The 70,930-nt window shown below is 52.0% G+C and overlaps 1 protein-coding gene and 1 pseudogene across 1 annotated transcript; one reads left to right on the forward strand and one right to left on the reverse strand.

Annotated features, from left to right (window-relative positions):
• The first annotated feature begins 19,437 nt into the window (after positions 1-19,437).
• LOC135891975 (syntaxin-binding protein 2-like) lies at positions 19,438-32,891 on the forward strand. The gene is made up of 12 exons (XM_065419658.1): positions 19,438-19,474; positions 21,728-21,777; positions 22,814-22,895; positions 23,495-23,571; positions 24,236-24,314; positions 25,040-25,143; positions 25,706-25,854; positions 26,464-26,548; positions 31,250-31,380; positions 31,523-31,630; positions 32,620-32,677; positions 32,865-32,891. The coding sequence occupies exons 1-12, from the start codon at positions 19,438-19,440 to the stop codon at positions 32,889-32,891; spliced, it is 987 nt and encodes a 328-aa protein (XP_065275730.1).
• Positions 32,892-33,033: 142 nt separating this feature from the next.
• LOC135891977 (syntaxin-binding protein 2-like) lies at positions 33,034-48,573 on the reverse strand (annotated as a pseudogene).
• Between the last annotated feature and the right edge of the window lie 22,357 nt (positions 48,574-70,930).

Below are 70,930 nucleotides of genomic sequence, written 5' to 3' on the forward strand. Positions count from 1 at the left end.
GCTTTATACTGCCACTTATCGCTATAGTATCAGAGCGCCTTCCACATAACATCAGTATCAGTAATGAAATCCCTAGTAGACTTCGGGAAAGACTTGCTCGTTAAGAAACCATAGGCCTGTCTCTGTGTCTGATATCATGTGTCTCGGGTCCTGATCCTGCAAAGCACTTAAGCACACGTATAACTTTCGCATGTGAGTTCTCCCATCCTATGCATGTGCACAAGTGCTGTCTAGGACCTGGGCTTTGGTCTGGAGGAAGGTGTGGGCCTCTAACAGGAGAATATATTTTTGTTTCAGTATATAGTTTACCCCCTCAAAAAGAGAGTTTTAATTAGTTAAAGCTTTGGATCCTTTGATTAGTATCTCGGGAGAACTAACTTACCTGAGTCTCTCTCATATGGTTTGAGGCCAGGGTTATTATTTTCTTCAATAGCCTACTCTCTAGGCCACCGGTGTCCTGCTGCAATACTTTCTCCAGGACACAGTAGATGTCTGCTCTGTTTTGCTGGGGACAAAACATAAAAGAGAACAAACAATTGGGAAAAGGTTTTCTTGATGACCACACAGTAATTTGGCTAATAAGCCCCTGCCCTAAAGAGTTTACAATCCACACATGAAATGAGGAGCCCAAGTCTTAGCATAACAGAGCAGGTCCGTGGCCAGGAAAAGAATCCAGGTCTCCTGAGTCATTATCCAGAGTTCTATCCACTAGGCCACACTGACTCCTCAGCCTGCATGCTCACACAACTAATCCATTGGCTTAATTGGTATAAAACAGGCCATGCCCTCCAATCACCACATTTAGCAGCACCTCAGAAGCAGCTGAGCAATTTACATATTTTAATCTTCCTGGAGAGAAAAGTGCCAGAATAAGCCTCCTTCACTGCCCCCTTATCGAGTTTCATTTATTTAAAACAAACAATAAAAATGAGCACCTTGCCCTTGCTCTATCCACGCCAGACAGAATTTGTAAATGTGTCATTACAAAATACCCAACTCCCGCAGTACATCCTCAACAGCTCCTAGGGGAAATTAGCTCAGCAGTTAGATCGACATCTATGTGACCTGCATGCCAAGGTCATAAAGCACTTTGGAATGTTCAAAGCCAATCAGATCTCTTGACTGGCTAAACAGTCCAGTGGTTCTGCTTGAAAAGGACTGCTTCTGCACACTGCAATCATACCAGACAGCTCCCCTGGGGAGACGCTCCTTCCATTCATTTTTAAATGTAAGGAGGATTTGTTTAATTGAAAATTGTCACTGATAACTTACGAATACATAAGCAGTACGTAATTCAAGTAATTAATCAAATTAATTAGCATAATTAATTGAGTAATTCAAATAATTAAAGTACTAGGAGGCCAAGTTCAGTTCTGAACTGAACTGCTTGTCTTGGCCTCCTAGTACTTTAATTGAAACTAAAATGCCTTCTGTGTTGGCCCTTAATAGAGAAATGGACTTGTTGGATGCAAGTATTCATAAATGGAAAAAGGGGTCTGAATATTACTCCTGGGGGAATTCTGCACTACTGCGCACGTGCATAATTAATGAGCCTAGGATTTAGAGCAGGGAGTCAGTTCACTTGGGTTTTATTCACATTCTTTTACTAACTTGCTAAGTGGTGTTGAGCAAGTAACTTAATTCCCTGTGACACAAATCATCCGTAAATGGGGATAATGCTTACCATTCTCACAAGGGTGCTGTGAGTCTTAATTCATTAGTATTAGGTAAGTGCTTTGAGATTTTTGGATGAAGATGCTAAAGAAGGGCAAAGTATTATTGGAAGAGCTTACTGCAAGTCCTGTAGTGTACTTTTACTATATCCAGCCCATGTACTCCACTGTGTGTAAAAGGACAACGCTTTCTTTATAGAGCATTATATCATCCTGATCTGTAATAACAGCATTTTGCATTCTGAGTTTATGCCTGAGGACAGAAGGGTGAATACTGATTATACTGATGGTGCGCCAGGCCAAGTTCTATACTGAATTACCCCCATGCATTCCCCTATACCCCCCTGAAGTCAGGCAGAATTTGGTGTGGACACATGGAAAGCAGATGTAATTTCATGAAACTGCCCTACCTCATCCTGTTGCAGTTTCTCTAGCAGAACTGTCACAACACTAGCCAGCTTGGTCTCAGCTATACAGGCAATCCTGAGGGCAATTTTGCCCTTATCTTGGTCATCCATATTTGCCAGGAGGGAAACAACCTCATTATAAACACCTGCAATTAAATAAAAGGATTCGGCTGGTTACCACTGATAGTAGAAATTGATGCTGGCCTCTTTAATTCATTATCCAGTAAAGATTCTGCAGGAGCCCAAACACTGTGAGAAGTAGACCTGGGAATCATGTAAATCCTCTTCTTTGCTCCTGATGACCAGGTTTGTTTGCTGAACTACCCAATGTGTTTGGGGGGAAATCATAATGAAGAAAATTTGCTCTTTTCAAGTAGATTCCCACGTAAATTAATCTTCCTTTCCCTCTTTACTATCAATTCAAGAGTTTTGATCACATACAGAATAATAATTTATGGTCAAAATTTTCAAAACTGGGTGCCTAAACTTAAGCTCCTAAATTCATATTAAGGCACCTATGCCCTGAGTCAGCATCCTAATCACATGCTTAACTCTAAGCCAACAAAGAGACCTAAAGTTAAGCACATGCTTAAGAGTTTTGCTTAGTCAGGGCCTCATTTTCAAAAATCCTAAGCACCCAGATGTACCTATTGGCTATGCTGGGAACTTTTTGGGGCTCAGTATCTCTTGAAAATCAGGCCACTTTTTTAGACCTCAGTATGAATTTAGAAGCCTAACTTTAGGCCCCCTGTTTTGAAGAAAGCCTTTAATCTTATTGTATGGTTGTTTAAATACTTGCAGAGAAGACTCATGGAACAGAGTTCATCCGGTTGCTTGTAGAGGTCATAAAGGACTTTTTCCCCCATGCACAATTGACTAGGTGTACGCTGTGAGTGGGGTCAAGTGGTTCCCTCCAACCTTCATCTGAAACATCAGGGACTGACCATAGCAGGAGAAGGGACACCTGGTAAGGTGGACCAGTGCTCCAAGATGGTTCAGAGAATCTGTTTCCTTAGATGTCCTGCTCACATGCTCAGGGTCCAATTGATCTCCAGAGTTGTGGGTGGGAAGGAATTTTCCCCTGCTCAAATTGGCAGGGACCTTTGGGTGGGAGGATGGGACACTGATCACCTGCTAGGATCATCTGGGTATATCTGACCTAATCAATTCTCTACCGTTGCAAGGGCCTCAGGCATTGGTGGAACCGCAGTCTCTCCTGTCCTCTGCCTATGGCACACAAGAGTTTAGTCTCCTAAAGACTGAAATGTTTTAGTCCAAGACAAGTTTTTGGGTTCAGTGTAGGGTTGCTAGGTGACATTTTAATGGCCTGTGAAATACAGGAAGTCAGACTAGATGATCTAATGGTCCCTTCTGGCCTTAAACTCTATGAAACTATGAAATAGCTGATATATTAAAAAAATCCGGATTTTATCTCCCATGTATCTCTTAGCTGTGGGCAGAAATTCTCCAGGTGACTTAATATTTAACAAGAACTCTGAAATGCCATATTTATCTGTCTCCATTGTAACAGCATTCCAAAGCATGAAGGAGGAACGAACAAGATTTCCCCTTCCCAGGAAAGACTGCTTGAGGTTAGGTGATTACCCATCCTTTATGCAAATTGCATCCTTCAGTTCTAACACTCAGATGCAAACTGAATCATAATTGTAACCTACACTGCCCATCTAGCTGCAGTAGTGATAGTGTGGGATTAGGAGCACTAGTGTTGCTAAGAAATGTGACCCCATGCTTTCTTATCCTGCATTTAAGATATTAGCAGAACTTCATTTAGACAGCTAGAGGAGAAGTCCTTCTGCATTTTTTTGTTCTAATTTCCCCCATCTCTGGTGGATTCCACAGCTAGATGTTGGCTCCATGGATGCAGAAGACACAAAATGAGGACCCATAATAAACATAAAACAACTGGGAGAAAGATGGAAGATCTCCCCCATAGCATTCAATAGAAACTCAGATTCTCAGGAAAGTTTGCAGGTCCAGAGGCTGTAGGCCAACTCCTCAACTGGTGTAAATCAACACAGCTACAAGGAAGTCAACAGAGCGACACTGGTTTACAGCAGCTGAGGTTCTGGTCATATAAATGGAGAACATTACAGCTAATCTATCTGTATGCCTATGCTTTCTAAATGTGTTTGTGATTATAGAAAGGATATAGAGAATACAATGCTGACCCTTACCTCTGTCGGTTACCTCCTGCTTACTCACAAATTTATTCATTTTTAATACTTCCTCCAGTCCGACCTCCAAACAGCTCCTGTACTGATAGGCAGCTGGCCTCTCAATCAGTCGTGTCCAGGATAGCCAGTTAAGATTATGCAAGCACTATTATGACATCCATGTGACTGTGGCACACCACATAAACTGCTGCTGACCAGGTATGTGCTGTAATTACATGGTCAAAGTTATTTAGGCTCCTAACTCGCACTGAAATCAATACCGTAGATGTTAGGAACCTTAATACATTTCAATATCTGGGCCCATACATGTAAGCAGTCCAATAGGTGGCTAAATTTGCTCCAGTGTCGAATTTCTCATTCTCTCTACATCATTTTGAATTTTGGTTCGGTCCCTCTCTCAGTTTGCCACACTTTCCAATATCGGTTTAATCTGAAAATCTGCTCCTGGTTGAAATTATATAAAATAAAAGCACCAAACAAAGAAAGAGAAGAAATGGCCTTGGAGAATGCACAGTGACACTTGAGTGTGGTTGGTTGGCTGGTTTCCTTTGCTTTTTAATTTGGTTGATCAAAAAGCCAGATGAAACTTTATTGAACTGTATTACAAATATTGATTTTATATTGTTTTACAATGAATTGAAATTTATACTTCATTTCCATGTCCTGCCAAACAAATCAACGACATTAATTTTTATTGTGTTTAATACAGTGTGGTATCATATGTATGGCCATATGTAGAGCCAACACTTGATTTTGGAAGTTATGTTGCCTTTAAAGCATTCAGAGTGATGACACTCTTTGCAGTAAACCATATGGAAAAAGAATTCCAATTACATTTGTCCCTTGCTATGCATAACTTATTTTGTGCCTTACCCTTTCTGATTTTGTCCTTACACATATATGCTATTCTTTTGTACTCCGCCTTAGTAATTCGTCCATGTTTCCACATTTTGTAGGGTTTCTTTTTGATTTTCGTGTCACTAAAAAACTTCGGATGGAGCCATATTGGCCTCTTACTATTCTTCCTGTCTTTCCTTTGCATTGGCAGTTGTGCCTTTAATATTGTCTCCTTGAGAAACTGCCAGCTTTCCTGAACTCCTTTATGCCTTAGATTTTTTTCTCATGGGTGGCTACTGACCAATTCTCTGAGTATGTTAAAGTCTGCTTTTTCTAGTCCTTCTTCTATCATTCTCACTCCTTCCTTTCCTTAGAATCATGAAATCTATCATTCAAGATCACTTTCACCCAAATCACCTTCCACCTTCACAACCAGCTCCTCCCTGTTGGTCAGAATCAAGTCTAAAATGGCTGTCCCCCTGGTTACTTCCTCCATTTTCTGAAACAAAGCATTGTCCCCAGTATATTCCAGGAACTTATTGGATAATTTTGTGTTTTGCCATATTCCTTTTTCAATAGATGTCTGGGGAGGTAAAGTCCCCCATTATTATCAGGATTTGTGTTTTGGATATTTCTGTTATTTGTTCTAGAAATGCCTCATCTCCCTCCTCTTCCTGATTTGGTGGTGTCATAAGTATAAAGGGAAAGGTAACAGCCCTCCTGTGTACAATACTGTAGAATCCCTCCTGGCCAGAGACTCCAAAGTCCTTTTGCCTGTAAAGGGTTAAGAAGCTCAGGTAACCTGGCTGACACCTGACCCAAAGGACCAATAAGGGGACAAGATCCTTTCAAATCTTGGTGGGGGAAGGTTTTTGTTTGTCCTCTTTGTTTTGGTGGTTGTTCGCTCTTGGGACTAAGAGGGACCAGACGTCAATCCATGCTCTCCACATCTTTCTGAACAAGTCTCTCATATTTCAAACTTGTAAGTACAGCCAGGCAAGGCGTGTTAGTTTTATCTTTGTTTTCTCAACTTGTAAACGTTTCTTTTGCTAGAGTGTTTACCTCTGTTTGCTGTAACTTTGAACCTAAGGCTAGAGGGGGTTCCTCTGGGCTCTTTAAGTTTGATTACCCTGTAAAGTTATTTTCCATCCTGATTTTACAGAGATGATTTTACCTTTCTTTCTTTAATTAAAAGCCTTCTGTTTAAGAACCTGATTGATTTTTCCTTGTTCTAAGATCCAAGGGGATTGATCTGGACTCACCAGGAATTGGTGGGGGGAAAGGGAAGGGGGGGGAATGATTAATTTCTCCTTGTTTTAAGATCCAAGGGGTTTTGGATCAGTGTTCACCAGGGAATTGGTGGAAGAGTCTCTCAAGGCTACCCAGGGAAGGGACTTAGCACATTGGGAGTGGTGGCAGCAAAAGCAGATCTAAGCTGGTAGAGAAGCTTAGAGGTTTTCATGCAGGTCCCTACATCTGTACCCTAAAGTTCAGAGTGGGGAAGGAACCTTGACAGGTGGTATGTAATAGACCCCTACCAGGACATCACCCCTGTTTTTTCCCTCTTTTATCTTTACTCAGAGACTTTCAACTGGTCTGCTTCTCACCTCCTTCCAGACCTCAGAACAAGTGTACAATGCAATACTTCCTCTTTTTTTTCCTGCCTGTCCTTCCTGAACAAGCTATAGGCCTCTATACCAATATTCCAGTCATGAGATTTAACCCATCAAGTATCTGTGGTGCCAGTTAAGCTGAGTTATGACTTATGTACTAAAACTCCCAGTTCTTACTGTTTATTCCCCATTATTATCACTCCTTGCATTTGTGTATAGACATCTAAGATGTTAAGCAGATGCCCCCATAGATTTCCCTCTTGTTTCTCCTATAATTCGACTGCAATTTTCCACATCTACTTCTCCTCAAATATCTAGTCCTCTATTAAGGTCACCTTTTTTTACCTGGTGGCTTTTTTCACCTGCCCCCTCTGAACTTAGTTTTAAGCTCTTCTCATAAGGTTGGTGAGTCAATGCATGAAGATGTTCTTCTCCTTCTTGGTCAGACGGACCCCATCTCTTCCCAGCAAACCTCCTTCCTGCAATAGACCCATGGTAGAGGAAGTCAAACCCTCCCATAGACCCATCTTCATAACCCTATTATGTGGGGCTAACGTGGCAGCTCTGGGCACTGACAGGCAGGCTGCTGCCCATGGTGCCACACAGCACCTGGGGGGGAAATGGCTCTGCCCGACGGGACAGGTCAGCAGCTCTCATCAGGCAGTAAAGCGGAGTGCCCGAGAGTGCCCTGCCCCCCAGAGAATCCCTACTGCCCCTCACCAGCCCCACAGAGCACCCTGCCCCCCCATCAGCCCCACTGAATGCCCTGCCCCCCGCCCACTAACAGCCCCAACCCCGTTACCTTGTTCAGCTCTCTCTGGTACTCGGGCATCTTCCTCAGGATCTGCGACAGGTCTTTGGCTTCAGCACCATGCAGTGGGGCTTTGGCTTTCTGTCCTGGACCCCCCAAGTCTAATGCTGGCCATGCTTTGTGGACCCCTGAAACCTTCTTGCGGCCCCCCTCAGGGGGCCCCAGACCCCTGCTTGAGAACCACTGTTGTAGATGTCTTATGTGTACAAACTGTAGATGTACTGTTCTTTTTCCTTCATTGGGGGAAATCAGACTCTTGAAAAGGGTACAGTAGTCTGGAAAGGTTGAGTCCCACTGCTCTACAGTGCTTCTTGCACCTTCTTCTGAAATATCTGGTACTGGCCACTGCCTCTCTATTCTGTGGTGAACTTTTAGGAAAACAAGCAGCGAATGTTGCATGCTTCCAGTGACTGACACAATCTTTTTCTGAGTTCAGTAGCTTCCAAAAAGAATTTAAATTCCCAAGTTCAACCAAGGGAAAATAGTGCACACAAGCTCATCTGCTTTTTATTTCAAAGAGGGGGGGATCCCTAACCCCATGTTCTTGGTCAATCAAGAGCAACAATACACTATGCTCTGAGCTGTAGTGCCGCTCTTCTCTCTCCCACCTGCTTCTCGGATCTCCAGTGGCATTGCAGCCATTCGTTAGTGGTAAGTTTGGAACCACTGTCTGAATTCTATGGCTAAAGCTTGCTGCTCAAGCGTCACTCCTCCACTGCAAAAGAAATCGAACTTTCTTTCTTCTGTTGCATATTAGCTCCTTGGGAATGTTCCACCTTTCTTTGTTATGACCATTGTTATGACCACGTTTATAGTCACTGGTTTGTATACCGTTTGTTTGCAAATTACCAAGCATACTTCTAGGTGGTATATAAATGTAATTAACGGTATGATATCGTAGTGTAACTGTCTCTACACTGCAGGTCAACAAGTGGCCCTGGAAGCTCAAGTAGTGCCTCTGGCAGTAACCGTCACCTTGAGCAGACACAACACCACGTAGATGAGGTATGGCTCTTGTATAGAGCAGCTTTACCATTCTTTTGACCTTGGGAAACCTGACAGAGGGAAGACACATGGAAGTGCTGTGTGGGCAAAGAGTAAATTTGTCTGCTTCAGTGTATGAACCAAAAGCTAGAATGTCTTCGTCGTTTGTCCCTCTTGTGATCTGAACTATCATCTTGAGATTCGTTGCAGGAAACCTGTGATACTTCCCAGGTGTTGACTTGATCTTGCAAAGATGACTATCTTGTGAGCCAATGTGTTAACTGCATGACTCCAGTTGGTTTCTGACAGAGAATGAGCTATGCTATGTGGAAATCCACAATTCCCAGGGGTTTCTAGTTCTATATCAAAACTATGGCAAACTTCCTGCATGAGCCAAAAACCATCCTTGACTGAGAGCCTCATTTCTTTCTGACTGGATAGGGTAGCACATCACTTCCTTTTCAGAAGTCATAGGTGCTTTGTGTGTCAAAAGAAACATTGTACAGTAACTCCTCACTTAATGTTGTAGTTATGTTCCTGAAAAATGCTACTTTATGCGAAACGATGTTAAGTGAATCCAGTTTCCCCATAAGAATTAATGTAAAAGGACGGGGGAGTTAGGTCCCAGAGAAATTTTTTTCGTCCAACAAGAGACTATATTTTAATTTTTATATATGTGTGTGTGTGTGTGTGTGTGTGTGTGTGTGTGTGTATATATATATATATATATATACACACACACACACACACACACACACACAGTATAAGTTTTAAACAATTTAATACTGTACGCAGCAATGATGTTTGTGAAGCGTGGTTGAGGTGGTGGAGTCAGAGGGTGGGATATTTCCCAGGGAATGCCTTACTGTTAAATGATGAACTAGCACTCGCCTGAGCCCTCAAGGATTAACACATTGTTGTTCATGTAGCCTCACACTCTACAAAGCAGCACAGATGCTGGGAGGAGACACAGCATGGCAGAGAGAGACTGTGTCTCTGTGAGAGAGGGAGAGACAGATACACACACCCTGTGTGTGTGTGAGAGAGAGAGAGATGTGCCTTGTCCCTTTAAGTACACTCACCCCCACTCTAAGTACACTACCTTTTTAAGAAGATCGGCAAGTTGAGACAGCAGCTGCTTCCAGCAAGCTCCCTCTGTCCTGAGCCCTGTCATGTCCCCCCTTGCTCTGTGGAGATAGGTACAGGAGCAGGGGGGAGGGGGACACCCTGACATTAGCATTTCTCTTCCCCGCCACCCCCATCCCCCGCACAGCAAGCAGGAGGCTCCCGGGAGCAGCTCCAAGGCAGAGGGCAGGAGTAGCATATGGCAGTGGGGGAAGGGACAGCTGAACTGCCCGGCAATTGATAGCCTGCTGGGCGGCTGTCGCACAGGGAACTTTGGGAGGCTGCTGGTTTACCCTGGTTCCAAGCCCCATCAGCTAGCTCCAATAGGCTGCTCTTTCTGCAAGCAGTGGACATAGCAGGTGGCTGCCAAACAACATTATAGGGGAGCATTGTGCAACTTTAAACGAGCGTGTTCTCTAATTGATTAGCAATATAATAATGTTAACCGGGATGATGTTAAATGAGCAGTTACTGTATTGTTCAAATGCCAGCTGTGGCTTCCATAACTGAGTTTTTCTTATACAGTGATGACCCTTCTCTAACATGCTAGATTGTTAGTGGAATACTTTACTTTCAGTAGGAGTCAGTTTATAAACAAAGCTTCTGATATTGAAACCCCAAGGCAGGCATTGGGAATCTCCAATTCAATTACTTAGTTCCACAAATCTTTCAGCTAATATAAGAACCTAAATTCAATATTGTCTACTCTTAATAAAAAGGCAATATCTTCTGCTTTATTTAAAAACAAACGCTTGAATGTTGTTAATGTTATAAAAGGTGTCTGTCAGGATATGCTGCATGCTTAAAGTGTTTGAGGAGATGAACATCTAACACATGAATAACTTACTGTGACTATTAAATCACTGTAGGTGATTGACATCATGACGGTGAACGTGGACAGGGTTTTGGAACGAGATCAGAAGCTGTCAGAGTTGGATGATGCACTGCAGCGGAATCTGAGACCAGTGCTGCCAAGCTGAAAAGAAAGTATTGGTGGAAGAACTATAAGGTAACCATGACTCGAGTATTTCCAATGCAAATTAATGTCACTAAGAACTATAAGTTGTTGAATATACTACATAAAGGGAAAGAAATCCAGATAACTTTAACCATGAAAACATATGGCCAATTTCTGCAGCCTTTACTCATAGTGAATAGTATTTAAGATTACAACATACGGTCCTTAATGAGCATTTGGCTTAGTGAAGTAGATGAACTTTCCAAAAGTTGGGTGGCCTGGCCAAGTTCCTTTACACAAAACGTTCTCCAGGCCAGAAATGTGGCTAAGGATAAATGGATGTACTAGTTTAAGGTGTTGGAGATCTAGAAGGAAGAAATTCAGTGCTATGGATTGAATGATGACAACACACACAGCAGCACAAAGAACCTTTAGTCTCTTACAGTCATGTGTGCTAATTACAGGAAGGCCTGGAAGCCTACTCTTTATTTGCTGAGAAGCCAAGACAGAGTGGAAAACATTAATTTGTAAGGCAGGGGAGTAGTAGTTGGGTCTAGAGAAGAAGCTTTTGCCCTCTTTTAAAAATATCTAAGTGAGTTGTTTGTATTAAATTATGTGCTTTTTTTAACAGATATGGGCAGTATTGATAGCATTTGTTCTCATTATCATCATCATCGGTAAGTGTTTAGCTAAAGCACTGTTTTGTCAGTAGACTAGCGTACATGGGGCATAAGACTGTAAATCGAATGCAAAAAGTTGTTACTGTAACACACTCTGGTTGTGACTGCTAGTACATAGGTCATAATATTCAAAAGTTAAGGTTCACACAGTAACGCTAACTTAGCCATATTGCATGCCTGACATATGCAATAGTTCAAAGTAGTACTTACGCTGCTAAATTGATGTTTGAATGTAATCTGTGTGATGTGGTGAAATTATGTCTTCTGTGGGAACCTTAACTGTTGAATCTCAGGCTCTTGTGCATTGAGCAGAAATGGGATCCCACAGGAGACTGGGACCCCTGAGTCCCAGTCCCAGCTCTGCGAGTGACTCTGAGCGTGACCAGGTCACTTGACCACTTCTTTGCCTCAGTTTTTCAATCTTTAAAATGGGGATAATGATGCAAACCTCACAGGGGTTTCCAAAGAGTAACATGAAATGCTTTGAGAACTTAGATGACAGGAGCTGTGGACATACACCTTTCTCAAATTCATCTTTCGTGATATTTCTACATTTATTAATCCTTTAGACTCCAGGTTCAACATCCTTATGTCACTTTTCTTTCTTGCAAAGCAGTCTGGCCCTCTTCTAGTGGGTCACACCCTTTTCTTAATCCCCAAATGGGTACTCCAGCCAATCAGACTCCCCTTGCTGTCTTCCAGCCCAGAAGTCAGGCAAAACAAACCACAAAAGAAGTAGGGAAGCTTCATATGAAACTCCTCCTCCAATCCTCAATAGTGCTTAGATAGCAAGGTAGTTAGGACAGGTCTACACTGTAAACTTACCCCTGCATGCCATTGATATAACTATGTGTGAAAAATCCACACCTGTGAGCGACGCAGTTACACCTACCTAACCCCTATTGTAGACAGCGCTATGTGGACAGGAGAGCTTTTCCCCTCAACATAGCTACCGTCTCTCATGGAGGTGGATTAAATATGCCAATGGGAGAAGCTCTCCCATCAGTGTAATATTGTCTTCACTGAAGCGCTACAGCAGTCCAGTTGCACTGATGCCACTGCAGGTCGACACTTAAAACCCTGCCCTTAAACTCAGTCCAGGCAAGAGCCTTGATCTGACTAGCCTCACTTGAGTGCAGGAAACACCACTGACTTCATGCACTAGCTTTCCTGCTAGAGGAGAATCCTGGGGGAGGAGGAGGAGGACAGACAGTTCTCAAGGATTCATCACCGGTGAACAAGCTGTTTAAACAGAAATATATTGCAGTAGAAGCTTTAAGAGGAAAGAAATTCATGCTCCCTTGTTTGATATCCAGATTTCACTTGTCCCAACTTCTGAATGTTGCCAGATGTACCCGTATGTATACAACAGCCACGAGCCCATCATTATAACTGGTAACAAACCTGTAAATACCAACACAAGTGGAGATGTTTCTGGTGGGTGCAAGGAAGACTGTGGATTCATATTCTGGCCATAGTAGAGCCAGGGATCTTCTGCCTAGTTACACTTCTTGGTGTTCAGCTGTTTGAATTTGTGATGTAGCTGTTAACAAGCTTTCCAGCAGGCTTCATTTACTCTCGAGCTCTGACAGCATATTCATTTCTCACCTTTGGGCCTGTTTGTAACACAGTCTACAGCAACTAACTGTGATGCTACAAACAGAATTGTGACCATAGGTGAGAAATACTTAGTACATGAATTCTAAAAGCTAATCCTGTGCAAGAATGAAACTATGGTAAAACAAACACAGGAAATTATTTAGAATTTCCTTTTGTTGAATATTTTGAGTGTTCCGTAGCTCAAGTCTTTAAGTTGCAGGGTTGTTTTATGCCTCTTTGATGTTGGGGGAAGAGGACTGTCGTTTTTCCAATCCTTATTTTTCTGTTATAGTCTGGAGTGTGTCTTCATGAGTTACAAGAAGAAATGCAAACCAGCAGAAGCCATCTCTCTCCTTCAAACCTGCTGTATTCTCAAGCTCTCACCTACTGATGTATAAAGCAAAATTATTTTGATTAGTCATGTGATAACTTTCTCTCATTTATAGGAAATGTGCCTTTATTTAAAAGTTACACTCCTAATTTTAAAAGACTAATAAGCACAGCCCACAACTTGCACAGTGCCTTGGTAATCTTGAGTATGAGCTGGTGAAGAGGATTTCATGTTTGCATTTCAGAATCTAGAAGCAATGTATTGTTGCCAGTGAGTACTGCGTTCTACATAAATGTGAAGAGTATGTTTGGGTATCTGTCCTCTTCGCTGTCTCCTTCGTGCCCCAATTTAAAGGTGTAGTGACACACTACTAAAGGGATGGGAACCAAATCTTAAATTTGTGCCTTCTTGGAAGAAACTCTTAACACGTCTGCCATTTGCAGGGCCAGCTCTAGGCACCAGCAAAGCAAGCAGTTGCTTGGGGCAGGCAGATTTGCAAGGGGCGCAAGAATCCAGCATGGGAGCTGAGAACCAACAGGGGGCCCTGGGAGCTGTAGTTCCTTGGTTAGCTCCCTGCCTATAGAGCCAGCCCTGGAGCAGGGAAAGAACTACATTTCCCAGCATTCCCTTGGCCACTAGCAACAGGAAAGGGTGGGGGAAGGAATATGGTACTGAAATCTGCAGCTTGCTGTGAATGGTAGGAACAGAACTGCCCCCCCGCCCCCCTGTACTGCCCCAGCCCTGGGCTCTCCCCCGCCCACACCCCCTGCCACCTCAGCTCTGGCCCCCACCTGCACTCCCCTGCTGCCCCAGTCCTGGGCTCTCCCCCCCCCCACACCCCCTGCCTCCCTAGTCCTAGGCTCTTCCCCCCCCCCCCCCGCACCCCCTGCCACCCCAGCCCTGGGCTCTCCCCCCCGACCCGCACACCCTGCTGCCCCAGCTCTGGCCCCCACCTGCACCCTCCTGCTGCCCCAGCCCTGGGCTCTCCCCCGCCCACACCCCCTGCCACCTCAGCTCTGCCTCCACCTGCACTCCCCTGCTGCCCCAGTCCTGGGCTCTCCCCCCCACACACACACCCTGCCTCCCCAGTCCTAGGCTCTTCCCCCCCCCCCCGCACCCCCTGCTGCCCCAGCCTTGGGCTCTCCCCCCACCTGCACCCCCTGCCGCCCCAGCCCTGGGCTCTCCCCCAAAGAAGGAATTGGGGGGACTAAAGGGACGGTGCACCTCTCTATCTGAAGCCTAGCAAGGGAGGTATGTGGATCTCACTAGAATTTAAAATGAAAAGTAAGGGAGGGGAGGCTCTGGACCTGGGCAGCTTTAGATACAGTACCAGGCACTTAGGAGGATTTCCACTTCTGAGCCATGGAAGCAGAAATTGACTTTTCTTTTCCAGTTATAGCTAATATTCAGAAAGGGAATCTAGCACCTGCCTTCCAGATTTGAACACCCTCAAAATTCAGGAGTGCTCAAGCTCAATTTGGGCAGCTGTTACTTCATTTCCCCCAAATCAAATATACTGATCCACTGTAACTTGCTATAGAAAAAGTAGAATAAATTGAGCAAGAAATGCTTCCCAGTGGTTATTAGGACTGGAATTGCTATTTTCAACAGCCATTGCTTGTTTTTTGTGTTTTTTTTTTTTAAGTTTTAGTTTTATTTGTTTAAAAGGAAGACCGTGATAGTGCATTCCCCATAGAAACAAAGAATGGAACAAAAGAATAATAAAGGCACCTCAACTTTTCCTCATTTATGTAGGACAGTCTTATAATATGCATCCAGATATCCTCCAGTCACACAAGCTGAAAATTGTTCCACTTTACTGCAGTTCTGTAATCATATGGGAACCAATCCTGTCTGTGTTCTGTGCACATCCAAAATTCCTGCTGAATGACCCGCCCTGGGAGCGAGTTACCAGTGACCCAGGGCTGGGGCGGCAGGAGGGTGCAGTTGGGGGGGGGGGAAAGGGGGAAAGCCCAGGGCTGGGGTGGGGGGCAGCCCAAAATTTTTTTGCTTGGAGCAGCAAAAAACCTAGAGCCGGCCCTGGCCATTTGAACAGACTTTCCCTGCCTTGCCTTACTCCATTAATGCCTTCTGACTAGTTGTGGAAGAGCCTGCCACCCTTGTAAACACTACTTGTCATTCACTACTGTTTTAAGAATATGCAGTTAAATTCTATTATTGAAGTTCTAAATATTTGAGCACTGAACCGTTAGTGCTGCCTTGTGGTATTTGTGATTAAACACTTCTCTATAAGTTGTTTACATTCTCTTCAAAAGACAGTCTGTCACTTTTTGGTGTCAGTTTAATCTGAAAGAGTACCTTTAAAAATGTTTACTGTTTGTAATGTAGACACTTACCAAAGTTGGTTTTGTTTGAGGTTTTTGTCTTTTGCCAAAAAGTAGATCAGTGAAAACTTTTCTCTGCAAGCCAGCAAGATGTTTCCAGAGTAGAATCAGTGCCAAATGTAGTTTAAAATTTTATATATATTTATATGTAATCTGTTTGCATTACTTCACAAATTATCTTCCCTCTAAACTAGTCCCCTGAGTGAGTGTTCCCTTAGGACTTCAGGAAAGGCTGGTAACAAACGCCATTGCCTCTTCCCTCTTACCGACAAACTTTTTAGGTATGGGTGACTGCTCTCTATGAGGAGGGAAAGAAATAACTTGGTGCTTCACACAGAGTCACCACTGTGTGTACCCTCTAATCTGTCTGTTTCTAATTTCCTTCCAGTCCTTGTTTCTATTTCCTCTGTATAGTTTTTCCTTTCTCTTGTCTCTTTTTTCCTCCCTTACTTTTTGGGGTAGATTTGCAAGTAGCTACACTGTGAAATTGATTCACAAACCTAATCGACATAGCCTACTTCTTTGAGTGTTGGATGTTGCTTTGGCTGTTATCACAAAAAATGAGCTAGACTCTGGAGCGACAACTACCAGAAAGATGTGACAGAGCGCTCAGAGGGTGGCTAAGCCCAATGGTGGATCTGCCCTCTAAACACCTAGCAAGAAATATTGGCCTCTTTACCCCAAAGTACAAGATGCTTTTTGGTAGTGAGTGTTGTGGAAAGTTGCTCTGTTGGCTTATAATTAACTATCTAAGGCCTTGCCTGTTTCGTTGAGGATGAAGAGGGAGAGAAAGGCAAGGATTTCTGTGCCTACTGAAGTATTTTAATTTCTGCTCTATCTTTATCACTGCAGGGACTTCTTTAAATGTACAAAGTCTCTAGAAAAATAACTCTACTGTATGAATGCACCATGGACCAGTAACAAAGCTAACTGTACAAAAATGTAATCTTATTTACTCACAATTAAGAAACTTTTTACTATTATGTTTATGCTGCAGCTTTTAAAGAAATATCCACTCTCTGTACTAGTTCCTACACTGTCAGAGGTTTCTAAATGTATGTCACCAGGGAGGCGTGTGTCCCTGCACTGTGTTGGCCTTTGTAACGTTTAATAAAGTGGCTGTTGAAACTACCATGTGTTCCTCGGCGTGTGTGTGTGTGGGTGGGCGGGGGTGTTAGGAAGAAAGGTCTCTGCTGCCTTGCGCTGCTGGGGGGGCGGCTGCACCTCCTGGGGGGCGGCCGTTGAGGGCAGAGTGGCCCATGGACGGTTGCTGCGCTGGGCCAGGCTGTAGCCCCGGATCCCCGCCCTGGGTGATGGGGTGGGGGGAGCTAGGCGCTGAAGCGGCAGCTCGAGCCCCAGCCAGTAGCTGGTTCCGGCTCTAGTTCTAGCCCCTGAGGGGGTTGGGGGAAGGACTCCCTGACAGCACTCCCTAACAGCTGCTCTGCCCCGCCCCCACTCGTCTTGCCCTATGGGAATGTGGGGGGAGGCCAGCCTGGGGTCCAGTGGGAGGCAGCTGCACGGTGAGTCGGAGGCCGAACCCGCTTGCTGTGGGGCCACGTGAGGCTCTCAGGAAGGGGGAGAGAGACCCCGCTAGCGGCTCGAGCCTGGGGAGTGATGGGGGGGCAAGCTCTGGGGGCTCTACCTATAGAACCGCTGGGCTAAGGGCAAGGGCTGTAACTCTCCAGCCTTGGGGGGGCTCTATAACCCCTCCTAGGAGCTGGGGTGCAGGTGAGGGGTTGGGAGGCTCTTTAAACCCCCCCAGGCTGGAAGTGAGGGTTTGGGGGGACTCTATAACCACTCCTAGGAGCTGGGGTGCAGGTGAGGGGTTTGGGGGCTCTTTAAACCCCCCCGGGCAAAATGAGACATGGACTTCCATTCACCCTGTACTGAATTGCAGCCACTTCTGGGGTAGAGCGCAGTAGCTGCATAACAACACACAGCAACACTGCACAGGGATTGCCTGCCCAGCACTGAAATGCAGATACCTCTGGGGTGGAGCGCAGCAGCAGTGTAGTAATACAGCAACACTATACAGGGATCACTCACCTAGCACTGAAATGATGCCATCTCTGGGGGGGAGGTAGAGTGAACAGCCACAGAGCGACACTACTCACAGTTTAGAGCAGGGTGTGAAGAAGACTCTCACTTCCATTCGAAAGCTCTGGGGGAGTTTACAGAAACAGAACATGCTGTTAACCTGAGCTGAACAGCAGCCAGGACCCAATAGATTGGGTCAGACAACAGCTCTGCCAGGAGGGATTTGTTCCGATTGATTGAGGGAGGGATGGGGCAGGGAGCCAGTCAAGCCTGGGGAACAAATTCCTTCTCCAGGACGCTTTGCTCCAGGATCTTGGAGCCCAGGCTCTATGGCCATTAATTACTGCACCACCCAGCTGGAAGGGAAGGGCTGGGGCAGGTCTCTGCGCTCCACATGTCACAAGCAGACAAGGCAGAACGAACCATGTCACAGAATGAATCAATTGCATAGCCTGGACTACCCGGTAGAACCCAGGAATCCTAACTTTCAGCTCTCTGCTCCAACCATTAGACCCCACTCCGCTTGCAGTCAGGATTGAACCCAGGAGTCCTGATTTCTAGGACCCACCCCCATCCCCCCCGTTTCTCTAACCCAGTGGTTCTCAACCAGGGTTACGTGTGCCCCTGGGGGTACGCAGAGGTCTTCCAGGGGGTACATCAACAGGCTACATAAAAAGCATTAGCGAAGTCAGTACAAACTAAAATTACATACAGACAATGACTTGTTTATACTGCTCTATATACTGCTGGGTGTGTTTTGTTATAGGATTATAGTCTGTTAAAATATGTGTATATTAAATTCAATGTGTAGTTTGTACAGATATAGCAGCAATCCAAGATGGAGTCTGAACTGCCATCTTGTGACCGCCATCTTGTTGTTTACTGTTATCATGGCCCAGTCATAACTGGATCCAACTGGTTTTTCCCGCCATTGGCCACTCCAAGGACAATTTTACCTCAGACTGTTTTCCACCCTTGCTGGGACTGTACCATATTTTCCCGCCACTAAATGCAGAAAGGGACTGAGCTCCCTGCCGAGTGGTGCAGTCCGTCCCAGTGACTGTGCGTGCGCAGCTCAGGCCGTCCCAGCACGTTCTGGTCGAAGTGAAGCGCGAGGGAAGGAGACGTTCCATTGAACCCGCTCCTGCTCCTGGGTACAACACGGGGCCTGGCTGGGGGGCCTGGCTGGGGGGGCTGAGTGGAGGGGGGCTGAGGAGCCTGGCTGGGGGGGGAGGCTGGGTGGAGGTGGGCAAGAGACTTGACTCGGGGGGGCGAGGGGCACTGCTGGGGGAGGGCACTGGTTGGGGGGGACTTGCAGCTCGGTGGGGGGCCCTGACCGGAGTGGGTTGAGGCCCCACTACCCCAACCCAGTCCTCGCTTTAACCCTGCAAGGGGGCCCCGCCTCCCTCTGCACCCCACGTGACCAGGTGGGGGATCAGCGGGGACCTGCGTGGCCCTGTCACCAGGCGCAGGCCCATGGGTGCCCAGGCCCGGCCCCTGCAGCGCCAGAAGTGGGGGGCTGCGGCGTTCGGCCGTCATCAGCCTTGCAGACATCAACCCACCAGCACCCCAGTTGCTTTATACTCAAATCAATCACTGGTGGGGCTGCGCCCATCCATCAGTGACACTAGAGGGAACTGGGCCCCTCCATCAGTGTCACTAGTGGCCGTCGCCCAGCGTCACAGACACTCCCCAGAGCACGGCAGGGAGAAGCCAGGGCGCGCACAAGGGTAGGAGCAGAGCAGGGGCAGAACCCAGGAGTCCTGACTCCAGCCCTGCCCCGCACACAGCTGAGTCCCACTTCCATCCACAGGACTCGAAGGTGCGTGAGAGAAGGCAGAGATGACCCCATCCGGGCTGAAGGCGGTGGTGCGCGAGAGTGAGTGCAGAGCTGGGGGGTCTGAGCCCGGTCGGGGGCAGAATCCAGTCGGGTGTGGGTCTGGGGGAACAGGACCCCCAGTTGGGGGGCCCGGGGAGGGCAGGGCGGGGCGCTTATGGGGGTGTCGCACCCTCGGGGAGGATTAGGAGTCAGTCAGAGCAGAAAGAACAGGAGTACTTGTGGCACCTTAGAGACTAACAAGTTTATTAGAGCATAAGCTTTCGTGGGGTACAGACTAACACGGCTGCTACTCTGAAACCAGTCAGAGCAGAGAGCTCCTCCTCCCCCTGCCTGCCTGTCACACACCAGGAGGGTGTCTGCCCCACCCCCAAGGGCTGCCCCCTCCCATAGGAGCTGCACTTTGGGGGGAATCATCGTCATCTCTTTCCATCGGGGTGACTCCTGCCAGGGCCGGTGCAAGGATATTTTGCGCCCTAGGCGAAACTTCCACCTTGCACCCCCTCTCCTCCCCCAACCACCTCCAAAAACTAGTAAACTTAGCGTTATAAACAGCCTGTCAGAACGGGTAACAGCTGCACACGAGGAGAAAAATGACGTCATAGCCACTTTGTACCGTAGTGAAGCAGTACGCTTCTGCCCGGCCGCAACGCAGAGCTGGCATAGGCTATAGCTGTAATGTAGGAGAGAACAAGTTAAAGCCTTACACCTGATCAGCATGGCCTCCGCTGCCTTGTGCATGCTGGACTCTGAGGTGTTAGTTGCTATGTGTTAGTCATTGTCTTCTGGCAACACCCTGACCCGCTGTGTGGGCTGTGTTACTTCAGAAGCCCAAGCCACTCTGAATCTCCAGCCCCAGCTGCAGTGGACGGGGCCTGTGGCTAAATCCAGACCACAGGCCTGGGGTTTAAAAGACCCTTGGAAAGTGAATTCAGTTCAGATGTTCCATGGTTGCCCCCAGAACTGGGACAGAGCAAAAGTGGCCCACAGGTCAGGACGGCCGGTGGTGCTAATAACCCTTAGCTCTTCTCTTAGTTTTTCCTCAGTAAATCACACAATTAGGAGGGCCTGACACGTGACTTTTGAATACTTGGGCTGGGCCATACTGCCCCGGTTCAAGAGGGGTCTCTGAACAGGAATAGCAGGGGGCTGCAGGTCAGGAGTGAGGGGCATCTGCAGAGCCGTGAGGGGGGGGGGGGGGGAACCCAGGACTGGAATAGCTGCAGGTCAGGAGTGAGGAGCTCTGGCAGAGCTGGTGGGGACAGACCAGGGCTGGGATAGCAGGGGGCTGCAGACAGGAGTGAGGGGCATCTGCAGAGCTGTGAGATGGGGAACCCAGGACTGGAATAGCTGCGGTTCAAGAGTGAGGAGCACTGGCAGAGCTGGTGGGGGACAGACCAGGGCTGGGATAGCAGGGGGCTGCAGACAGGAGTGAGGGGCACTGGCAGAGCTGGGAATGGGAGGGAGCCCAGGGCTGGGGTAGCAGGGGGCTCCAGTCAGTAGTGAGGGGCACTGGCACAGCTGGTGGGGGCAGCCCAGGGTTGGTGTGGGGGGCCGTAGCTGCAGTTCAGGGTTGAAATGCCTGTATTACGGTAGGACCCAGGAGCCCAAGTCATGGACCAAGGCCCCATTGTGCTGGGTGCTGTACATTATTCATTAGGTGTATTACGGTAGTTCCCAGGAGCACCAGTCGTGGGCCAGGACCCCATTGTGCTGGGTGCTGTACATTATTTATTAGGTATATTACGGTAGCACCCAGGAGTGCCAGTCATGGGTCAGGGTACCATTCTGCTGGGCATAACAAAAAGATGGTGCTTGGCCCGAAGAGCTGACTATCTAATTGCTTAGCTTGGCCGTGGAAGGTGCCCAGGAGACAGGCCGGCAGTTCCCTGAGCGGGGCATGCCTTGGAGGGGTTCTTTGTGCAGGACTCAGGATTCGAAGTCTTTGTCGTGTTGTCGTCCCCCACACACAGTAGAGGGTCCCTGGATCCCCTCCAGTCAAGAGGTGCTGGACAGGATCTGTTCTCTTGCTGCACGGGGCCAGATCCTTAGTTCAGCTGCGCTCGTATCCAGCCTGGCAGAAAGGAAGGGGGATCAGAGCCATGGCCCATCTAGCCTGCCACCCCACCACGATCGCTGACTGGGGGCTCTGCTAGGAGCACATCACTAGCTGGCCTGAGAGCAGCCTCTGAGCCACTTCCCCAAGGGGTCCTTCCACCAGCCAGTGGGTCCTGGCTCAGGGCACAGCCGTCCCATCCAATCCCCACCACTAATCCCCATCTCTTTCCTTCGCAGAGATCCTCAGCGTTGTCTTTCGCAGCGTGAAGAAGGAAGGAGAATGGAAGGTAAGCAGGCCGGGCCTGCTGCCCTGGTGTCCCCCTGGGGATATGCTGTATCCATATATCGTGCTCCTTCCCCTCCAGCTTCTTGGGATTCATTAGGACCCTGAGGTTTTCCAGGCTGGATCAGATCCCTGCTCTGTCTAGCCGATCATCCGCCCCCAGCTAGGCTTGGGTATGTCTGCCTTCCCGCTGTGCTGGATAAGACCCAGCTGGTCCAGCTAGCCCCATATCTCCCCACACACACACCGGATCAGACCACTGGGCCCAGTGAGCCAGCCTGGGTGGGAGGAGGAGCAGGAAAGCACCAAGCATGGGGGCAGCATGCACCATTGGGCAGGCAGGTTATTGAGCCCCCGGCATGGACTGGGCTGGGGTGTGTGGAGCAGTGGGCTTGGCCGGTGCGGCAGAGGGAGCACAGGGGACTAGGTTTCCCAGTGGCTGAATCTGGTGCAGCAGGATGCTGGGCTGCACGGAGCAATGGGTTCATTCGGCACGGCAGGAAGGCAGTAGAGATGTTGGGCCGATGGCCTACAGGGCTTTCCTAGGGGAACACGGAGACTCCCCTCGTTCCATTCCTCTGTGCCCTGATCCTGGTTCTGTCCGAGGGCTGGGGAGCGGGTATCTGGTGGATCAGAGGAGGGCACTGGGAGCTAGGACTCCTGGGTTCTGTCCCTGCCTCTTGCACTCACCCTGTCACCTGGGCCAAGAGGCTGATCTCCTCCAGTCTAGGAGGCTGGAACCATTCGGAATAGCCGGGTGTCCCAGGTTTGTCTCCGACATCTCGTACCAGCCACTCTGCTCGGAGCCTGCTCTCCTTGTCGCTCCTCACGCAGTCCTTAGCACGGTCAGCTCAGCCAAGTGCAGGCTTGGTAACGGCCCTGCCGCTCTGCTGTGGAAGGGCTGGGCCAGGAGCCGTCGGCTCTGCCGTTAGCAGTCGCTCTGCTCCCTTGGCTGTGCCGTGGATGATGATGGTGGGCGGCTGGGCTCAGGGCAGTGACTAGCTCGTCCGAAGCGGCACGCTCCCCTCTCGCTACCCCAGGTGCTGATCATGGACCACCCCAGCACGCGCATCCTTTCGTCATGCTGCAAGATGTCCGACATCGTGGATGAAGGCATCACACGTGAGTGGCCCCTCCCTCCCGTCTGCTCCCCCCACCAGGGCTCCCCTCCCCCTTGGATACACCTCACAGTCGGGGAGTTGACTTGTCTACATTCACATTTGCATCTAGTTTCCCCCCTTTGCAGCCCCCTAGATGCCCTCCTTGCTATTGGTACCTTCCCAGCCAGATCTAGTTCCCTTAGCCCGGCGCTTTCAGCCCCTGGAGCCTCTTCACCGCTTTTCTCAGACTCCCGTTAACTCCTCGCTGCTCCTCCCCCATGCTGTGGGCAGGGTCCTGGCAGGGGAGGGGAAATGCTGGCTCCCTGCTCCAGGGTGGAGGAGCCCTGGGGTTGAGGGGCACCGAGCTGAGCCAGCGCTCTAGGGGGCTGTCCCCAGGACAGTACAGAGGGTCGTTTCCTCCCTGCTCCGTACTGGGGCAGCATCGCAGCCCATGGCCCCACATCAAAGCTGCTGCTGCATTGTAGCCTGTGGAGCCCCTCAGCCTGCTGCCAGCGAACATCCCTGTGCCCCTTGGCTTCCCCTCCCCCCATCCCTGTGGAGAGCGGCTGGGGTGGGTGGCTAGGACACACTGACCTGCGCCCAATGTCTGCTCTCTCCTAGTTGTGGAAGATATTAACAAGCGCCGGGAGCCAATCCCCAGCCTGGAGGCCATCTACCTGCTCAGCCCTGTGGAGAAGGTAGGAGCTCGGTCCTGGGGCAGCTGGATGGGGAGCAGGGGAGACCCCGGGGCAGCACCTAGTGCAGCCTGGAGGTGACGCTGTCCGGGGGGATGCGCAGCACAAGGTCAGGATGGGAATGGGGCCAGTAGGGGCTCCCCAAGAGGCTGTTTCCCCGGAGCTGGGCTTCGTGTTCTTTGCCACGTGAGGCACAGACTGTCCCCTAGACCTCTCCGCAGTGCAGTCCCGTGGGGGTTGGATGGGAAGGTGCAGCAGGCGGAGAGAGGCAACCTCAGCTAGGCTGACCAGATAGCAAGTGTGAAAAACCGGGACAGGTGTTGGGGGGTAACAGGAGCCTATAGAAGGGAAAAAAACTAAATATTGCGACTGTCCCTATAAAATCGGGACATCTGGTCACCCTAAGTCCTCAGCTGAGACTCGAAGTGAAGGAGAATCGCTGAGGCAGAGGCTCAGGTAGCAGGGGCTGTGGGGGAGGAGGCTCCTGCGTCTGCAGCAGGGAGGCCAGTGGAGGGAGACCAGGGGCAGGGGGGTGAAAACCAGCCCACCTCCCGATGGCATCATGCTGGGCCCTGAGTCCCCAGGGGCTGGGCTTGGGCTGGGCCCTTCGGGCAGCAGGGAGGGGCCTTGGCTGGTGCTGACAACCCCTCCTCTCCCCCATTTGCAGTCGGTGCAGGCTCTGATCGATGACTTCCAGGGCACCCCCACCTTCACCTACAAGGCAGCTCACGTCTTCTTCCTCAGCCGTGAGTATCTGGGGCGGGGAATCCCCCTGCCGGGAGCCTGGCCAGCAGCACACTGGAGCTTGGGGGTGGGGGGGTCTCTCTCTGCCGGCAGGCCAATGCGCAGCACCCTGATTACGCTCTGCCCTCCTGCAGGCGGATGCAGACCCAGCAGGCCAGACTGAACGACCCCACCGATCCCTTCCCCCCCCTTCTCCCCCATGGGCCTGCCTCCAGCCAGCACGGCTCACAGACACCTGCAGGGTGCGCCCAGAAAGGCGGCCTCTGGCTACCATTCCCAGCATGCATTGCTCCATCAGTCCCAACTGGGGTGTGGGAATGGTATACCCAGAATACCCAGTGTGTCAAGGTCACATCTGCTTCTCCCCATTACAGCCCAAGTCCCTGTTCCTCCTTGTGCATCATCCTGAGTTGTACACTCCAGTCACTTCCCCCTGCGGTGGGCTGAGGGCAGGGTGTGAGAAAGGGACTGTGTAGGAGAGATTGTGCCCCCGCCCTCCTCGCTGCTGATGCTGCAGAAGCCGAGAACCTGGCGTGACTCTGGTTCAGGGGGGTTGGACTCATAGTTGACTCCTGTGTGGCCCTGCTGACCTGCCCAGGTTCCCCACAGGTGTGCAGCACTACTGCCCCTGCTGTGCCCGTCCTGGCCCCGTCCGTGGGGGCTGGCGCTGTGCTGGGGGTCCTGAGCCCTGTGCCTGTCACCCCCACCCACTGCCTTTGCCTTGCAGCCTGTCCTGACCCTCTGTTCAACAAGCTGCGGAAGTCACGGATCACCAAGGCCATCAAAATCCTCAAGGAGATCAACATGGCCTTCCTGCCCTATGAGAGCCAGGTAAGGGGTGACCGGGCTTTGGAGGAGCAGGGCCGCAGGGCAGATGGGTGACGTATGACACCCCAACCTTAGTGTTCCACATGGCTCAGGGCGGGGACACCTTTCCCTTCTAGGGCCCTGGGTTTGACGCCAGCCCAGGGCAGCACGTTTTCCCCAATGACTCGTTCTGTTCGTCCAGTGAAATAAGCGACAGCGGCAGACGCGCGTTGATGCCGGGTTTGCCTGTGGCTACGCTGGGGCTTTCGCCAGACTAGAAGCATGTCCAAGCCCCCTCCCCCAACATTGACTTCTCCAGGGCAGAGATACACCGCTGCAGCTCAGTAAGGACCTGAATCCGGGGCATCTTCATCCCAGGCGGGTGCATGAATCTCTGGGCCGCTGTCCCTCTACCACAACAGGAGTGGCTTTGGCAAAGGGATCTCTCCCTCACTAGGGGCTCGTTCCGGCTCCGCCAGGCTGGCCTGGTCCAACAGCGCATCTTAGGGGCGTGGTATGGGGCACAGCTGGCCTGACTGCCAGCAGTTGGCACCAGGGTCTGACCTCTGCTCCCCCCGCCCCCCAGGTGTACTCCCTGGACAGGCCACAGAGTTTCCACAACTGGTTCAGCCCCTGCTGCGCCTGGGAAAGGAACAAGGAGTTGGAGATGCTGGGAGAGCAGATTGCTTCATTGTGTGAAACCCTGGAGGAGTATCCAGCCATCCGCTACAGGAAGTGAGTGTGCCCGGGGGGAGGGGTACCCAGCCATCCGCTACAGGAAGTGAGTGTGCCCGGGGGGAGGGGTACCCGGCCATCCGCTACAGGAAGTGAGTGTGCCCGGGGGGAGTGGTACCCGGCCATCCGCTACAGGAAGTGAGTTTGCCCGGGGGGAGGGGTACCCGGCCATCCGCTACAGGAAGTGAGTGTGCCCGGGGGGAGGGGTACCCGGCCATCCGCTACAGGAAGTGAGTGTGCCCGGGGGGAGGGGTACCCGGCCATCCGCTACAGGAAGTGAGTTTGCCCGGGGGGAGGGGTACCCGGCCATCCGCTACAGGAAGTGAGTGTGCCCAGGGGGAGGGGTACCCGGCCATCCGCTACAGGAAGTGAGTGTGCCCGGGGGGAGGGGTACCCGGCCATCCGCTACAGGAAGTGAGTGTGCCCGGGAGGAGGGGTACCCAGTTATCCCTTATAGGAATTGAGTGTGCCATGGGGAGGTACCCAGCCATCCGCTACAGGAAGTGAGTGTGCCCAGAGGGAGAAGGTTACCTGGTCATCTCCTACAGGAAGTGCGTGTGCCCCTGGGGGAGGAGCTGTTTCTACCCACAGGGTTTGTCTTTGCTGCAGGGACCATGAAGATAACTTCCACCTGGCGCATGCTGTACTGGCCAAACTCAAGGTGTTCAAGACATACGAGCCCAGCATGGGAGAGGTGAGCGAGCTGTGCCGGCCACGCCCTCACCATGGGACAGAGCCGCGCGGGGAGGGGGAGTACATGAGAAGTAGAAGGAAGGAGGAGTGATTTAGAACCTGCTCGGAGATCCTGGCGGGGGGAGGGGTGGGGTCTAGACCCCCTTGGAGATCCTGAGGGCTCGGGAGAACAATAGCATTCCCTGTGTGGTTGGACTAACGGCCCCAGCCCTTCTCTAACAGTGGCCGTGGGCGGATCGCAAAGTGCTCTACAAAGGCCAGTGTCCTTATCCCCTCTGTACGGATGGGGAAACCGAGGCACCGACTGGGGAAGTGTGTGCCCAGCACAATCTCTGTTTATAAACAGGGCAGTTCGGTCACAGAAGTAAGCTTTGCACACAGAGCCTCTTCCACACCTGGACACTCCTGTCTGTGTGTGCTCCTACACCCATCACCGTGGTATCGGAACCTCACTAATGAATTCAGCCTCCCAGGGGAGGCAGGGGGGCCTGTGTTACAGATGGGAAACTGAGGCATGCAGGGAGTCTGTCAGAGCAGGAGTAGAACCCAGCTCTCCTGAGCCTTAGCCACAAGTCAGCCCTGACCCAGCTCCTGCCGTCCCCGTCCCACCCCCAGCAGAGGGGAGCTGCAAACCCACCCTGCCCTGGATTCTCGCATGGGAAACCCAGTGGCTCCTGTCTCCCTAGGAGAAGCAAAGTGATGTAAAATCCAAGGCCTGCCCAGATCTCTCCCTCCTGTTGCTTCTGCTCTTGCTTCCAGCCTTTGCCGAGCTGCTGGGAGACTGTGCACCTGTGACCAACTGGGAATGTTTGTAATATCTTTTATGAAGCCGATGCGTGCCTCAGTTTCCCCTATATGTTTCATGGCTTCTCTGGTGGGGCGTGGGGGGAAGGACTCTCAGGGAAGGTAAGAATCATGGTGTGGGGGGGTGTCACATCCCTGTCTTGGTGAAATGAAGAGAATCCAACCCAGATCAGCCTGGGGGCCAGAAAGACCATGACATCTCCAATGGCTCCTGGCTGGACGCTCCCAGCAGGGAATCGGAGCAGGGGCCCCAGCTCGAGAACACAGGGTTGGGAAGGTTTGAGCTGGGGGATAAGTGGGGGAAGCTGGGAGCTCTCGCCTGAGAACTGACCAAGGTCAGACTGAGGCCTGGTCTACAGGAGGCAATTGCCTCGCTCGGGGGTATGAGAAAGGCGGCGTCACTGAAGCGGCGCAGCTGCAGGGGTTTACATGTAGACAGGCCCTGAGCGAGAGACCCGGAGCCTGAAAACAGGTTTCGCTGCAGCTCGGCCGGGCTCTGGGCTAACCAGAACGGCCTCTTGCTTTAACCTTCAGTGGGCTGGGCTGCCTGGGCTGGGGTCCAAAGAAACCCGACTGTTCTGACAACGCTGGGGGAGTGGCCCTGTCACCCGGGCTGAGTGGCGTCGAGCCCTGCGGAGTGGACGGGTCTGTCCCAGGGTCTGTCTCAGCTGGACTCGCTGGGCAGGGCTCACGAGGTGAAGCCCAGCGGTTCGGTCTCAGGAGGTGGGAGGCCGTATGGCTTGTCCTGGAGGAAGAGAGAGACCTGTTGGGGTCTGGCAGAGCAAAGGGCTTCCTCCCAGAGACTTCCCCAGCTGGGGCCCTGGCACCGACCCTGTGGATCCATGAGCGCACCTTTCCGCTCTACTTTCCCATCCACCGAGGCAATGTTGCCTAGTGGCTAGAGCCTTGGACTGGGACGGGAGACCGGGGTTCTATTCCCAGCTGGGTGACCTTGGGCAAGTCACCTCCCCTATTTGTGCCTCAGTTTCCCCATCTGTAAAATGGGGATAATGATACCAGTCTCGGGCAGGGGAGCCCCCTCTGGGATAGCTGGCTGCCATGGCACAGACGCTCTGTAACTCACAGCTGGCAGCACAGGCCTGCCTCCAGAGGGGAGCCTGGCACACACCTGGCTGCCCAAACCATCTACCCAGGGAAGGGATTGACAGCATGCTTGTTAACCACCGGAGCTACTTGCTGCAGCAGAGCTGGCTCCAGCCTGCAGCCCCCGTCTGATCTGTGCTATTCTCAGGAGCTGAGAGCGGCGCTGGGGAGGGCAAAGTCCTGCTCCGTGCACACCCTGCTCCTCTGAGCCCCCCCAGGGATATTCCTGAGACCCTTGCCAAGCCTCCCTGTCACAGGTGTAAGCACTATCCCTATGTTACACGGGGGAAACTGAGGCATGGAGCAGCGTGCCACGAGTAGGTGGCAAAGGCAGGAATAGGAGCCAGGAGTCCAGACAGCACGCCCACCGCAGGACCGGGAGGGCTGACTCAAGCCCCTGCTCTCAATGCAGTGCTGGCTCCATGCTGCACAATCCCGGCTGGCCAGTCCAGTGTGCCCCCGCCTTGCCAGCTGGCGCAGAACCCCTGGGTCTCTTGTAGCATGGCCTCTAGCAGTCAGGTCTCCAAAGCCACCCAGCCCACGGTCACGGCGCCCTGGGGCCTTGTCTGCACTAGTCCTTCTTGCCTTGATGTTTCCCAGCTGCCAGCCCTGAGGGGTAGCTGGCCCAGGCAGTGCTGTGGCACTCACCAGTGCACTAAGCGCCCCTCTGCTCTGGGGGTGACCTGGTGGTTACGCCAGCCCCCATCTGCACTCGGGGATCCCTCCAGCCGAGCTGAACTGGCAAAGGTGTGAGCAGAGTCCGGGAGGGGCGCTGGGCATAGCAACCCCCCCAGACTGGGTAGTGCTGGAGAGGAATGATGGTGCCAGTTCTGGGTTCATGTCCCTGCTCTGCCACAGACTTCCTGTGTGACCTTGGGTGAGTCAGCCAGCCCCTCTGGGCCTCCATCCCCCTCTGCAATGGGGTGACAGCCCTGCCCAGCCCCACGTGCATGGGGGGGCAGGATGCAGCAATGATAGTGCTACAGTGGTGGGGTCCAGATACGCCTCCAAGAGAGGCGCTCCCCCGTCAGCCTCAACCCATTTACCCAGAGGCTGTGGAGACCAAGTGTGGCTGAAAATCGGGCCACGTACTGAGGTGGGACAGTTGGGGAAGGGTCAGGGGCTGTACGTCCCCGGCCCCCCTGACTGTCTGTGCTACCCAGCAAAGAGCAGATGCAGCCCCTTGCTGAGGTGCTCCTGGGTGGGCTTGGGTTCCACTGGAGCTGCTGGAGCCGGTTTCAGAGCCGTCTGCCATGGGAGCGCAGGGCTGGTCTCCTATCGCCACCTGCTGTGCTAAGAGGGCAGTGCATGCTGATCAGGCAGGGAGCGGGGGCTGGGACAGCCCCCCTGATGTGGGTCTGAGATGCTGACCATTTGAGTGGTCTCTGTCCAGCTGGATGCTGGGGGGGCCCCCGGGCTGGGAGTGGGGAGCTAAAGCCTCATATGGGGTCCCAGCTCAGATGCAAGGTGGGGCATCGGGATAACGTCCCATTGTCCCCCTCTGGGACCTTATATCAAAGAGTCTCTGGGCCTGGTGTTGGTTAACGATAGACTACCCAGGGCCTTCTGGTGTAGTTCCCCCCCTTCCCACGCAGCATATGGGGCAGGGCGCAGTCGGGGGGCTGCCTTGTAAGGGGCATGCTCCCGTTGGTGGAGAGGCACGAGCAGAGAGCGTGCTTGGGGGAGTGGCCATTGCTATTTGCATGAGGGGCAGGTGGCCCGTCCCTGCAGGGGGCGTTGCAGCGCAGCTGGGTGGGGAGCTGTCAAGGCTGTATCCCCTTTGAACTTTAGGGTACAAATGTAGGGGCCTGCATGAAAACTTCTAAGCTTAACTACCAGCTTAGTTCTGGTCCGCTGCCACCATCCCAAAGCTAATTCCCTTTCCTGGGTAGCCTTGAGAGACCTTCACCAATTCCCTGGTGAATACAGATCCAAACTCCTTGGATCTTAAATAAGGAGAAATTGACCCTTCCCCCCTCCTTCCTTTCACCAACTCCTGGTGAATACAGATCCAAACTCCCTTTGGATCTTAAAACAAGGAGAAATCAATCAGGTTCTTAAAAAGAAGGCTTTTAATTAAAGAAAAAGGTAAAAAATCATCTCTGTAAAATCAGTATGGAAAATAACTTTACAGGGTAATCAAACTTAAAGAGCTCAGAGGACTCCCCTCTGTCTTAGGTTCAGAGTGTAGCAAACAAAGATAACCACTCTAGTAAAAGGTACATTTACAAGTTGAGAAAACAAAGTAAATCTAAGACGCCTTGCCTGGCTTTTACTTACAATTTTGAAATAAGAGAGACTTGTTTAGAAAGATGGGGAGAACCTGGATTGATGTCTGGTCCCTCTCAGTCCCAAGAGCGAACAACCCCTTAAAACAAAGAGCACACACAAAAGCCTTTCCCCCCCCCAAGATTTGAAAGTATCTTGTCCCCTTATTGGTCCTCTGGGTCAGGTGTCAGCCAGGTTACCCGAGCTTCTTAACCCTTTACAGGTAAAAGGATTTTGGAATCTCTGGCCAGGAGGGATTTTAGTACTGTATACAGGAGAGCTGTTACCCTTCCCTTTATAGTTATGACAGGAGCTCTCCCTGCTGGTCAGGGCGGGACCCCAGGGCACGTCTCAGCTAGCTTGGTGGGTGTCTCCTGGCTTCCCCTGGGGTTGGGGGCTGGGCCACAGAGAGGGTAGGTGGTGAAGTTTCAGGCCCACCAGGGCCCATTGGATTGTGCCGTGTAAGTCAGGCCAGGAACCATCCGTCGGAGCAGGGGATGACGGTTCTCTCTCTCCTTTGCCCCAGGGCCCTGACAAAGCCCGCTCTCAGCTGTTGATCGTGGACCGGCGCTTCGACCTGGTGTCCCCACTGCTGCATGAGCTCACCTTCCAGGCCATGGCCTACGACCTGCTCAGCATCGAGAACAACACCTACAGGTAGGGCCTGGCTGCCAGCAGGGGGCGCCCCGCACTCCTCCTCAGGCGGGCTGGGGGGATGTGACCCAGGCACCGGCACTGCTCTGTAGCTCCCACGCTCGGAGGAGGGGTGTCACAGCCTGACCCCATCCCCCCTCCGCAGGTACGAGACAACGGGCACCAGCGACTCGCGGGAGAAGGAGGCGCTGCTGGATGAAGATGACGAACTCTGGGTGCAGCTACGCCACATGCACATCGCTGACGTCTCCCAGTGAGCGCGCTCAGCCCTGCCCCTGACACGCCCCTCTGTGCCCCGTCCATCACCCCGGATATGCCCCTCCGTGCCCCACCCAGGGCCGGGACCCATCCGCCCCCGCCCTCCCCGGACACACCACTTTGTGCCCCACCCAATGCCTAGTCCGGGACTCGTTACCCCCCCCTTCGGTACACCTCTCCCCTCCCCGCCCAGTGCCAGGACCCCCTACCCCCACTTTGGCACAGCCCTCTCCTCCCCGCCCACTGCCAGGACCTCCCCCTCGGACACACCTCTCCCACCCAGTGCCAGGACAGCCCACCCCGTTGACACCCCCCCTCTTTTCCAGTGCCGGGACTTCCCCCATCCTCCCCTTCAGACACAGCCCTCCCCACCCTGGGGCCCCCTCGGACACACCCCTCCCCTTCCCTTCCCACCCAGTGCTGGAACCCCACTCCCCCTTGGATACACTCCTCTCCCACCCAGTGCAAGGACACCCCCCAGCAACACACCCCTCTCCTGCTCACTGCCAGGACTCCCCCTTCCCCTCCCACCCAGTGCTGGGGCCTGTCCCTCAGACATGCTCCTCTCTGAGTGCTGAGACCCCCTGGACCCAGCCCCTCTCCCCAAAGGACCCCTGAGCGCTCCCTTCCAGAGCAACTGTCTGCATCTCCTCTTGGGGATCCCCCTGGACACTGTCTTCCCCCGATCCCAGGATCTCCCCAGGCACCTCACAGCCCCTTGAGTGAGTCCCTCACTGACCTCCTGCTGGGCCTGCCTCTGCCCCCAGGCCCCACCCCCATCAGGGCACCAGGAGCCCCCAGAGGTGCACTGAACTCTGCCTTGGGGTAACTTGGGAAGAGCCCCCCCCGCCCCATCTGAGACTCTCGAGGCAGAGAACCGTGGTGCCCGTGGGGTGGGGGCTCCATCCCCTGTAGCATAGGAGAGGGCACCCCCTACCTCTAAGGCAGTGCCTGGCTCCAGCCTGACCCCTCTCCCTGCTGCAGGAAGGTGACTGAGCTGCTGCACACCTTCTGTGAGAGCAAGAGGCTGACCACGGACGAGGTGCGGTGGGGGCTGGGAGGGGGAGCGATTGGGGAGTCTGGGACGGGGGGGACCCATCCCACTGCCACTGATGGGGAGGGGAGGCTGCCCTGCTGCCCTAGGAGGGGTTGGGGCGGGGCTGTCCAATTGCTCCCAGGGTTTGCCTGTAAAGGGCTAAGAGGTGTATGTGGAGCCCCCTGCCCCGCAGCCAGAGCTCTGGAGCTCCCCACGGTGAGGGAGGGCAAAGGCCCATGGGGCGGGGTCAGAAAGCAGGGTCAGGGCCTTGCAGGGAGAGCTGCAGGGAGCCAATGCTGGCATCTCCCTGGCCCGCTGCCGCTTTACACCTCAAGGGGCACTCGGGTTGCGGGGCTCCCGTCTCATTCCAGCTGGCCTGGGAAGAGCAGGTCTAACCCAAGCCACAGCCACACGTGGCCTGAGTGACCCACCCTGGCACGCGTGGTTGGGCTGCTGCGGCTGTCCCCAGGCGAGGCCTCTGTGACCCCCCAGGCTGGACACAGGCCCCGGGAAGCGGCTGGCTGGGAGACGCCCTGCGTGGCTGGGGGCGTGCCAGTCTGAGCAGTGCTATTCCCCCCCAGCCCCACAGGCCTGGGCCCCGCCTCCAGGAGCACCCCCTGCAGCAGCAGGCCTCCCAGAGCTGCGCCCTGCAGGCCTGTGGCGTTACCGTTCTTCAGGAAGATGTAGAGCAGGATGATGCGCGTCTTGCCTGCACGCTGGGGTCCAGCAGGACGGGCCGGATGATCTCCATCGGGTCCCTGATCACCTTCCCATCCACGTCCGTCCCCATGGCCAGGTCCTGGGGGGGAGGGGGGCGCACACACAAGGCCCAGGTCAGGCTGCTCCGCTTCCTCCTGCCCCACAGCAGGATGGGAGACGCAATAGCCCCACGACCCACAGGTCGCCTACCCCCTGTGCCAGGGCCCCCTCCTCCCTGGGGTCAGCTCCCCCTGGGGTGAGCAACGGGCCCCCAGGGAGTAACCCAAGCCCCATGTCCCCCTTCTGCACCCGCGGTGCTACATGGGGGGGCTGGCCCTGGCTCCAGCGAGCCTGCGGCTCTGAGACCCCTTTCTCCGGGCTGAGTCCATGAGCCAGACTCTGGCCCCCAGCCAGGCTCTGCCCACAGACCCACCTGCTCCATGCTGCACAGCTTCTCCACCGTCCCTTTGAAGTGCCGCATGCAGTGCTCGGCCAGGTTCAGGTGCGTGGAGTACTGCGGGGAGAGACCGGGACAGGGGGGAGTTTACTGCGGCACTGCATCACCGGCTGGTCCAGAGCACCCCCAGCCCCCAAGGAGGGCCCCTTGGCCAGAGGAGCAGCCCCAATCGGCTGTGTAAGCCGAGTATATAGGGATTGTTTTGCCCAGCACTGAAGTGCAGCCACCTCTGGGATGGAGTGGGGCAGCTGGAGGGGAGGATCAGGAGGAGGGAGCAGCTTCCAAATCAGCCCACGGCTTCTCTGTTAGTCAGCATGAGGTTGGGGGCTTGGAGACCAGCAGGTGTCGGGGTACCTGTGCCAGTGGCCAGGAGCTTTCTGTTGGCACGTGGCCCAGTGGCACCAGGAGTGGCTCCAACGGGCTGGTTTGGAAGCCCACCAAGGCCCTCTCCCGAGAGCTGCAGCAGCAAGGCGTGGGCGTTACCCAAGGGCTGCCATTGCTGCGGCTAACATGGCAGCTCTGGGCACTGACGGGCAGGCTGCTGCCCATGGTGCCACACAGCACCTGGGGGGGAAATGGCTCTGCTCGATGGGACAGGTCAGAAGCTCTCATCAGGCAGTAAAGCGGAGTGCCCCAGAGTGCCCTGCCCCCCAGAGAGTCCCTACTGTCCCTCACCAGCCCCACAGAGCACCCTGCCCCCCCATCAGCCCCACTGAATGCCCTGCCCCCCCCCACTAACAGCCCCAGCCCCGTTACCTTGTTCAGCTCTCTCTGGTACTCAGGCAGCTTCTTCAGGATCTGGGACAGGTCCTCGATGTCGGCCTGGAGGGAGGCGGTGGTGAGATCCCGGCCCCTCCCAGCACACAGAGCCCCCTGCAAGGCAGAGGCCTCGCCTGGGGACAGCCGCAGCAGCCCAACCACGCGTGCCAGGGTGGGTCACTCAGGCCACGTGTGGCTGTGGCTTGGGTTAGACCTGCTCTTCCCAGGCCAGCTGGAATGAGACGGGAGCCCCGCAACCCGAGTGCCCCTTGAGGTGTAAAGCGGCAGCGGGCCAGGGAGATGCCAGCATTGGCTCCCTGCAGCTCTCCCTGCAAGGCCCTGACCCTGCTTTCTGACCCCGCCCCATGGGCCTTTGCCCTCCCTCACCGTGGGGAGCTCCAGAGCTCTGGCTGCGGGGCAGGGGGCTCCACATACACCTCTTAGCCCTTTACAGGCAAACCCTGGGAGCAATTGGACAGCCCCGCCCCAACCCCTCCTAGGGCAGCAGGGCAGCCTCCCCTCCCCATCAGTGGCAGTGGGATGGGTCCCCCCGTCCCAGACTCCCCAATCGCTCCCCCTCCCAGCCCCCACCGCACCTCGTCCGTGGTCAGCCTCTTGCTCTCACAGAAGGTGTGCAGCAGCTCAGTCACCTTCCTGCAGCAGGGAGAGGGGTCAGGCTGGAGCCAGGCACTGCCTTAGAGGTAGGGGGTGCCCTCTCCTATGCTACAGGGGATGGAGCCCCCACCCCACGGGCACCACGGTTCTCTGCCTCGAGAGTCTCAGATGGGGCGGGGGGGGCTCTTCCCAAGTTACCCCAAGGCAGAGTTCAGTGCACCTCTGGGGGCTCCTGGTGCCCTGATGGGGGTGGGGCCTGGGGGCAGAGGCAGGCCCAGCAGGAGGTCAGTGAGGGACTCACTCAAGGGGCTGTGAGGTGCCTGGGGAGATCCTGGGATCGGGGGAAGACAGTGTCCAGGGGGATCCCCAAGAGGAGATGCAGACAGTTGCTCTGGAAGGGAGCGCTCAGGGGTCCTTTGGGGAGAGGGGCTGGGTCCAGGGGGTCTCAGCACTCAGAGAGGAGCATGTCTGAGGGACAGGCCCCAGCACTGGGTGGGAGGGGAAGGGGGAGTCCTGGCAGTGAGCAGGAGAGGGGTGTGTTGCTGGGGGGTGTCCTTGCACTGGGTGGGAGAGGAGTGTATCCAAGGGGGAGTGGGGTTCCAGCACTGGGTGGGAAGGGAAGGGGAGGGGTGTGTCCGAGGGGGCCCCAGGGTGGGGAGGGCTGTGTCTGAAGGGGAGGATGGGGGAAGTCCCGGCACTGGAAAAGAGGGGGGGTGTCAACGGGGTGGGCTGTCCTGGCACTGGGTGGGAGAGGTGTGTCCGAGGGGGAGGTCCTGGCAGTGGGCGGGGAGGAGAGGGCTGTGCCAAAGTGGGGGTAGGGGGTCCTGGCACTGGGCGGGGAGGGGAGAGGTGTACCGAAGGGGGGGGTAACGAGTCCCGGACTAGGCATTGGGTGGGGCACAAAGTGGTGTGTCCGGGGAGGGCGGGGGCGGATGGGTCCCGGCCCTGGGTGGGGCACGGAGGGGCATATCCGGGGTGATGGACGGGGCACAGAGGGGCGTGTCAGGGGCAGGGCTGAGCGCGCTCACTGGGAGACGTCAGCGATGTGCATGTGGCGTAGCTGCACCCAGAGTTCGTCATCTTCATCCAGCAGCGCCTCCTTCTCCCGCGAGTCGCTGGTGCCCGTTGTCTCGTACCTGCGGAGGGGGGATGGGGTCAGGCTGCGACACCCCTCCTCCGAGCGTGGGAGCTACAGAGCAGTGCCGGTGCCTGGGTCACATCCCCCCAGCCCGCCTGAGGAGGAGTGCGGGGCGCCCCCTGCTGGCAGCCAGGCCCTACCTGTAGGTGTTGTTCTCGATGCTGAGCAGGTCGTAGGCCATGGCCTGGAAGGTGAGCTCATGCAGCAGTGGGGACACCAGGTCGAAGCTCCGGTCCACGATCAACAGCTGAGAGCGGGCTTTGTCGGGGCCCTGGAGCAAAGGAGCGAGAGACCCGTCACCCCCTGCTCCGGCGGATGGTTCCTGGCCTGGCTTACACGGCACAATCCAATGGGCCCTGGTGGGCCTGAAACTTCACCACCCACCCTCTCTGTGGCCCAGCCCCCAACCCCAGGGGAAGCCAGGAGACACCCACCAAGCTAGCTGAGACGTGCCCTGGGGTCCCGCCCTGACCAGCAGGGAGAGCTCCCCACCCAGCTGCGCTGCAACGCCCCCTGCAGGGACGGGCCACCTGCCCCTCGTGCAAATAGCAATGGCCACTCCCCCAAGCACGCTCTCTGCTCGTGCCTCTCCACCAACGGGAGCATGCCCCTTACAAGGCAGCCCCCCGACTGCGCCCTGCCCCATATGCTGCGTGGGAAGGGGGGGAACTACACCAGAAGGCCCTGGGTAGTCTATCGTTAACCAACACCAGGCCCAGAGACTCTTTGATATAAGGTCCCAGAGGGGGACAATGGGACGTTATCCCGATGCCCCACCTTGCATCTGAGCTGGGACCCCATATGAGGCTTTAGCTCCCCACTCCCAGCCTGGGTGGCCCCCCCCAGCATCCAGCTGGACAGAGACCACTCAAATGGTCAGCATCTCAGACCCACATCATTAGGGGCTGGCCCAGCCCCCGCTCCCTGCCTGATCAGCATGCACTGCCCTCTTAGCACAGCAGGTGGCGATAGGAGACCAGCCCTGCGCTCCCATGGCAGACGGCTCTGAAACCGGCTCCAGCAGCTCCAGTGGAACCCAAGCCCACCCAGGAGCACCTCAGCAAGGGGCTGCGTCTGCTCTTTGCTGGGTAGCACAAACAGTCAGGGGGGCCGGGGACGTACAGCCCCTGACCCTTCCCCAACTGTCCCACCTCAGTACGTAGCCCGATTTTCAGCCACACTTGGTCTCCACAGCCTCTGGGTAAATGGGTTGAGGCTGACGGGGGAGCGCCTCTCTCAGAGGAGTATCTGGACCCCACCACTGTAGCACTATCATTGCTGCATCCTGCCCCCCCATGCACGTGGGGCTGGGCAGGGCTGTCACCCCATTGCAGAGGGGGATGGAGGCCCAGAGGGGCTGGGTGACTCACCCAAGGTCACACAGGAAGTCTGTGGCAAAGCAGGGACATGAACCCAGAACTGGCACCATCATTCCTCTCCAGCACTACCCAGCCTGGGGGGGTTGCTATGCCCAGCGCCCCTCCCGGACTCTGCTCACACCTTTGCTAGTTCAGCTCGGCTGGAGGGATCCCCGAGTGCAGATGGGGGCTGGCGTAACCACCAGGTCACCCCCCAGAACAGAGGGGCGCTTAGTGCACTGGTGAGTGCCACAGCACTGCCTGAGCCAGCTACCCCTCAGGGCTGGCAGCTGGGAAACATCAGGGCAAGAGGGACTACTGCAGACAAGGCCCCAGGGCGCCGTGACCGTGGGCTGGGTGGCTTTGGAGACCTGACTGCTAGAGGCCATGCTACAAGAGTCCCTGGGGTTCTGCGCCAGCTGGCAAGGCGGGGGCACACTGGACTGGCCAGCCGGGATTGTGCAGCATGGAGCCAGCACTGCATTGAGAGCAGGAGCTTGAGTCAGCCCTCCCGGCCCTGCGGTGGGCGTGCTGTCTGGACTCCTGGCTCCTATTCCTGCCTTTGCCACCTACTCCTGGCACGCTGCTCCATGCCTCAGTTTCCCCCGTGTAACATAGGGATAGTGCTGACACCTGTGACAGGGAGGCTTGGCAAGAGTCTCAGGAATATCCCTGGGGGGGCTCAGAGGAGCAGGGTGTGCACGGAGCAGGACTCTGCCCTCCCCAGCGCCGCTCTCAGCTCCTGAGAATAGCACAGATCAGACGGGGGCTGCAGGCTGGAGCCAGCTCTGCTGCAGCAAGTAGCTCCAGTGGTTAACAAGCATGCTGTCAATCCCTTCCCTGGGTAGATGGTTTGGGCAGCCAGGTGTGTGCCAGGCTCCCCTTTGGAGGCAGGCCTGTGCTGCCAGCTGTGAGTTACAGAGCGTCTGTGCCATGGCAGCCAGCTATCCCAGAGGGGGCCCCCCTGCCCGAGACTGGTATCATTATCCCCATTTTACAGATGGGGAAACTGAGGCACAAATAGGGGAGGTGACTTGCCCAAGGTCACCCAGCTGGGAATAGAACCTCGGTCTCCCGTCCCAGTCCAAGGCTCTAGCCACTAGACAACATTGCCTCGGTGGATGGGAAAGTAGAGAGGAAAGGTGCGCTCATGGATCCACAGGGTCGGTGCCAGGGCCCCAGCTGGGGAAGTCTCTGGGAGGAAGCCCTTTGCTGTGCCAGACCCCAACAGGTCTCTCTCTTCCTCCAGGACAAGCCATACGGCCTCCCACCTCCTGAGACCGAACCGCTGGGCTTCACCCCGTGAGCCCTGCCCAGCGAGTCCAGCTGAGACAGACCCTGGGACAAACCCGTCCACTCCGCAGGGCCCGATGCCACTCAGCCCGGGTGACAGGGCCACTCCCCCAGCGTTGTCAGAACAGTCGGGTTTCTTAGGCACCTGGACCCCAGCCCGGGCAGCCCAGCCCACTGAAGGTTAAAGCAAGAGGCCGTTCTCGTTAGCCCAGAGCCCGGCCGAGCTGCAGCGAAACCTGTTTTCAGGCTCCGGGTCTCTCGCTCAGGGCCTGTCTATATGTAAACCCCTGCAGCTGCGCCGCTTCAGTGACGCCGCCTTTCTCATACCCCCGAGCGAGGCAATTGCCTCCTGTAGACCAGGCCTCTTCAGTCTGACCTTGGTCAGTTCTCAGGCGAGAGCTCCCAGCTTCCCCCACTTATCCCCCAGCTCAAACCTTCCCAACCCTGTGTTCTCGAGCTGGGGCCCCTGCTCCGATTCCCTGCTGGGAGTGTCCAGCCAGGAGCCATTGGAGATGTCATGGTCTTTCTGGCCCCCAGGCTGATCTGGGTTGGATTCTCTTCATTTCACCAAGACAGGGATGTGACACCCCCCCACACCATGATTCTTACCTTCCCTGAGAGTCCTTCCCCCCACGCCCCACCAGAGAAGCCATGAAACATATAGGGGAAACTGAGGCACGCATCGGCTTCATAAAAGATATTACAAACATTCCCAGTTGGTCACAGGTGCACAGTCTCCCAGCAGCTCGGCAAAGGCTGGAAGCAAGAACAGAAGCAACAGGAGGGAGAGATCTGGGCAGGCCTTGGATTTTACATCACTTTGCTTCTCCTAGGGAGACAGGAGCCACTGGGTTTCCCATGCGAGAATCCAGGGCAGGGTGGGTTTGCAGCTCCCCTCTGCTGGGGGTGGGACGGGGACGGCAGGAGCTGGGTCAGGGCTGACTTGTGGCTAAGGCTCAGGAGAGCTGGGTTCTACTCCTGCTCTGACAGACTCCCTGCATGCCTCAGTTTCCCATCTGTAACACAGGCCCCCCTGCCTCCCCTGGGAGGCTGAATTCATTAGTGAGGTTCCGATACCACGGTGATGGGTGTAGGAGCACACACAGACAGGAGTGTCCAGGTGTGGAAGAGGCTCTGTGTGCAAAGCTTACTTCTGTGACCGAACTGCCCTGTTTATAAACAGAGATTGTGCTGGGCACACACTTCCCCAGTCGGTGCCTCGGTTTCCCCATCCATAGAGAGGGGATAAGGACACTGGCCTTTGTAGAGCACTTTGCGATCCGCCCACGGCCATTGTTAGAGAAGGGCTGGGGCCGTTAGTCCAACCACACAGGGAATGCTATTTTTCTCCCGAGCCCTCAGGATCTCCAAGGGGGTCTAGACCCCACCCCTCCCCCCGCCAGGATCTCCGAGCAGGTTCTAAATCACTCCTCCTTCCTTCTACTTCTCATGTACTCCCCCTCCCCTCGCAGCTCTGTCCCATGGTGAGGGCGTGGCCGGCACAGCTCGCTCACCTCTCCCATGCTGGGCTCGTATGTCTTGAACACCTTGAGTTTGGCCAGTACAGCATGCGCCAGGTGGAAGTTATCTTCATGGGCCCTGCAGCAAAGACAAACCCTGTGGGTAGAAACAGCTCCTCCCCCAGGGGCACACGCACTTCCTGTAGGAGATGACCAGGTAACCGTCTCCCTCTGGGCACACTCACTTCCTGTAGCGGATGGCTGGGTACCTCCCCATGGCACACTCACTTCCTATAAGGGATAACTGGGTACCCCTCCTCCCGGGCACACTCACTTCCTGTAGCGGATGGCCGAGTACCCCTCCCCCCGGGCACACTCACTTCCTGTAGCGGATGGCCGGGTACCCCTCCCCCCGGGCACACTCACTTCCTGTAGCGGATGGCCGGGTACCCCTCCCCCCGGGCACACTCACTTCCTGTAGCGGATGGCCGGGTACCCCTCCCCCCGGGCAAACTCACTTCCTGTAGCGGATGGCCAGGTACCCCTCCCCCGGGCACACTCACTTCCTGTAGCGGATGGCCGGGTACCCCTCCCCCCGGGCACACTCACTTCCTGTAGCGGATGGCCGGGTACCCCTCCCCCCGGGCAAACTCACTTCCTGTAGCGGATGGCCGGGTACCCCTCCCCCCGGGCACACTCACTTCCTGTAGCGGATGGCCGGGTACCCCTCCCCCCGGGCAAACTCACTTCCTGTAGCGGATGGCCGGGTACCCCTCCCCCCGGGCACACTCACTTCCTGTAGCGGATGGCCGGGTACCCCTCCCCCCGGGCACACTCACTTCCTGTAGCGGATGGCCGGGTACCCCTCCCCCCGGGCAAACTCACTTCCTGTAGCGGATGGCCGGGTACCACTCCCCCCGGGCACACTCACTTCCTGTAGCGGATGGCCGGGTACCCCTCCCCCCGGGCACACTCACTTCCTGTAGCGGATGGCTGGGTACCCCTCCCCCCGGGCACACTCACTTCCTGTAGCGGATGGCTGGATACTCCTCCAGGGTTTCACACAATGAAGCAATCTGCTCTGCCAGCATCTCCAGCTCCTTGTTCCTTTCCCAGGCGCAGCAGGGGCTGAACCAGTTGTGGAAACTCTGTGGCCTGTCCAGGGAGTACACCTGGGGGGCGGGGGGAGCAGAGGTCAGACCCTGGTGCCAACTGCTGGCAGTCAGGCCAGCTGTGCCCCATACCGCGCCCCTAAGATGCGCTGTTGGACCAGGCCAGCCTGGCGGAGCCGGAACGAGCCCCTAGTGAGGGAGAGATCCCTTTGCCAAAGCCACTCCTGTTGTGGTAGAGGGACAGCGGCCCAGAGATTCATGCACCAGCCTGGGATGAAGATGCCCCGGATTCAGGTCCTTACTGAGCTGCAGCGGTGTATCTCTGCCCTGGAGAAGTCAATGTTGGGGGAGGGGGCTTGGACATGCTTCTAGTCTGGCGAAAGCCCCAGCGTAGCCACAGGCAAACCCGGCATCAACGCGCGTCTGCCGCTGTCGCTTATTTCACTGGACGAACAGAACGAGCCATTGGGGAAAACGTGCTGCCCTGGGCTGGCGTCAAACCCAGGGCCCTAGAAGGGAAAGGTGTCCCCGCCCTGAGCCATGTGGAACACTAAGGTTGGGGTGTCATACGTCACCCATCTGCCCTGCGGCCCTGCTCCTCCAAAGCCCGGTCACCCCTTACCTGGCTCTCATAGGGCAGGAAGGCCATGTTGATCTCCTTGAGGATTTTGATGGCCTTGGTGATCCGTGACTTCCGCAGCTTGTTGAACAGAGGGTCAGGACAGGCTGCAAGGCAAAGGCAGTGGGTGGGGGTGACAGGCACAGGGCTCAGGACCACCAGCACAGCGCCAGCCCCCACGGACAGGGCCAGGACGGGCACAGCAGGGGCAGTAGTGCTGCACACCTGTGGGGAACCTGGGCAGATCAGCAGGGCCACACAGGAGTCAACTATGAGTCCAACCCCCCTGAACCAGAGTCACGCCAGGTTCTCGGCTTCTGCAGCATCAGCAGCGAGGAGGGCGGGGGCACAATCTCTCCTACGCAGTCCCTTTCTCACACCCTGCCCTCAGCCCACCACAGGGGGAAGTGACTGGAGTGTACAACTCAGGATGATGCACAAGGAGGAACAGGGACTTGGGCTGTAATGGGGAGAAGCAGATGTGACCTTGACACACTGGGTATTCTGGGTATACCATTCCCACACCCCAGTTGGGACTGATGGAGCAATGCATGCTGGGAATGGTAGCCAGAGGCCGCCTTTCTGGGCGCACCCTGCAGGTGTCTGTGAGCCGTGCTGGCTGGAGGCAGGCCCATGGGGGAGAAGGGGGGGGAAGGGATCGGTGGGGTCGTTCGGTCTGGCCTGCTGGGTCTGCATCCCCCTGCTTGTTGAACAGAGGGTCAGGACAGGCTGCAAGGCAAAGGCAGTGGGTGGGGGTGACAGGCACAGGGCTCAGGACCACCAGCACAGCGCCAGCCCCCACGGACAGGGCCAGGACGGGCACAGCAGGGGCAGTAGTGCTGCACACCTGTGGGGAACCTGGGCAGATCAGCAGGGCCACACAGGAGTCAACTATGAGTCCAACCCCCCTGAACCAGAGTCACGCCAGGTTCTCGGCTTCTGCAGCATCAGCAGCGAGGAGGGCGGGGGCACAATCTCTCCTACGCAGTCCCTTTCTCACACCCTGCCCTCAGCCCACCACAGGGGGAAGTGACTGGAGTGTACAACTCAGGATGATGCACAAGGAGGAACAGGGACTTGGGCTGTAATGGGGAGAAGCAGATGTGACCTTGACACACTGGGTATTCTGGGTATACCATTCCCACACCCCAGTTGGGACTGATGGAGCAATGCATGCTGGGAATGGTAGCCAGAGGCCGCCTTTCTGGGCGCACCCTGCAGGTGTCTGTGAGCCGTGCTGGCTGGAGGCAGGCCCATGGGGGAGAAGGGGGGGGAAGGGATCGGTGGGGTCGTTCGGTCTGGCCTGCTGGGTCTGCATCCCCCTGCAGGAGGGCAGAGCGTAATCAGGGTGCTGCGCATTGGCCTGCTGGCAGAGAGAGACCCCCCCACCCCCAGGCTCCAGTGTGCCGCTGGCCAGGCTCCCGGCAGGGGGATTCCCCGCCCCAGATACTCACGGCTGAGGAAGAAGACGTGAGCTGCCTTGTAGGTGAAGGTGGGGGTGCCCTGGAAGTCATCGATCAGAGCCTGCACCGACTGCAAAGGGGGGAGAGGAGGGGTTGTCAGCACCAGCCGAGGCCCCTCCCTGCTGCCCGAAGGGCCCAGCCCATGCTCAGCCCCTGGGGACTCAGGGCCCAGCATGATGCCATCGGGAGGTGGGCTGGTTTTCACCCCCCTGCCCCTGGTCTCCCTCCACTGGCCTCCCTGCTGCAGACGCAGGAGCCTCCTCCCCCACAGCCCCTGCTACCTGAGCCTCTGCCTCAGCGATTCTCCTTCACTTTGAGTCTCAGCTGAGGACTTAGGGTGACCAGATGTCCCGATTTTATAGGGACAGTCGCAATATTTAGTTTTTTTCCCTTCTATAGGCTCCTGTTACCCCCCAACACCTGTCCCGGTTTTTCACACTTGCTATCTGGTCAGCCTAGCTGAGGTTGCCTCTCTCCGCCTGCTGCACCTTCCCATCCAACCCCCACGGGACTGCACTGCGGAGAGGTCTGGGGGACAGTCTGTGCCTCACGTGGCAAAGAACACGAAGCCCAGCTCCGGGGAAACAGCCTCTTGGGGAGCCCCTACTGGCCCCATTCCCATCCTGACCTTGTGCTGCGCATCCCCCCGGACAGCGTCACCTCCAGGCTGCACTAGGTGCTGCCCCGGGGTCTCCCCTGCTCCCCATCCAGCTGCCCCAGGCCCGAGCTCCTACCTTCTCCACAGGGCTGAGCAGGTAGATGGCCTCCAGGCTGGGGATTGGCTCCCGGCGCTTGTTAATATCTTCCACAACTAGGAGAGAGCAGACATTGGGCGCAGGTCAGTGTGTCCTAGCCACCCGCCCCAGCCGCTCTCCACCGGGATGGGCGGAGGGGAAGCCAAGGGGAACAGGGATGTTCGCTGGCAGCAGGCTGAGGGGTTCCACAGGCTACAATGCAGCAGCAGCTTTGATGTGGGGCCATGGGCTGCGATGCTGCCCCAGTACAGAGCAGGGAGGAAACGTCCCTCTGTACTGTGCTGGGGACAGCCCCCTAGAGCGCTGGCTCAGCTCTGTGCCCCTCAAGCCCAGGGCTCCTCCACCCTGGAGCAGGGAGCCAGCATTCCCCCTCCTCTGCCAGGACCCTGCCCACAGCATGGGGGAGGAGCAGCGAGGAGTTAACGGGAGTCTGAGAAAAGCGGTGAAGAGGCTCCAGGGGCTGAAAGCGCCGGGCTAAGGGAACTAGATCTGGCTGGGAAGGTACCAATAGCAAGGAGGGCATCTAGGGGGCTGCAAAGGGGGAAAACTAGATGCAAATGTGAATGTAGACAAGTCAACTCCCCGACTGTGAGGTGTATCCAAGGGGGAGGGGAGCCCTGGTGGGGGGAGCAGACGGGAGGGAGGGGCCACTCACGTGTGATGCCTTCGTCCACGATGTCGGACATCTTGCAGCATGACGAAAGGATGCGCGTGCTGGGGTGGTCCATGATCAGCACCTGGGGTAGCGAGAGGGGAGCGTGCCGCTTCGGACGAGCTAGTCACTGCCCTGAGCCCAGCCGCCCACCATCATCATCCACGGCACAGCCAAGGGAGCAGAGCGACTGCTAACGGCAGAGCCGACGGCTCCTGGCCCAGCCCTTCCACAGCAGAGCGGCAGGGCCGTTACCAAGCCTGCACTTGGCTGAGCTGACCGTGCTAAGGACTGCGTGAGGAGCGACAAGGAGAGCGGCTCCGAGCAGAGTGGCTGGTACGAGATGTCGGAGACAAACCTGGGACACCCGGCCGTTCCGAATGGTTCCATCCTCCTAGACCGGAGGAGATCAGCCTCTTGGCCCAGGTGACAGGGTGAGTGCAAGAGGCAGGGACAGAACCCAGGAGTCCTAGCTCCCAGTGCCCTCCTCTGATCCACCAGATACCCGCTCCCCAGCCCTCGGACAGAACCAGGATCAGGGCACAGAGGAATGGAACGAGGGGAGTCTCCGTGTTCCCCTAGGAAAGCCCTGTAGGCCATCGGCCCAACATCTCTACTGCCTTCCTGCCGTGCCGAATGAACCCATTGCTCCGTGCAGCCCAGCATCCTGCTGCACCAGATTCAGCCACTGGGAAACCTAGTCCCCTGTGCTCCCTCTGCCGCACCGGCCAAGCCCACTGCTCCACACACCCCAGCCCAGTCCATGCCGGGGGCTCAATAACCTGCCTGCCCAATGGTGCATGCTGCCCCCATGCTTGGTGCTTTCCTGCTCCTCCTCCCACCCAGGCTGGCTCACTGGGCCCAGTGGTCTGATCCGGTGTGTGTGGGGGGAGATATGGGGCTAGCTGGACCAGCTGGGTCTTATCCAGCACAGCGGGAATGCAGACATACCCAAGCCTAGCTGGGGGCGGATGATCGGCTAGACAGAGCAGGGATCTGATCCAGCCTGGAAAACCTCAGGGTCCTAATGAATCCCAAGAAGCTGGAGGGGAAGGAGCACGATATATGGATACAGCATATCCCCAGGGGGACACCAGGGCAGCAGGCCCGGCCTGCTTACCTTCCATTCTCCTTCCTTCTTCACGCTGCGAAAGACAACGCTGAGGATCTCTGCGAGGGAAAGAGATGGGGATTAGTGGTGGGGATTGGATGGGACGGCTGTGCCCTGAGCCAGGACCCACTGGCTGGTGGAAGGACCCCTTGGGGAAGTGGCTCAGAGGCTGCTCTCAGTCCAGCTAGTGATGTGCTCCTAGCAGAGCCCCCAGTCAGCGATCGTGGTGGGGTGGCAGGCTAGATGGGCCATGGCTCTGATCCCCCTTCCTTTCTGCCAGGCTGGATACGAGCGCAGCTGAACTAAGGATCTGGCCCCGTGCAGCAAGAGAACAGATCCTGTCCAGCACCTCTTGACTGGAGGGGATCCAGGGACCCTCTACTGTGTGTGGGGGACGACAACACGACAAAGACTTCGAATCCTGAGTCCTGCACAAAGAACCCCTCCAAGGCATGCCCCGCTCAGGGAACTGCCGGCCTGTCTCCTGGGCACCTTCCACGGCCAAGCTAAGCAATTAGATAGTCAGCTCTTCGGGCCAAGCACCATCTTTTTGTTATGCCCAGCAGAATGGTACCCTGACCCATGACTGGCACTCCTGGGTGCTACCGTAATACACCTAATAAATAATGTACAGCACCCAGCACAATGGGGTCCTGGCCCACGACTGGTGCTCCTGGGAACTACCGTAATACACCTAATGAATAATGTACAGCACCCAGCACAATGGGGCCTTGGTCCATGACTTGGGCTCCTGGGTCCTACCGTAATACAGGCATTTCAACCCTGAACTGCAGCTACGGCCCCCCACACCAGCCCTGGGCTGCCCCCACCAGCTGTGCCAGTGCCCCTCACTACTGACTGGAGCCCCCTGCTACCCCAGCCCTGGGCTCCCTCCCATTCCCAGCTCTGCCAGTGCCCCTCACTCCTGTCTGCAGCCCCCTGCTATCCCAGCCCTGGTCTGTCCCCCACCAGCTCTGCCAGTGCTCCTCACTCTTCAACCGCAGCTATTCCAGTCCTGGGTTCCCCATCTCACAGCTCTGCAGATGCCCCTCATTCCTGTCCTCAGCCCCCGCAATCCCAGCCCTTGGATCCCACCCACTCCCAGCTCCGCCAGTGCCCTCTACTGCAGCCCCCTGCTATGCCAGCCCTGGTCTGTCCCCACCAGCTCTGCCAGAGCTCCTCACTCCTGACCTGCAGCTATTCCAGTCCTGGGTTCTCCCCCCCCCACCTCACGGCTCTGCAGATGCCCCTCACTCCTGACCTGCAGCCCCCTGCTATTCCTGTTCAGAGACCCCTCTTGAACCGGGGCAGTATGGCCCAGCCCAAGTATTCAAAAGTCACGTGTCAGGCCCTCCTAATTGTGTGATTTACTGAGGAAAAACTAAGAGAAGAGCTAAGGGTTATTAGCACCACCGGCGGTCCTGACCTGTGGGCCACTTTTGCTCTGTCCCAGTTCTGGGGGCAACCATGGAACATCTGAACTGAATCCACTTTCCAAGGGTCTTTTAAACCCCAGGCCTGTGGTCTGGATATAGCCACAGGCCCCGTCCACTGCAGCTGGGGCTGGAGATTCAGAGTGGCTTGGGCTTCTGAAGTAACACAGCCCACACAGCGGGTCAGGGTGTTGCCAGAAGATAATGACTAACACATAGCAACTAACACCTCAGAGTCCAGCATGCACAAGGCAGTGGAGGCCATGCTGATCAGGTGTAAGGCTTTAACTTGTTCTCTCCTACATTACAGCTATAGCCTATGCCAGCTCTGCGTTGTGGCCGGGCAGAAGCGTACTGCTTCACTACGGTACAAAGTGGCTATGACGTCATTTTTCTCCTCGTGTGCAGCTGTTACCCGTTCTGACAGGCTGTTTATAACGCTAAGTTTACTAGTTTTCGGAGGTGGTTGGGGGAGGAGAGGGGGTGCAAGGTGGAAGTTTCGCCTAGGGCGCAAAATATCCTTGCACCGGCCCTGGCAGGAGTCACCCCGATGGAAAGAGATGACGATGATTCCCCCCAAAGTGCAGCTCCTATGGGAGGGGGCAGCCCTTGGGGGTGGGGCAGACACCCTCCTGGTGTGTGACAGGCAGGCAGGGGGAGGAGGAGCTCTCTGCTCTGACTGGTTTCAGAGTAGCAGCCGTGTTAGTCTGTACCCCACGAAAGCTTATGCTCTAATAAACTTGTTAGTCTCTAAGGTGCCACAAGTACTCCTGTTCTTTCTGCTCTGACTGACTCCTAATCCTCCCCGAGGGTGCGACACCCCCATAAGCGCCCCGCCCTGCCCTCCCCGGGCCCCCCAACTGGGGGTCCTGTTCCCCCAGACCCACACCCGACTGGATTCTGCCCCCGACCGGGCTCAGACCCCCCAGCTCTGCACTCACTCTCGCGCACCACCGCCTTCAGCCCGGATGGGGTCATCTCTGCCTTCTCTCACGCACCTTCGAGTCCTGTGGATGGAAGTGGGACTCAGCTGTGTGCGGGGCAGGGCTGGAGTCAGGACTCCTGGGTTCTGCCCCTGCTCTGCTCCTACCCTTGTGCGCGCCCTGGCTTCTCCCTGCCGTGCTCTGGGGAGTGTCTGTGACGCTGGGCGACGGCCACTAGTGACACTGATGGAGGGGCCCAGTTCCCTCTAGTGTCACTGATGGATGGGCCCAGCCCCCCCAGTGACTGATTTGAGTATAAAGCAACTGGGGTGCTGGTGGGTCGATGTCTGCAAGGCTGATGACGGCCGAGCGCCGCAGCCCCCCACTTCTGGCGCTGCGGGGGCTGTGCCTGGGCACCCATGGGCCTGCGCCTGGTGACAGGGCCACGCAGGTCCCCGCTGATCCCCCACCCGGTCACGTGGGGCGCAGAGGAAGGCGGGGCCCCCTTGCAGGGTTAAAGCGAGGACTGGGTTGGGGTAGTAGGGCCTCAACCCACTCCGGTTAGGGCCCCCCACCGAGCTGAAAGTCCCCCCCAACCGGTGCCCCCCCCCTAGCAGTGCCCCTTGCCCCCCCGAGTCAAGTCTCTTGCCCACCTCCACCCAGCCCCCCCCCGCCCCAGCCAGGCTCCTCAGCCCCCCTCCACTCAGCCCCCGCAGCCAGGCCCCCCAACCAGGCCCCGTGTTGTACCCAGGAGCAGGAACGTCTCCTTCCCTCGCTCTTCACTTCGACCAGAACGTGCTGGGACGGCCTGAGCTGTGCACACACAGTCACTGGGACGGACTGTACCACTCGGCAGGGAGCTCAGTCCCTTTCCGCATTTAGTGGCGGGAAAATATGGTACAGTCCCAGCAAGGGTGGAAAACAGTCTGAGGTAAAATTGTCCTTGGAGTGGCCAATGGCAGGAAAAACCAGTTGGATCCAGTTATGACTGGGCCATGATAACAGTAAACAGCAAGATGGCGGTCACAAGATGGCAGTTCAGACGCCATCTTGGATTGCTGCTATATCTGTACAAACTACACATTGAATTTAATATACACATATTTTAACAGACTATAATCCTATACCAAAACACACACAGCAGTATATAGAGCAGTATAAACAAGTCATTGTCTGTATGTAATTTTAGTTTGTACTGACTTCACTAATGCTTTTTATGTAGCCTGTTGATGTACCCCCTGGAAGACCTCTGCGTACCCCCAGGGGCACACGTAACCCTGGTTGAGAACCACTGGATTAGAGAAACGGGGGGAGGGGGTCCTAGAAATCAGGACTCCTGGGTTCAATCCTGACTGCAAGCGGAGTGGGGTCTAATGGTTGGAGCAGAGAGCTGAAAGTTAGGATTCCTGGGTTCTAGTCCAGGCTATGCAATTGATTCATTCTGTGACATGGTTCGTTCTGCCTTGTCTGCTTGTGACATGTGGAGCGCAGAGACCTGCCCCAGCCCTTCCCTTCTGGCTGGGTGGTGCAGTAATTAATGGCCATAGAGCCTGGGCTCCAAGATCCTGGAGCAAAGCGTCCTGGAGAAGGAATTTGTTCCCCAGGCTTGACTGGATCCCTGCCCCATCCCTCCTCCATCAATCAGAACAAATCCCTCATGGCAGAGCTGTTGTCTGGTTACCCGCAGTGCAGACCCAATCTATTGTGTCCTGGCTGCTGTTCAGCTCAGGTTAACAGCATGTTCTGTTTCTGTAAACTCCCCCAGAGCTTTCGAATGGAAGTGAGAGTCTTCTTCACATCCTGCTCTAAACAGTGAGTTGTGTCGCTCTGTGGCTGTTCACTCTACCTCCCCACCCAGAGATGGCATCATTTCAGTGCCAGGTGAGTGATCCCTGTATAGTGTTGCTGTGTTACTACACTACTGCTGCGCTCCACCCCAGAGGTATCTGCATTTCAGTGCTGGGCAGGCAATCCCTGTGCAGTGTTGCTGTGTGTTGTTATGCAGCTACTGCGCTCCACCCCAGAAGTGGCTGCAATTCAGTACAGGGTGAAAGAAAGTCCATGTCTCATTTTGCCCGGGGGGGGGGTTAAAGAGCCCCCCAACCCCTCACCTGCACCCCAGCTCCTAGGAGGGGTTATAAAGCCCCCCCAAGGCTGGAGAGTTACAGCCCTTGCCCTTAGCCCGGCGGTTCTATAGGTAGAGCCCCCAGAGCTTGCCCCCCCATCACTCCCCGGGCTCGAGCCGCTAGCGGGGTCTCTCTCCCCCTTCCTGAGAGCCTCACGTGGCCCCACAGCAAGCGGGTTCGGCCTCCGACTCACCGTGCAGCTGCCTCCCATTGGACCCCAGGCTGGCCTCCCCCCACATTCCCATAGGGCAAGACGAGTGGGGGTGGGGCAGAGCAGCTGTCAGGGAGTCCTGCCCCCAACCCCCTCAGGGGCTAGAACTAGAGCCGGAACCAGCTACTGGCTGGGGCTCGAGCTGCCGCTTCAGCACCTAGCTCCCCCCACCCCATCACCCAGGGCGGGGATCCGGGGCTACAGCCTGGCCCAGCGCAGCAACCGTCCATGGGCCACTCTGCCCTCAACGGCCGCCCCCCAGGAGGTGCAGCCGCCCCCCCAGCAGCGCAAGGCAGCAGAGACCTTTCTTCCTAACACCCCCGCCCGCCCACCCACACACACGCCGAGGAACACATGGTAGTTTCAACAGCCACTTTATTAAACGTTACAAAGGCCAACACAGTGCAGGGACACACGCCTCCCTGGTGACATACATTTAGAAACCTCTGACAATGTAGGAACTAGTACAGAGAGTTGATATTTCTTTAAAAGCTGCAGCATAAACATAATAGTAAAAAGTTTCTTAATTGTGAGTAAATAAGATTACATTTTTGTACAGTTAGCTTTGTTACTGGTCCATGGTGCATTCATACAGTAGAGTTATTTTTCTAGAGACTTTGTACATTTGAAGAAGTCACTGCAGTGATAAAGATAGAGCAGAAATTAAAATACTTCAGTAGGCACAGAAATCCTTGCCTTTCTCTCTCTCTTCATCCTCAACGAAACAGGCAAGGCCTTAGATAGTTAATTATAAGCCAACAGAGCAACTTTCCACAACACTCACTACCAAAAAGCATCTTGTACTTTGGGGTAAAGAGGCCAATATTTCTTGCTAGGTGTTTAGAGGGCAGATCCACCATTGGGCTTAGCCACCCTCTGAGCGCTCTGTCACATCTTTCTGGTAGTTGTCGCTCCAGAGTCTAGCTCATTTTTTGTGATAACAGCCAAAGCAACATCCAACACTCAAAGAAGTAGGCTATGTCGATTAGGTTTGTGAATCAATTTCACAGTGTAGCTACTTGCAAATCTACCCCAAAAAGTAAGGGAGGAAAAAAGAGACGAGAAAGGAAAAACTATACAGAGGAAGTAGAAACAAGGACTGGAAGGAAATTAGAAACCGACAGATTAGAGGGTACACACAGTGGTGACTCTGTGTGAAGCACCAAGTTATTTCTTTCCCTCCTCATAGAGAGCAGTCACCCATACCTAAAAAGTTTGTCGGTAAGAGGGAAGAGGCAACGGCGTTTGTTACCAGCCTTTCCTGAAGTCCTAAGGGAACACTCACTCAGGGGACTAGATTAGAGGGAAGATAATTTGTGAAGTAATGCAAACAGATTACATATAAATATATATAAAATTTTAAACTACATTTGGCACTGATTCTACTCTGGAAACATCTTGCTGGCTTGGAGAGAAAAGTTTTCACTGATCTACTTTTTGGCAAAAGACAAAAACCTCAAACAAAACCAACTTTGGTAAGTGTCTACATTACAAACACTAAACGTTTTTAAAGGTACTCTTTCAGATTAAACTGACACCAAAAAGTGACAGACTGTCTTTTGAAGAGAATGTAAACAACTTATAGAGAAGTGTTTAATCACAAATACCACAAAGCAGCACTAACGGTTCAGTGCTCAAATATTTAGAACTTCAATAATAGAATTTAACTGCATATTCTTAAAACAGTAGTGAATGACAAGTAGTGTTTACAAGGGTGGCAGGCTCTTCCACAACTAGTCAGAAGGCATTAATGACAGGAGTACTTGTGGCACCTTAGAGACTAACAAATTTATTAGAGCATAAGCTTTCGTGGGCTACAACCCACTTCTTCGGATGCATATAAGGCATTAATGGAGTAAGGCAAGGCAGGGAAAGTCTGTTCAAATGGCAGACGTGTTAAGAGTTTCTTCCAAGAAGGCACAAATTTAAGATTTGGTTCCCATCCCATTAGTAGTGTGTCAGAAGAGACACCTTTAAATTGGGGCATGAAGGAGACAGCGAAGAGGACAGATACCCAAACATACTCTTCACATTTATGTAGAACGCAGTACTCACTGGCAACAATACATTGCTTCTAGATTCTGAAATGCAAACATGAAATCCTCTTCACCAGCTCATACTCAAGATTACCAAGGCACTGTGCAAGTTGTGGGCTGTGCTTATTAGTCTTTTAAAATTAGGAGTGTAACTTTTAAATAAAGGCACATTTCCTATAAATGAGAGAAAGTTATCACATGACTAATCAAAATAATTTTGCTTTATACATCAGTAGGTGAGAGCTTGAGAATACAGCAGGTTTGAAGGAGAGAGATGGCTTCTGCTGGTTTGCATTTCTTCTTGTAACGCATGAGGACACACTCCAGACTATAACAGAAAAATAAGGATTGGAAAAACGACAGTCCTCTTCCCCCCACATCAAAGAGGCATAAAACAACCCTGCAACTTAAAGACTTGAGCTACGGAACACTCAAAATATTCAACAAAAGGAAATTGTAAATAATTTCCTGTGTTTGTTTTACCATAGTTTCATTCTTGCACAGGATTAGCTTTTAGAATTCATGTACTAAGTATTTCTCACCTATGGTCACAATTCTGTTTGTAGCATCACAATTAGTTGCTGTAGACTGTGTTACAAACAGGCCCAAAGGTGAGAAATGAATACGCTGTCAGAGCTCGAGAGTAAATGAAGCCTGCTGGAAAGCTTGTTAACAGCTACATCACAAATTCAAACAGCTGAACACCAAGCAGTGTAACTAGGCAGAAGCTCCCTGGCTCTACTATGGCCAGAATATGAATCCACAGTCTTCCTTGCACCCACCAGAAACATCTCCACTTGCGTTTGTATTTACAGGTTTGTTACCAGTTATAATGATGGGCTCGTGGCTGTTGGATACATACGGGTACATCTGGCAACATTCAGAAGTTGGGACAAGTGAAATCTGGATATCAAACAAGGGAGCATGAATTTCTTTCCTCTCAAAGCTTCTACTGCAATATATTTCTGTTTAAACAGCTTGTTCACCGGTGATGAATCCTTGAGAACTGTCTGTCCTCCTCCTCCCCCAGGATTCTCCTCCAGCAGGAAAGCTAGTGCATGAAGTCAGTGGCATTTCCTGCACGCAAGTGAGGCTAGTCAGATCAAGGCTCTTGCCTGGACTGAGTTTAAGGGCAGGGTTTTAAGTGTCTACCTGCAGTGGCACCAGTGCAGCTGGACTGCTATAGCGCTTCAGTGAAGACAATATTACACTGATGGGAGAGCTTCTCCCATTGGCATATTTAATCCACCTCCATGAGAGACGGTAGCTATATTGAGGGGAAAAGCTCTCCTGTCCACATAGCGCTGTCTACAATAGGGGTTAGGTAGGTGTAACCGCGTCGCTCACAGGTGTGGATTTTTAACACAGTTATATCAATGGCATGCAGGGGTAAGCAGGGCCGGCTGCCCCGGGGCGAGGGTGGCGAGCCCCGGCGGGGGCTCCGCTCTCCCCCCGGCGGGGGCTCGGCTCTCCCCCCCGCCCCCGCGGCTAGAGCGCCGGGGGCAGGGCGGCGAGCCCCGGCTGGGGCTCGGCTCTCCCCCCGGCGGCCAGAGCGCCGGGGGCAGGGCGGCGAGCCCGGCTGTGGCCCCGCTCTCCCCGGCGGCCGGAGCGCCGCGCCGCCCCCCTCCAGGTGCCGCTCCAAGCACCAGCTAGGTTGCCTGGTGCCTGGAGCCGGCCCTGGGGGTAAGTTTACAGTGTAGACCTGTCCTAACTACCTTGCTATCTAAGCACTATTGAGGATTGGAGGAGGAGTTTCATATGAAGCTTCCCTACTTTTTTTGTGGTTTGTTTTGCCTGACTTCTGGGCTGGAAGACAGCAAGGGCAGTCTGATTGGCTGGAGTACCCATTTGGGGGTTAAGAAAAGGGTGTGACCCACTAGAAGAGGGCCAGACTGCTTTGCAAGAAAGAAAAGTGACATAAGGATGTTGAACCTGGAGTCTAAAGGATTAATAAATGTAGAAATATCACGAAAGATGAATTTGAGAAAGGTGTATGTCCACAGCTCCTGTCATCTAAGTTCTCAAAGCATTTCATGTTACTCTTTGGAAGCCCCTGTGAGGTATGCATCATTATCCCCATTTTAAAGATTGAAAAACTGAGGCAAAGAAGTGGTCAAGTGACCTGGTCACGCTCAGAGTCACTCGCAGAGCTGGGACTGGGACTCAGGGGTCCCAGTCTCCTGTGGGATCCCATTTCTGCTCAATGCACAAGAGCCTGAGATTCAACAGTTAAGGTTCCCACAGAAGACATAACTTCACCACATCACACAGATTACATTCAAACATCAATTTAGCAGCATAAGTACTACTTTGAACTACTGCATATGTCAGGCATGCAATATGGCTAAGTTAGCGTTACTGTGTGAACCTTAACTTTTGAATATGATGACCTATGTACTAGCAGTCACAACCAGAGTGTGTTACATTAACAACTTTTTGCATTCGATTTACAGTCTTATGCCCCATGTACGCTAGTCCTACTGACAAAACAGTGCTTTAGCTAAACACTTACCAATGATGATGATGATAATGAGAACAAATGCTATCAATACTGCCCATATCTGTTAAAAAAAGCACATAATTTAGTACAAACAACTCACTTAGATATTTTTAAAAGAGGGCATGTGTAATTAGCACACATGACTGTAAGGCTTGGTCTACACTAACCCCCCAAATTGAACTAAGGTACGCAACTTCAGCTACGTGAATAACGTAGCTGAAGTTCGAAGTACCTTAGTTCGATCTTACCTCGGTCCACACGCGACAGGCAGGCTCCCCCGTCGACTCCGCGGTACTCCTCTCGTCTAGCTGGAGTACTGCAGTCGACGGCGAGCACTTTCCGGGTCCAGACAAGACGCGATAAGTCGAACCCAGAACTTCGATTGCCAGCCGCCGAACTAGCGGCTGGGTATAGACGTACCCTTAGAGACTAAAAGTTCTTTGTGCTGCTGTGTGTGTTGTCGTCATTCAGTCCATAGCACTGAATTTCTTCCTCCTAGATCTCCAACACCTTAAACTAGTACATTCATTTATCCTTAGCCACATTTCTGGCCTGGAGAACGTTTTGTGTAAAGGAACTTGGCCAGGCCACCCAACTTTTGGAAAGTTCATCTACTTCACTAAGCCAAATGCTCATTAAGGACCGTATGTTGTAATCTTAAATACTATTCACCATGAGTAAAGGCTGCAGAAATTGGCCATATGTTTTCATGGTTAAAGTTATCTGGATTTCTTTCCCTTTATGTAGTATTCAACAACTTATAGTTCTTAGTGACATTAATTTGCATTGGAAATACTCGAGTCATGGTTACCTTATAGTTCTTCCACCAATACTTTCTTTTCAGCTTGGCAGCACTGGTCTCAAATTCCGCCGCAGTGCATCATCCAACTCTGACAGCTTCTGATCTCGTTCCAAAACCTTGTCCACGTTCACCGTCATGATGTCAATCACCTACAGTGATTTAATAGTCACAGTAAGTTATTCATGTGTTAGATGTTCATCTCCTCAAACACTTTAAGCATGCAGCATATCCTGACAGACACCTTTTATAACATTAACATCATTCAAGCGTTTGTTTTTAAATAAAGCAGAAGATATTGCCTTTTTGATTAAGAGTAGACAATACTGAATTTAGGTTCTTATATGAGCTAAAAGATTTGTGGAACTAAGTAATTGAATTGGAGATTCCCAATGCCTGCCTTGGGGTTTCAATATCAGAAGCTTTGTTTATAAACTTACTCCTACTGAAAGTAAAGTATTCCACTAACAATCTAGCATGTTAGAGAAGGGTCATCACTGTATAAGAAAAACTCAGTTATGGAAGCCACAGCTGGCATTTGAACAATACAGTAACTGCTCATTTAACATCATCCCGGTTAATGTTATTACATTACTAATCAATTAGAGAACACGCTCGTTTAAAGTTGCGCAATGCTCCCTTATAATGTTGTTTGGCAGCCACCTGCTTTGTCCACTGCTTGCAGAAAGAGCAGCCTATTGGAGCTAGCTGATGGGGCTTGGAACCAGGGTAAACCAGCAGCCTCCCTAAGTTCCCTGTGCGACAGCCGCCCAGCAGGCTATCAATTGCCGGGCAGTTCAGCTGTCCCTTCCCCCACTGCCATATGCTACTCCTGCCCTCTGCCTTGGAGCTGCTCCCGGGAGCCTCCTGCTTGCTGTGCGGGGGATGGGGGTGGCGGGGAAGAGGAATGCTAATGTCAGGGTGTCCCCCTCCCCCCTGCTCCTGTACCCTATCTCCACAGAGCAAGGGGGGACATGACAGGGCTCAGGACAGAGGGAGCTTGCTGGAAGCAGCTGCTGTCTCAACTTGCCGATCTTCTTAAAAAGGTAGTGTACTTAGAGTGGGGGTGAGTGTACTTAAAGGGACAAGGCACATCTCTCTCTCTCTCACACACACACACACACAGGGTGTGTGTATCTGTCTCTCCCTCTCTCACAGAGACACAGTCTCTCTCTGCCATGCTGTGTCTCCTCCCAGCATCTGTGCTGCTTTGTAGAGTGTGAGGCTACATTAACAACAATGTGTTAATCCTTGAGGGCTCAGGCGAGTGCTAGTTCATCATTTAACAGTAAGGCATTCCCTGGGAAATATCCCACCCTCTGACTCCACCACCTCAACCACGCTTCACAATCATCATTGCTGCGTACAGTATTAAATTGTTTAAAACTTATACTGTGTGTATGTATGTATGTATGTATATTGTATATTTATATATATATATATATATATATATACACACACACACACACACATACATATATAAAAATTAAAATATAGTCTCTTGTCGGACGAAATTTTTTTTTCTGGGACCTAACTCCCCCGTCCTTTTACATTAATTCTTATGGGAAAACTGGATTCACTTAACATCGTTTCGCATAAAGTAGCATTTTTCAGGAACATAACTACAACATTAAGCGAGGAGTTACTGTACGATGTTTCTTTTGACACACAAAGCACCTATGACTTCTGAAAAGGAAGTGATGTGCTACCCTATCCAGTCAGAAAGAAATGAGGCTCTCAGTCAAGGATGGTTTTTGGCTCATGCAGGAAGTTTGCCATAGTTTTGATATAGAACTAGAAACCCCTGGGAATTGTGGATTTCCACATAGCATAGCTCATTCTCTGTCAGAAACCAACTGGAGTCATGCAGTTAACACATTGGCTCACAAGATAGTCATCTTTGCAAGATCAGGTCAACACCTGGGAAGTATCACAGGTTTCCTGCAACGAATCTCAAGATGATAGTTCAGATCACAAGAGGGACAAACGACGAAGACATTCTAGCTTTTGGTTCATACACTGAAGCAGACAAATTTACTCTTTGCCCACACAGCACTTCCATGTGTCTTCCCTCTGTCAGGTTTCCCAAGGTCAAAGGAATGGTAAAGCTGCTCTATACAAGAGCCATACCTCATCTACGTGGTGTTGTGTCTGCTCAAGGTGACGGTTACTGCCAGAGGCACTACTTGAGCTTCCAGGGCCACTTGTTGACCTGCAGTGTAGAGACAGTTACACTACGATATCATACCGTTAATTACATTTATATACCACCTAGAAGTATGCTTGGTAATTTGCAAACAAACGGTATACAAACCAGTGACTATAAACGTGGTCATAACAATGGTCATAACAAAGAAAGGTGGAACATTCCCAAGGAGCTAATATGCAACAGAAGAAAGAAAGTTCGATTTCTTTTGCAGTGGAGGAGTGACACTTGAGCAGCAAGCTTTAGCCATAGAATTCAGACAGTGGTTCCAAACTTACCACTAACGAATGGCTGCAATGCCACTGGAGATCAGAGAAGCAGGTGGGAGAGAGAAGAGCGGCACTACAGCTCAGAGCATAGTGTATTGTTGCTCTTGATTGACCAAGAACATGGGTTTAGGAATCCCCCCCTCTTTGAAATAAAAAGCAGATGAGCTTGTGTGCACTATTTTCCCTTGGTTGAACTTGGGAATTTAAATTCTTTTTGGAAGCTACTGAACTCAGAAAAAGATTGTGTCAGTCACTGGAAGCATGCAACATTCGCTGCTTGTTTTCCTAAAAGTTCACCACAGAATAGAGAGGCAGTGGATATTTCAGAAGAAGGTGCAAGAAGCACTGTAGAGCAGTGGGACTCAACCTTTCCAGACTACTGTACCCTTTTCAAGAGTCTGATTTCCCCCAATGAAGGAAAAAGAACAGTACATCTACAGTTTGTACACATAAGACATCTACAACAGTGGTTCTCAAGCAGGGGTCTGGGTCCCCCTGAGGGGGGCCGCAAGGAGGTTTCAGGGGTCCACAAAGCATGGCCAGCATTAGACTTGGGGGGTCCAGGACAGAAAGCCAAAGCCCCACTGCATGGTGCTGAAGCCAAAGACCTGTCGCAGATCCTGAGGAAGATGCCCGAGTACCAGAGAGAGCTGAACAAGGTAACGGGGTTGGGGCTGTTAGTGGGCGGGGGGCAGGGCATTCAGTGGGGCTGATGGGGGGGCAGGGTGCTCTGTGGGGCTGGTGAGGGGCAGTAGGGATTCTCTGGGGGGCAGGGCACTCTGGGGCACTCCGCTTTACTGCCTGATGAGAGCTGCTGACCTGTCCCGTCGGGCAGAGCCATTTCCCCCCCAGCTGCTGCGTGGCACCATGGGCAGCAGCCTGCCTGTCAGTGCCCAGAGCTGCCACGTTAGCCCCACATAATAGGGTTATGAAGATGGGTCTATGGGAGGGTTTGACTTCCTCTACCATGGGTCTATTGCAGGAAGGAGGTTTGCTGGGAAGAGATGGGATCCGTCTGACCAAGAAGGAGAAGAACATCTTCATGCATTGACTCACCAACCTTATGAGAAGAGCTTAAAACTAAGTTCAGAGGGGGCAAGTGAAAAAAGCCACCAGGTAAAAAAAGGTGACCTTAATAGAGGACTAGATATTTGAGGAGAAGTAGATGTGGAAAATTGCAGTCGAATTATAGGAGAAACGAGAGGGAAATCTATGGGGGCATCTGCTTAACATGTTAGATGTCTATACACAAATGCAAGGAGTGATAATAATGGGGAATAAACAGTAAGAACTGGGAGTTTTAGTACATAAGTCATAACTCAGCTTAACTGGCACCACAGATACTTGATGGGTTAAATCTCATGACTGGAATATTGGTATAGAGGCCTATAGCTTGTTCAGGAAGGACAGGCAGGAAAAAAAAGAGGAAGTATTGCATTGTACACTTGTTCTGAGGTCTGGAAGGAGGTGAGAAGCAGACCAGTTGAAAGTCTCTGAGTAAAGATAAAAGAGGGAAAAAACAGGGGTGATGTCCTGGTAGGGGTCTATTACATACCACCTGTCAAGGTTCCTTCCCCACTCTGAACTTTAGGGTACAGATGTAGGGACCTGCATGAAAACCTCTAAGCTTCTCTACCAGCTTAGATCTGCTTTTGCTGCCACCACTCCCAATGTGCTAAGTCCCTTCCCTGGGTAGCCTTGAGAGACTCTTCCACCAATTCCCTGGTGAACACTGATCCAAAACCCCTTGGATCTTAAAACAAGGAGAAATTAATCATTCCCCCCCCTTCCCTTTCCCCCCACCAATTCCTGGTGAGTCCAGATCAATCCCCTTGGATCTTAGAACAAGGAAAAATCAATCAGGTTCTTAAACAGAAGGCTTTTAATTAAAGAAAGAAAGGTAAAATCATCTCTGTAAAATCAGGATGGAAAATAACTTTACAGGGTAATCAAACTTAAAGAGCCCAGAGGAACCCCCTCTAGCCTTAGGTTCAAAGTTACAGCAAACAGAGGTAAACACTCTAGCAAAAGAAACGTTTACAAGTTGAGAAAACAAAGATAAAACTAACACGCCTTGCCTGGCTGTACTTACAAGTTTGAAATATGAGAGACTTGTTCAGAAAGATGTGGAGAGCATGGATTGACGTCTGGTCCCTCTTAGTCCCAAGAGCGAACAACCACCAAAACAAAGAGGACAAACAAAAACCTTCCCCCACCAAGATTTGAAAGGATCTTGTCCCCTTATTGGTCCTTTGGGTCAGGTGTCAGCCAGGTTACCTGAGCTTCTTAACCCTTTACAGGCAAAAGGACTTTGGAGTCTCTGGCCAGGAGGGATTCTACAGTATTGTACACAGGAGGGCTGTTACCTTTCCCTTTATACTTATGACACCACCAAATCAGGAAGAGGAGGGAGATGAGGCATTTCTAGAACAAATAACAGAAATATCCAAAACACAAATCCTGATAATAATGGGGGACTTTACCTCCCCAGACATCTATTGAAAAAGGAATATGGCAAAACACAAAATTATCCAATAAGTTCCTGGAATATACTGGGCACAATGCTTTGTTTCAGAAAATGGAGGAAGTAACCAGGGGGACAGCCATTTTAGATTTGATTCTGACCAACAGGGAGGAGCTGGTTGTGAAGGTGGAAGGTGATTTGGGTGAAAGTGATCTTGAATGATAGATTTCATGATTCTAAGGAAAGGAAGGAGTGAGAATGATAGAAGAAGGACTAGAAAAAGCAGACTTTAACATACTCAGAGAATTGGTCGGTAGCCACCCATGAGAAAAAAATCTAAGGCATAAAGGAGTTCAGGAAAGCTGGCAGTTTCTCAAGGAGACAATATTAAAGGCACAACTGGCAATGCAAAGGAAAGACAGGAAGAATAGTAAGAGGCCAATATGGCTCCATCCGAAGTTTTTTAGTGACACGAAAATCAAAAAGAAACCCTACAAAATGTGGAAACATGGACGAATTACTAAGGCGGAGTACAAAAGAATAGCATATATGTGTAAGGACAAAATCAGAAAGGGTAAGGCACAAAATAAGTTATGCATAGCAAGGGACAAATGTAATTGGAATTCTTTTTCCATATGGTTTACTGCAAAGAGTGTCATCACTCTGAATGCTTTAAAGGCAACATAACTTCCAAAATCAAGTGTTGGCTCTACATATGGCCATACATATGATACCACACTGTATTAAACACAATAAAAATTAATGTCGTTGATTTGTTTGGCAGGACATAGAAATGAAGTATAAATTTCAATTCATTGTAAAACAATATAAAATCAATATTTGTAATACAGTTCAATAAAGTTTCATCTGGCTTTTTGATCAACCAAATTAAAAAGCAAAGGCAACCAGCCAGCCAACCACACTCAAGTGTCACTGTGCATTCTCCAAGGCTGTTTCTTCTCTTTCTTTGTTTGGTGCTTTTATTTTATATAATTTCAACCAGGAGCAGATTTTCAGATTAAACCGATATTGGAAAGTGTGGCAAACTGAGAGAGGGACCGAACCAAAATTCAAAATGATGTAGAGAGAATGAGAAATTCGACACTGGAGCAAATTTAGCCACCTATTGGACTGCTTACATGTATGGGCCCAGATATTGAAATGTATTAAGGTTCCTAACATCTACGGTATTGATTTCAGTGCGAGTTAGGAGCCTAAATAACTTTGACCATGTAATTACAGCACATACCTGGTCAGCAGCAGTTTATGTGGTGTGCCACAGTCACATGGATGTCATAATAGTGCTTGCATAATCTTAACTGGCTATCCTGGACACGACTGATTGAGAGGCCAGCTGCCTATCAGTACGGGAGCTGTTTGGAGGTCGGACTGGAGGAAGTATTAAAAATGAATAAATTTGTGAGTAAGCAGGAGGTAACCGACAGAGGTAAGGGTCAGCATTGTATTCTCTATATCCTTTCTATAATCACAAACACATTTAGAAAGCATAGGCATACAGATAGATTAGCTGTAATGTTCTCCATTTATATGACCAGAACCTCAGCTGCTGTAAACCAGTGTCGCTCTGTTGACTTCCTTGTAGCTGTGTTGATTTACACCAGTTGAGGAGTTGGCCTACAGCCTCTGGACCTGCAAACTTTCCTGAGAATCTGAGTTTCTATTGAATGCTATGGGGGAGATCTTCCATCTTTCTCCCAGTTGTTTTATGTTTATTATGGGTCCTCATTTTGTGTCTTCTGCATCCATGGAGCCAACATCTAGCTGTGGAATCCACCAGAGATGGGGGAAATTAGAACAAAAAAATGCAGAAGGACTTCTCCTCTAGCTGTCTAAATGAAGTTCTGCTAATATCTTAAATGCAGGATAAGAAAGCATGGGGTCACATTTCTTAGCAACACTAGTGCTCCTAATCCCACACTATCACTACTGCAGCTAGATGGGCAGTGTAGGTTACAATTATGATTCAGTTTGCATCTGGGTGTTAGAACTGAAGGATGCAATTTGCATAAAGGATGGGTAATCACCTAACCTCAAGCAGTCTTTCCTGGGAAGGGGAAATCTTGTTCGTTCCTCCTTCATGCTTTGGAATGCTGTTACAATGGAGACAGATAAATATGGCATTTCAGAGTTCTTGTTAAATATTAAGTCACCTGGAGAATTTCTGCCCACAGCTAAGAGATACATGGGAGATAAAATCCGGATTTTTTTAATATATCAGCTATTTCATAGTTTCATAGAGTTTAAGGCCAGAAGGGACCATTAGATCATCTAGTCTGACTTCCTGTATTTCACAGGCCATTAAAATGTCACCTAGCAACCCTACACTGAACCCAAAAACTTGTCTTGGACTAAAACATTTCAGTCTTTAGAAGACTAAACTCTTGTGTGCCATAGGCAGAGGACAGGAGAGACTGCGGTTCCACCAATGCCTGAGGCCCTTGCAACGGTAGAGAATTGATTAGGTCAGATATACCCAGATGATCCTAGCAGGTGATCAGTGTCCCATCCTCCCACCCAAAGGTCCCTGCCAATTTGAGCAGGGGAAAATTCCTTCCCACCCACAACTCTGGAGATCAATTGGACCCTGAGCATGTGAGCAGGACATCTAAGGAAACAGATTCTCTGAACCATCTTGGAGCACTGGTCCACCTTACCAGGTGTCCCTTCTCCTGCTATGGTCAGTCCCTGATGTTTCAGATGAAGGTTGGAGGGAACCACTTGACCCCACTCACAGCGTACACCTAGTCAATTGTGCATGGGGGGAAAAGTCCTTTATGACCTCTACAGGCAACCGGATGAACTCTGTTCCATGAGTCTTCTCTGCAAGTATTTAAACGACCATACAATAAGATTAAAGGCTTTCTTCAAAACAGGGGGCCTAAAGTTAGGCTTCTAAATTCATACTGAGGTCTAAAAAAGTGGCCTGATTTTCAAGAGATACTGAGCCCCAAAAAGTTCCCAGCATAGCCAATAGGTACATCTGGGTGCTCAGGATTTTTGAAAATGAGGCCCTGACTAAGCAAAACTCTTAAGCATGTGCTTAACTTTAGGTCTCTTTGTTGGCTTAGAGTTAAGCATGTGATTAGGATGCTGACTCAGGGCATAGGTGCTTTAATATGGATTTAGGAGCTTAAGTTTAGGCACCCAGTTTTGAAAATTTTGACCATAAATTATTATTCTGTATGTGATCAAAACTCTTGAATTGATAGTAAAGAGGGAAAGGAAGATTAATTTACGTGAGAATCTACTTGAAAGGAGCAAATTTTCTTCATTATGATTTCCCCCCAAACACATTGGGTAGTTCAGCAAACAAACCTGGTCATCAGGAGCAAAGAAGAGGATTTACATGATTCCCAGGTCTACTTCTCACAGTGTTTGGGCTCCTGCAGAATCTTTACTGGATAATGAATTAAAGAGGCCAGCATCAATTTCTACTATCAGTGGTAACCAGCCGAATCCTTTTATTTAATTGCAGGTGTTTATAATGAGGTTGTTTCCCTCCTGGAAAATATGGATGACCAAAATAAGGGCAAAATTGCCCTCAGGATTGCCTGTATAGCTGAGACCAAGCTGGCTAGCGTTGTGACAGTTCTGCTAGAGAAACTGCAACAGGATGAGGTAGGGCAGTTTCATGAAATTACATCTGCATTCCATGTGTCCACACCAAATTCTGCCTGACTTCAGGGGGGTATAGGGGAATGCATGGGGGGTAATTCAGTATAAAACTTGGCCTGGCGCACCATCAGTATAATCAGTATTCACCCTTCTGTCCTCAGGCATAAACTCAGAATGCAAAATGCTGTTATTACAGATCAGGATGATATAATGCTCTATAAAGAAAGCGTTGTCCTTTTACACACAGTGGAGTACATGGGCTGGATATAGTAAAAGTACACTACAGGACTTGCAGTAAGCTCTTCCAATAATACTTTGCCCTTCTTTAGCATCTTCATCCAAAAATCTCAAAGCACTTACCTAATACTAATGAATTAAGACTCACAGCACCCTTGTGAGAATGGTAAGCATTATCCCCATTTATGGATGATTTGTGTCACAGGGAATTAAGTTACTTGCTCAACACCACTTAGCAAGTTAGTAAAAGAATGTGAATAAAACCCAAGTGAACTGACTCCCTGCTCTAAATCCTAGGCTCATTAATTATGCACGTGCGCAGTAGTGCAGAATTCCCCCAGGAGTAATATTCAGACCCCTTTTTCCATTTATGAATACTTGCATCCAACAAGTCCATTTCTCTATTAAGGGCCAACACAGAAGGCATTTTAGTTTCAATTAAAGTACTAGGAGGCCAAGACAAGCAGTTCAGTTCAGAACTGAACTTGGCCTCCTAGTACTTTAATTATTTGAATTACTCAATTAATTATGCTAATTAATTTGATTAATTACTTGAATTACGTACTGCTTATGTATTCGTAAGTTATCAGTGACAATTTTCAATTAAACAAATCCTCCTTACATTTAAAAATGAATGGAAGGAGCGTCTCCCCAGGGGAGCTGTCTGGTATGATTGCAGTGTGCAGAAGCAGTCCTTTTCAAGCAGAACCACTGGACTGTTTAGCCAGTCAAGAGATCTGATTGGCTTTGAACATTCCAAAGTGCTTTATGACCTTGGCATGCAGGTCACATAGATGTCGATCTAACTGCTGAGCTAATTTCCCCTAGGAGCTGTTGAGGACGTACTGCGGGAGTTGGGTATTTTGTAATGACACATTTACAAATTCTGTCTGGCGTGGATAGAGCAAGGGCAAGGTGCTCATTTTTGTTTGTTTTAAATAAATGAAACTCGATAAGGGGGCAGTGAAGGAGGCTTATTCTGGCGCTTTTCTCTCCAGGAAGATTAAAATATGTAAATTGCTCAGCTGCTTCTGAGGTGCTGCTAAATGTGGTGATTGGAGGGCATGGCCTGTTTTACACCAATTAAGCCAATGGATTAGTTGTGTGAGCATGCAGGCTGAGGAGTCAGTGTGGCCTAGTGGATAGAACTCTGGATAATGACTCAGGAGACCTGGATTCTCTTCCTGGCCACGGACCTGCTCTGTTATGATAAGACTTGGGTTCCTCATTTCATGTGTGGATTGTAAATTCTTTAGGGCAGACTGTGTGGTCATCAAGAAAACCTTTTCCCAATTGTTTGTTCTCTTTTATGTTTTGTCCCCAGCAAAACAGAGCAGACATCTACTGTGTCCTGGAGAAAGTATTGCAGCAGGACACCGGGGGCCTAGAGAGTAGGCTACTGAATAAAATAATATCCCTGGCCTCAAACCATATGAGAGAGACTCAGGTAAGTTAGTTCTCCCGAGATACTAATCAAAGGATCCAAAGCTTTAACTAATTAAAACTCTCTTTTTGAGGGGGTAAACTGTATACTGAAACAAAAATATATTCTCCTGTTAGAGGCCCACACCTTCCTCCAGACCAAAGCCCAGGTCCTAGACAGCACTTGTGCACATGCATAGGATGGGAGAACTCACATGCGAAAGTTATACATGTGCTTAAGTGCTTTGCAGGATCAGGACCCGAGACACATGATATCAGACACAGAGACAGGCCTATGGTTTCTTAACGAGCAAGTCTTTCCCGAAGTCTACTAGGGATTTCATTACTGATACTGATGTTATGTGGAAGGCGCTCTGATACTATAGCGATAAGTGGCAGTATAAAGCCCCAAGACAGACAGAATCTGAGCTATTGCCAAAAGAAGCAGCATTGGATTTAGAATATAGTTTGCCAGCAGGAAAACCCATGGAAAAATCCCTCTCTTGTTCCAAAGGAAGTCAGCCTCCTTTTGGGGGAAAGTTTATTCCAGGAAAGCTCTCTGAATATCTTGAAGCTGCCCAGTCTGTGTCTCACTACCTCCTCAGGGAAGGGCAGGGAAAAATATCATGTGACTATGGTGACCAATCATCCACCACAAGTAGCTAATAGTAAATAGTCTAACTAAGCAGCTTGCAAGCAACTCAAAGGCTGAAAATTGTTTAGCCAAATGACTCTATGAATATTTATGACTAATGACTCTAGCCACAGAAAGTTGGGAGGGTTCATTCACAACTTATGCACAGAAATAAGGACTCTGGCTAGTGCAACCGGCTTCAGTCACCTCAGTCTGTCTCTCTCTCTCTTTTTTTTTTTTTTTTTAGGAAGCAACAAGTGAACTAAAAGTGGCAGCTAGCAACACCTTAGTGACCCTGGCACGCTGCTATTTCAATGCTGTGATGCGCGAGCTGCAGTGTCATCTGAAATCACAGGAGCTGCCTGAAGAGTTTATTTTCATTACGTTGGGCAACCTGTCATCAGCCTATGGTATGGTAACTTCCATCTTTTGTTTCAAAGTTATTGTCTTTCATTTAAGGACAGGGGATTACTCTCTCTACCTAAAAATGTTACAGCTAAACAGAGCTCTGTTTGCGTGTGTGCATGCGGGGGTGTGTGGGGAGAGACACAAGATTAACTGCTGTTGCTAGTTCTTGGCTTCCAGATCATGAGCTATCCAGACGGAGGTGCAAGCTCTAACTTATGCCCCTGACTGAAGTTCCTTGAGGATGGGAATGAGTGGAAGATCAGGTCTAGTGGAGCTCTTCTCCACCCCACTTCCCATCCTGCCCCAGTGCTCTCTCCCCTTACTCTGGGAGTGAGTTGGGCTTCGGGCACAGCTGTACCCTGGTAGAGGATTCCCCTCTTCAGGGTGAATCCCCCACTGGCTTTCAATGGCTGCTTTAAAGCCATTCTGCTCTGCTTACGCAGCACAAAATGGCCTAGGAGCCCATAGCATCCTGCCCCACGGTGTTTCTAAGTGTGTTGTAAGAAGGCAGAGAGCAGCTGATTATCTTCCTTCCTTCTCTTCTGGCCTTTCTCTGCAGCACTTGAGTGTATCCCTTATGTGGAAACTACCCTGAAGAGCATGCTCTACATGTTCGAGTTAGTCAAGGACAGCAGGCTGAGACAAGCATTTTGTGGTGGTAAGTGCAGCACTTACTGTAGGTGCCCAAAATGGATATTGAGGGGGTCTTGGTACAGATTGAAGTGACTGGCCAAGTTTGCAAACAGGCTTTGAACTGTGCTCCCTGCCCTGGATTGCACCAGGTGCTGCGTTCCTTGGCTGCCGTGGCTCTCAGTGAAGTTGAGAGTGCTCCGTACTTTGCAGGAGGTGCTGAGCATTTGTAAGTTCAGGCCCTTTATGACTCACGGATATAATTTAAAATAAACAGACACAAAGGCTGTGTAGTAAACTTTAGGCCTGGGTGTGTTCACTGATAAAGCAACTTCTCCTCGTTACTAATATGTCCTTTTCACATTGCCTGTCTTCTCTCCTTCCATGCAGTTCTGGAAAAATGGTCAATGGCAGTCCATCTGTATTTGACTAACTGGGAAAAGTGCAGATTCCCCAGAATGGGTGCATCGGGATTCTGCGATCTAATTCTTCCTTTACAATGCCATGTGACCAGCAGCTGGCTGAAATGTGAAGAGCTGGAGGTGAGAATTGCTGGCTTTCTAAACCTTTAGCAGAAATTGTAATGTTAAATTCTATGTGTCTGTCACTCTTTGTGATGATGGCATTTAATGGTAGGTCCTTTTGGATGGAACAGAGTGTCATGTAAAACATCTAAAACCCATATATTTATAATCTGTCTGTACACTGTGTACATGGATTCTAGGTGTATAAAACTAATGTGCAGATGAACACGGGATAGTGGGCTAAATTAATTCCTGGTATAAGTCCATTCAGCCCCAGTGGAGTTACAGCAGTTTTGAGTTGGCCCAGAATGCCTACTAATCTGGGGAATATCTTACCTGGTATAGTTGTGAGGTGCATTAGAATATAATCCTGAAACCAACCCTACGAGTCCCGGTTCTTTACCAGGAAATATTGAGATAGGGCCGTTCCTACAGTGGAACAAGGGAAGTTGCACTCATTAGAAGTAGAAAAGGTGTGCCCATTGGATGATATTGAATGAATTCTTAGGAACATAAATTCTGTGTCTCATCTATGCAGCTCAAGCAGGCCATCATCAAAGCCCTTGGTCCCATGATGAGCCTCTTGCTACACAAAGAGGAGCAGCAAGATCGGATATTTGAACTGATCTCATGGCTCCTTGAGCAATATAAGGAGGACATTGATGTTTTTCACGTCATCAAGGTGAGGTACCACTCATTAAGGTCTATGTGTGTGCATGTATGAACTGCACGAGGAATTTGCTGCCAGTGGGGTTTCCTGGTCTAGACAGTGACTTGTTAGATAATAAATATCCCCACGAGTTCTGGGTTTATACACATGGTGACCCAGGCAACAAGATTTGTAGGTAAATGCCTCTTATGAAAAGCATCCTCTGTTTCCTGGGGAGGAGGATAAGGAGATAAAAAACAAAACATCTGCCCCCCTCCCCAACAAGATACTCCCCCCTTGTGATTTCCCAGTACATCCTGTCAACTCTGTGTGTCTCTTTTAGATCATAAGCTGCTCAGAGCAGGGGCTGCCATATGTTGTCTCTGGTCAGTACCAAGCCAACTGTCAATGGTTGAAAATTAATACTAAGGAGGCTTGAGGGTGATTTCTTTGGATTATGTAACTAGATCGATATAAAAGCATTGCATGTCTATTTCATCTACCGTTCTATGCAGTGCTGTTGTAGCCATGTTGGTCCCAAGATATTAGAGCGACAAGGTGGGTGAGATAATCTAATTAAAGATATTGTCTCACTCCCCTCGTCTCTCTATTTCATCTACCCTCAGTACCACATGAGCAAGAAGTAAGGGGCCATATTCTGTCTTCAGTGGGGCTACACAGTTGTAAATGAAGTCATGAGACAGCTATAACTTCTTGGTAGTGATATTTACTCACCATCGCTGTTGGTTGAAGCTTTCTGGTACAGAGTATGTGGTCACTTTTGGGGTTGAAATACCCATGATTTGGAGGGAACCAATGCATCATGGACTTGTTTGATAGCATCAGGGCACTACACAACTGCTTAAACATAGTAAAATATGTAGATGGCCTCAGAGACATTCTGGAAGCTTCAAGCAGCAAAGGAGAAAAGTGTTTAGATGCAGGAAGGAATTAGATTTTCACCTTTTTTATCAATCAGCTGGCAGAGGACATAAAATCATCACTGGTAAAGTTGGCAGATGAGATAAAAATTGGGGAGTGGTAAATAATGGAGAGGACAGCTCACTGATTCAGAGTGATCTAGATCACTTGGTAAACTTCTAAAAGCTCTGCTCTGGGAATTATTCTGGGCAAGGTCTATGGCTAGTGTTATACCGGAGGTCAGACTAGATGATGGCAATAATCCGTTCCAGCCTTGGAATCTAGGAATCCCCTGAAGCTGCTTCAATCACTACATATTGCTCCTTTGTGTGCCCACCATCTGACTTTCACCCTCTGTTGCAGAGTCTGAGCCAGCTCTTGAAGGTCTCTTTTGAATATAAGATCCCTCTACCTACTAAAGGGAAGTTTCAAGCCATCTGCAGTGCTCTGCACAACCAGGTGAGAGGTGGTTTTGCTTGGATCCCTTGAGCTTAGGCACAGCAGATCTGAAGCATATTAACAATAAAAATCTATCGAATGATAGTGCAGAGCCTGGGGACCTCCTCATGCCTTACTGATTTCTGCAGGCTCAAGAGTAAGCAGGTAGCGGTCTCATTTTCTTAGCTAATATCCAGCTCAGTTTGTAAAGCAATTTCACCATAAGCCGATTATCAGCAGTTGTATAGTAAAAACTGTGGATGTGTCTTGATTAGATCAGCTCTGCTGCTTAAAACCCTTTA

This window comes from Emys orbicularis, chromosome 19, assembly GCF_028017835.1.
Source record: "Emys orbicularis isolate rEmyOrb1 chromosome 19, rEmyOrb1.hap1, whole genome shotgun sequence".
Lineage (NCBI taxonomy): Eukaryota > Metazoa > Chordata > Testudines > Emydidae > Emys > Emys orbicularis.

Bases quoted from the DNA above. Each gene is read 5' to 3' on its own strand.
- LOC135891975 (XM_065419658.1), top strand. From the start codon at position 19,438: ATGACCCCATCCGGGCTGAAGGCGGTGGTGCGCGAGA. The intron at 21,778-22,813 runs GTAAGCAGGCCG...TCGCTACCCCAG, and splicing joins AGAAGGAAGGAGAATGGAAG to GTGCTGATCATGGACCACCC. The intron at 32,678-32,864 runs GTGCGGTGGGGG...CCTGCCCCGCAG, and splicing joins AGAGGCTGACCACGGACGAG to CCAGAGCTCTGGAGCTCCCC.